General features: G+C 31.8%; 4 protein-coding genes and 1 pseudogene across 10 annotated transcripts; 4 read left to right on the forward strand and 1 right to left on the reverse strand.

The window, feature by feature from the left end:
- Positions 1-3,122: 3,122 nt before the first annotated feature.
- LOC105798852 (probable histone-arginine methyltransferase 1.3) lies at positions 3,123-11,722 on the forward strand. 2 transcript variants are annotated; one of them, XM_012629069.2, is made up of 15 exons: positions 3,123-3,512; positions 3,869-3,931; positions 5,198-5,294; positions 5,383-5,526; positions 6,064-6,167; positions 6,955-7,053; positions 7,151-7,220; positions 7,785-7,881; positions 8,798-8,852; positions 9,357-9,440; positions 9,643-9,720; positions 10,094-10,197; positions 10,279-10,451; positions 10,527-10,678; positions 11,376-11,722. In XM_012629069.2, exons 1-15 carry the CDS (start codon positions 3,306-3,308, stop codon positions 11,448-11,450), a joined length of 1,602 nt encoding a protein of 533 aa, XP_012484523.1. In that variant the 5' UTR covers positions 3,123-3,305; the 3' UTR covers positions 11,451-11,722. The 2 variants fall into 2 exon arrangements, with proteins under 2 accessions (XP_012484523.1, XP_052477404.1); XM_052621444.1 differs by having other exon boundaries at positions 5,228-5,294.
- An 807-nt stretch (positions 11,723-12,529) lies between these two features.
- On the reverse strand, positions 12,530-24,792 carry LOC105798850 (kinesin-like protein KIN-13A). 2 transcript variants are annotated; one of them, XM_012629061.2, is made up of 17 exons: positions 24,442-24,792; positions 24,226-24,318; positions 19,649-19,710; positions 19,479-19,568; positions 19,108-19,383; positions 18,200-18,421; positions 17,773-17,967; positions 17,329-17,430; positions 17,128-17,205; positions 16,924-17,005; positions 16,090-16,252; positions 15,544-15,873; positions 15,169-15,387; positions 14,194-15,058; positions 14,040-14,105; positions 13,427-13,657; positions 12,530-13,070 (listed from the first exon to the last, which is right to left on the reverse strand). In XM_012629061.2, exons 5-16 carry the CDS (start codon positions 19,327-19,329, stop codon positions 13,475-13,477), a joined length of 2,727 nt encoding a protein of 908 aa, XP_012484515.1. In that variant the 5' UTR covers positions 19,330-19,383; positions 19,479-19,568; positions 19,649-19,710; positions 24,226-24,318; positions 24,442-24,792; the 3' UTR covers positions 12,530-13,070; positions 13,427-13,474. The 2 variants fall into 2 exon arrangements, 1 of the variants encoding a protein (XP_012484515.1); XR_001135389.2 differs by lacking the exons at positions 24,226-24,318; positions 24,442-24,792 and having other exon boundaries at positions 13,399-13,657; positions 19,649-19,934.
- LOC105793149 (dynamin-related protein 5A-like) lies at positions 22,618-42,762 on the forward strand (annotated as a pseudogene).
- A 3,572-nt stretch (positions 42,763-46,334) lies between these two features.
- Positions 46,335-50,397, forward strand: LOC105798858 (eukaryotic translation initiation factor 2 subunit gamma). 2 transcript variants are annotated; one of them, XM_012629079.2, is made up of 9 exons: positions 46,335-46,503; positions 47,131-47,273; positions 47,414-47,475; positions 47,638-47,750; positions 48,222-48,324; positions 48,511-48,738; positions 48,827-49,045; positions 49,279-49,539; positions 49,782-50,397. In XM_012629079.2, exons 2-9 carry the CDS (start codon positions 47,168-47,170, stop codon positions 50,082-50,084), a joined length of 1,395 nt encoding a protein of 464 aa, XP_012484533.1. In that variant the 5' UTR covers positions 46,335-46,503; positions 47,131-47,167; the 3' UTR covers positions 50,085-50,397. The 2 variants fall into 2 exon arrangements, with proteins under 2 accessions (XP_012484533.1, XP_052476399.1); XM_052620439.1 differs by lacking the exon at positions 46,335-46,503 and adding an exon at positions 46,898-46,920.
- Positions 50,398-55,273: 4,876 nt separating this feature from the next.
- Positions 55,274-59,309, forward strand: LOC105798857 (eukaryotic translation initiation factor 2 subunit gamma). Of its 4 annotated transcripts, none has more exons than XM_052620440.1 (9): positions 55,274-55,399; positions 56,062-56,204; positions 56,353-56,414; positions 56,583-56,695; positions 57,197-57,299; positions 57,477-57,704; positions 57,793-58,011; positions 58,243-58,503; positions 58,750-59,309. In XM_052620440.1, exons 2-9 carry the CDS (start codon positions 56,099-56,101, stop codon positions 59,050-59,052), a joined length of 1,395 nt encoding a protein of 464 aa, XP_052476400.1. In that variant the 5' UTR covers positions 55,274-55,399; positions 56,062-56,098; the 3' UTR covers positions 59,053-59,309. The 4 variants fall into 4 exon arrangements, with proteins under 4 accessions (XP_052476400.1, XP_012484532.1, XP_052476401.1 ...); XM_012629078.2 differs by having other exon boundaries at positions 55,278-55,443; XM_052620441.1 differs by lacking the exon at positions 55,274-55,399 and adding an exon at positions 55,520-55,928.
- The last annotated feature ends 9,300 nt before the right edge of the window (positions 59,310-68,609 follow it).

Below are 68,609 nucleotides of genomic sequence, written 5' to 3' on the forward strand. Positions count from 1 at the left end.
TTACTCGCTAAAAATCGGTTAATGGATTAATGACTATATTTTCATCAAGACTAAAATTTTAAACTATGAAAAGTATAGGGACTTCAAATGATCCAATGAACTAAATCAACAGTTGTATGCATAATACATGACTAGTAATTGAATTTAACCAAATGGATTTAACTACTACTGTTTGGGTCAGGACTAAAATTTCAAATTTGGAAAAGTACAAAGACTAATTTGATCAAAATAAAGTACATGAACTAATAGTAATAAAGAACGCATGCGGAACATGATCGTAGCTTGTCTAAGTTGCAAATTTGACTTAGGGCTCCAGACTTTGGAAAAGAAACTTGAATTTTGACACAACCTGAAACGCAATCAAATCCAAGTTAGATAAAACAATTAAAATAAATAACTAAGATAATTAAAATAGAATAATAAATCTACAATTAGAACAATAAAAAAGAAAATAAAAAAGATAGATGGAAAGATAGAACGTGGTATGTAGAAGTCTTAAGAAGCCTTAGAAACACAAAAAATCTACAACCCCTTTCAAGCGGCTCTAATTTCCCCTCCAAGAAAAAAAAATTGGCAAAAAAAAGTTTGAATATGATCCCACAATTTGAAAAAATTGTTAAAACTCTTCTAAAAGAAACTCAAGAGAAATTCTTGAAAAGAAAACTCAAAGAGAATTTGTTAACTCAAAACAGAAGTTGAATAATAATGAATTGAATGATTTGTGTAGAATACAAAGGCCTGTATATAGGCTAGCTAAATAAATCTAAATAAAACTCTTAAATATATTAGAACTCTAATTAATCTAAACAAAAAGAGTTTTAAACTAAACTTTATTGTTGACATAAAACTCCTAAATAACTTAAACTACTTAATAATTATTAAAAATTTGGAATAATAAAACAATAAAATAATAAGAGCTGATAAATACAATATTGTGTTCATATATAATAAAAATTAAGCTCAAAACCTGAACCCGATATAATTTAAACTCGAATTAAAAGCCCGAAACTCGTAATTCTCGTCATAATCCTGTTCAGAAATTTTGCTTGCATAGTCTTCACTAAAACAGTCATAAATTGAGCTCCCGAACTCAAAAATGAGTGATTCAAAGTGCGTTTCGAAGATAACAGATATATCTTCGAACTCTATGAGACATCTCAACCTAGAAATGTCAGGATCCCATCCAAAAAATTATCACGAGTCTGCTGATTTCATAAAATTGAAAATTGACAACTTTGGTGAATAAAATTTAATAAATTTTACCTCATCTGTGCATGTATCATTTCTCCTTTCCTCAAAAAGATTCATCATCGAATCTTGTCTTTGATAGAATCTTAGTTTGATTTGCTTGACCTTTGACATTATTGTTGGGTCTTGAGGTAGTGTAAGCTCATCGCATCCATGAGTCTGAAATTAGGCCTTAAGACTCGCATGAAATAATATATTTTAACTCCTTTTTATATTTGATTATCTTATGTAGCTAAACACCCTTCATAATTTCCAGCCAAAGAAATCTCAAGTATAACCATAAATTTAGCCTTTTATGTTTACTTTTTTTGTTATATTGGCTCTAATTCTTTTTTTCATTTTGACCTTCAAACTTCGAAATTTTGTCAAATTATTTCTTTTATAGATGAAAAAGTTAAATGGAACATGAAAATTTTAATGGCATCGGCGTGACAACCTATACATATTTTATAAAAAAATCAAATTAATTATTAAAAATTCAACAAATTTAAAAAGGTTCATGAACAGTGACGAAGTCAGGGTTGGCAGGGGCCTCAGTCCCACCTAAAATAAAAAAAAATCATTTAGGCCCGTTTATCATTTATAAAATTTAAATTAGTAGTCGTAAAATTGCACTTTGCCCACCTAAAAATGATAAAATTTTTATTTAATATTTAAAAAATTATAAATACAAACTAATAAAATGGTGAAATTACATATTTATTATCGTAAAAATATACAACTTAAATCTGCCAAAAAAAATTCTAGCTTCACCCTATTCATCAAAGAACTAAAAATTATTCATATCGGTAATGAACTATACGTAAAATGCCATTAAATTTTAACATTTTAATCAACTTTTCCATCCAAAATAAAAGCAAATTGACTAAATTTTGAAAATAAAAATAAAAATGATGCAAAATAAAAGAATTAAGAACAAAATAACAAGATAAATAAACTTTCAAAGTTAAACTTATCATTATACCTTAAACTTACATAAAATAAACAAAGTAGACAAAAAAAACAGCAATTTTGATATAGATCCTTATTGTCGTTTAAAATAAAGGAGTTGATGAATTTTTATTACATTTTAAAGTGAAAAGTGAGGTTCTTGAGTGAAGATAAAGAGATAAAATATGCTGAGGAAGAAGATAATAAAACTAGGAGAGAACTTTTCATCTAATATTAAATTTAAAATTTTATTTAATTAAAATACCGCTTCCCAAAACTTGATTGGACCATAAAGTATAATAGACTCATAATTTAATTAAATTTAAGGGCAAATTACATCATTAGTCACTATATCATGGGTAACTTTTTGTTTTAGTCACTTAACTAAAAAAATTACAATTTGATCACTGAACTATTCAAAAAATTTTATTTAAGTCACCGAGCTATTAAAATCAATGGTACATGATTTTCTCTGTTCGCACTGTCTGCACTAATCAAAAGCTCTCTTTCCTCTTCCCTTCTATAGCTTAATATTTTTTTATGAAACAACTTTAGACGTCACAGATCTGCGAATTAAAATTCAAACAACTTTTTTTTTCCGATCTTTAACACTAACCATCAGATTGGATCTAATACATGTTCTTCTATTCATCGATGGGTATTGATCCACCATACCGATTGTCGTCATTGCTTGGAGCTTGTTGCCGAAACTTAAAAAAAAAAAACTTAACACAACCCTATGATTTAAATAAAAACTTTTAAATAGTTCAGTGACTCAAATGAAAACTTTCGAATAATTGACCAAATTAAATTTTTTTAATTAAATGACCAAATCAAAACCTTACCCATAGTTTAGTGGCTAATGGTGCAGTTTCCCCTAAATTTGAATAATAAAATAACAATTCAAAACCTAATTAAATCGATCCAAATTATAATCACTTCATTCAAATTCGAACCTTAAGAGATCTACCAGACATCAGCTTACGCTACTGTCTTTTATTCTATCTCTCACTTAGTGGCGGCTCTAATTTTCTTTTAAATTAATTTTTTCCTTTCTCTGATAAAAACCCTAATTTGGAAATTGATTAGATTTAGAAAAATTTCTAGGGGAGTTTTGTATAATAATAATGGGGGATTCAACTGGGCATAAACACAAACACTTGGAGTTAACATTGGCGGCTGTTTCTGAACTGTCTTCCTCTTCATCGGTTTCTTCTTCTTCTTCGACACCGGTGATTGCTCGATTCAGTGCTGATGATGGAGTTGCCGCGCTTCGGTTTCATCAAGGTTCGGAATTTATTGACGGGTTAAATGTCGATCTTGGAACCTCTCAGGTAAATGAAAGAGGGTCTTGTTTGATTCTGGAGATAATGGTAATGCAATATGTAATATTGGGTTTTTATGGTCTTAATAAAAATGAGAAACAAAGAACTTCAATTGTTTTTGGTTTAATAAACGTCTATGTTTTTCTTTACCATTGAAGAGCTGCACAAGGTTTTTCTTTTTTTCTTTATTATTATTACAATTTTTATTTTGGGCATAGTTTTTCTTTTGATGAAGAATGCGAAGTTGAAAATTAGATTGAATTGTTGAAATTTACTACTTTTGAATGGAAAATTTTAGTTACTGACTGTTACAGTGTTGTAAAATGGTTGAAATTTGTATGTGTTTGTGTGTTCATTGTTTTCAGCTCTTCAAGTTGGGACCTCTTCAATCACTTTGTGTCTCAGAGAGTGCTGATACCAATAAAGAGGTACTAAAATCATTAAATATGTATATATTATGTTACTATGATTAGCAATGGAATTCTGGTTTGGTACATTGTCTGTAAAACTAGAATATGCTCTGGCCATGCTTACTAAAAGTTTTGAATATTATTTTTATCTAATGAATGACAAGTGCAATGATTCAATCCTTCAAGTAAATGAATTTAGAGTTGAAATTAAATGAATTTGATAAATTATGCAAAATATAAAATGAATTAAAATATATAACTAAATGTCAATAAGGCTTTGGCTGAAATGACAAAGTTGAGACCATGGAAACTTTGTCGTCCAACTATGCGTTATTGGTTCTCTTCGATATATATTATGTGATTCATATCCAGATTTGTTTTTATCTAAGTCCAGATGCATAAACATGATACTAACATAATTTTCTGAATTGCTAAAAGTTTCTCATTTAAAAACAGTTTTGTAATGTTAATTGCTAAGTACCTAAAAGGTCAATAAAATCTTCATTAGTGATATGATTTAATTGCCCTATACACGGGAAAGAAAACTTTTCAAAAAAGTAAATTAAAATTCTGATTTCTCATTGGAATGGGGATAACTTTAACAGCAGGTTATAGAATAGGGATGGCTACAGGTGGGCTTTTTTGCTTGCTTGGCCTGACCTGACCTTAACTTATATATTCCCAAATTTATCCGTTCTGTCCCGAACTTTATTTAAAACTTTAGCCTCGATTTTGTCCCGACTGTGAAATGATTTTCCCAATTGGTTTTGAAAATTTACATAATGTTCTATATTATATTACTTTTATAAAATTAAAAAGTTGTAATAAAAAAATATAAAAATTTATTAATTAAAATTTATGCTACAAATTCTCATAAAATTAAGAAATTATAATGAAAAATATAAAAATGGTTATAAAATATAAAAAAAGTATCATGTTAGTAAATATATCGGGGTAGGGCAGAGTGTCTTTTACCTAAACCCATCCTGATTTGACCTTGAAAATTTTAATGAAAAAAACTGACCCGCCCTGCCCTGAAACCTGATTTCAAGAGGAAAAGAAAATCCCTAAAGGGACAGAACAGATCAAAACTTGATGGTTTTCAAGATTTTAGCCATTCCTAGTTCAAATTCTGGTTGATGGTTACATATATCAGCACTTTCTATCTAGTATATTGCAATACGGACTTAGGAGTATATATCCTTGCCAAATGTGTTCTGTTAAAAGTTTTGTGGAATTGTTGCTATACATAAGTATGCTATACAATGGTTACGTTTTAATCAGAAATCATATTCTCGGGGAGTCTCCATCCAGTTTAGAAATGAGGAGGAGAGCAGGGACTTCCATTCTGCATTCGAACAATGGCAGATGGAAAGCAAAGGTGCTATTTTCGAACACCTTATGATGATGCAGAAAAATTGACTGTTTTGTAGCCTTTCATAATTTTTTATTTTTCCATTCTCGTCCAGGAACACATTTGCCTAATGGAGACATTTCTGTTTCTAAGAGCAAGTTCGATAATAAAATTGAGTCATCTTCTGCTAAAATGTACTTCCATTATTATGGACAATTGCTACATCAACAGAATATGTTACAAGATTATGTGAGAACAGGTTAAATTCCAGAGCTGTGTTTCATTTGATTTTCTATTACAAATTTTCTTTGGTTAAATTATCTAGCAGATCCTCATGTTATAAGCTGAAGAGCAAACTAGTTCTATAAAAGCGAGCAATTTAGTCTCTATACATTTAATTTTGAAGCAAATATGTAAAATTTTACATGGCGGTAACCTTAACCATTAAAAGGTCCTGGCTTGTCGTGTTTTAAAGTGATACAAAAGAAAAACTAAAATTCAACATTTTTTAAAACACAACAAAGTCCAACTGACTTTTTTTTCCAGGTCTATTATTTAACATTTAACCATGCTGCTGTTTACAAATTTATCTATTTTCTTCAAAATTAAATATAAAATGATTAAATTGCTCATTTTTTTAATAGATAGACTGTTAAGCTCCTAAGCCTATAGTACAGTCTTAAATTTTTGTAGACAATGCTAACAAAGCCCACTACAGTGATATATTATGCCATTGTGTATAATCAACATAGAAAAGAAGTTAAAGGCTGATGATTGATTAATGGTTTTTCTCCAGGAACCTATTATGCGGCTGTAATTGAGAACCGAGTGGATTTTACAGGTCGTGTGGTGGTTGACGTTGGTGCAGGCAGTGGTATTTTGTCATTATTTGCTGCACAGGTATTTTTAACCTTTTGGTTTGTTTTGTCGTATGTCACATGTACTCAGTGTTAGTGTCTGACTCATGTCCTAAACGGGTATGGTTAGGCTTTTATAAGTTTTTCCATGTATTTGGAGGATACTTGGAGGTTATAACCACAATGATGGACCTTGACATTTATTTATTTTTGGAGGGAGGAAAATTAAGAACTTTTAAAATCATAAGTTTTGTCAATTCTTGAATAAAAGTATAAAAAATAATCTTTCTTTTGATGTTGACAACCAAATATTTGCAAGGAACTCATATTTTTTAAGTTTGTTGCGTATTTTTAATAATAATTTAACAAATACTAAATCCAAGAAGCAGCAAAAGCCTCTTGTCATGCAATTAGTTTAAGTTCAAATGATAGGACTTGATATTTATAATAAACCAATTAATTTGAAGAGTTTGTAAATATATAATGATAAATGGTGAAATGAAAAGATAAACAATAATGTGCTTTAACTTTTTTTAGTGTATAATGCATAAATTTAAGTTATAAATAAGCATATAACATTTACTTTGAGGGGGCCAATTAATATTATTTAGTATATGAGTATATTTATTAAAAAATAATTCAAAATTTGGGGTGGGGGGCTTTGGCTTCCATTATGCTCTGCCCATGCATAATAATGTCAGACACGAGCGTTTGATACTGTATTTCAGCATGAACGAAGAGTCAGAACAATATAGATTTTGACCATGTGCATATGCTATTGCTTTTCCCATTGGTTGTAAATACTCAATTTGTTTTCTACTCCCTGTTAGGCTGGTGCAAAGCATGTTTATGCTGTTGAAGCTTCTGAAATGGCAGATTATGCTCGTAAACTTATCACTGGGAACCCGACATTAGGTCAACGAATTACTGTATGTGCTTGTCTTCTCACGTTGTTCGCATTTCCTCTTATATCTAGATTGATCCAGTTTCTCATGTATTCGGTTACAAATGACATGCAAAATGTAGGTAATTAAAGGCAAAGTTGAGGAAGTTGAGTTGCCGGAGAAAGCTGATATTCTCATCTCTGAACCAATGGGTATGTTGGTGTGTGAGGCTTTGTTGTTTTCGTTAAATGTGATGATAAAAATCTCACTATGCTGAACTTTTGATAACTTTTTATAATCCTTGCTTTGATGCTCTATTCTCATGGAAACGAAGATTTTCCGATAAGAAAATGATGAGTGAAAATGCTTTGAAAATGAACTATTTTGTGGATGTTTAAATTTTTCTGCTTACTTTTGATCAGTGTTGAGAAACCTAGACTGGACTAGCCTGTTGAGCTGGTTGAACCGGAAATCGTTAGTCCAATCAGTCTGGTATATATATAATATTATAATTTAATTGCTTGGTTTTCTAACCGGTCGAACCAGTAAGAAAAAGGCAGAAACCGGTTCTTAATTTTTTTAAGAAAATTTTTAATAAAAAATTATTTTATGTTATTAGATTTTAGCCTTTAATCCCTTTTAACTTGATGAAAATTTGGACCATTTAAGCAAATTACATATTTTTATTTAATATTTGTTATATTTAATACTTATTTAATATTAGCTTTTTCAACATTGTTTTTCATTGATTCTTTATTTGATTTTGTCACCTGCAGGCACCTTATTGGTTAATGAGAGAATGTTGGAATCCTATATAATTGCAAGAGATCGGTTTCTTGTACCTAATGGGAAAATGTTTCCTTCGACTGGAAGGTAAAAGCTATTCCATTCAATAAGTTTGTTTCTCATGTTGTTGATAATGATTTTCAATTTGCTGGTAATGTTATCCCAAATTTTCTTGAAGTACTTGTATTTGACACCTTTGTCCGACATATCTTCGGTTACAGATATAGAGATATGACCTTTCAAGGACTTTTCAAATATAAGGAATAACTAAGAAAAAATTGAATATACCTGTGTCGGGCACACTCCTATTTCCAACATTCATACTTGAATCCAAATAACATAGAGCCCATTACTTGTAGGATTTCCACTGTCAGTGAAGACATGCATTTCATTTCTTGGTTTGTCGGTCTTACTCAAACTAAACAGGTTAAATGATTGTTGGGACTCTTTATTTTACTTAAAGTATTGACATTTGATACTTGTGTTCTACACATATTAGGACATACGTGTGAGTATAAGACATTTCAAGGATTGTCCTACTACATAGAAAAACTGAAAAAATTGAATGTATCCATGTTGGACAGACATGTTCAAAGATTGGGCTACCTGACTTGGGTTGGACTTAGACAAGGTGATTTTAATTTGGACTGGTCCGGCCTAGATTAAAACTTTGATGATAAAATTAATATTTTTTTTTAAACTTAATTATAAAATATATTAATATAATTTTTTAAAAACTTATTATTATTTGAATAGTAAAAATGGGCGGGCTGAACTGGGTCCAGCTTGAATGGGTTTGGGATAATAGATTTGAAATTTTTTCGAGTCATGGCTTGGCATGGCCTATGGACACCTCTAGTGTCAAACCTGTCCATATCCGATACTTGCATTTGAGTCCGAGTAACATAGTCTCATAGTCTCCATTGATCAATGTTTTCATCAAGCTGTAAAATGCGTAAGGTCTTTTTCTTTGAGATAATCTCATGCTATCTTAATATTGTAGGATACATATGGCTCCTTTCAGTGATGAATATTTATTTGTTGAAATTGCAAATAAGGTATGTATTCAACATTGTTTTTCTAAAGTAATATAAAGTGATTTTATCCTTCTGTATAAACTTATACATATACGAGGAAAGTCGATCTCAAAATCCCATGACTTGTTGCCGTGAATCCTTTTCCTTATCCAGTCCGGTTAAGAAAATTACATAGAAACTTGTTGGCTGTATAAATTGTTTTATAATTCTTGTCAGAAATTTACGTAGCGATCTTTTTCCTTCATTTTTCTTGAAGTAATCATATCCAACACATGTTCGGATATGGTATGGAGATATGATCCTCCGAAGACCCTCTAAATACATGAAAAAAGCTTTTATAAAATTGAACATACTTGTATTGAACACATCCATATTCAACACTCTAGCCTGAGTTCGAGTAATATAAGGCTCAGACACCATCCCATTCTGCATTCCTTGATTTGCTGTTACTTTACTACAGTTTCATTTAACTTTTCATTTTATCGACCTTTTCTGTTCCTCTCCCTAACCTGGAAGAATTTGCAGGCTCTTTTCTGGCAGCAGCAAGACTATTATGGTGTGGATCTGACACCGTTATATGGGTCTGCATTCCAGGGATATTTTTCTCAGGTTTGTTTCATACACTTTCACATGAATCTGTCAAGTTAAATTCCGGCACTTCTACAGAATCCTTACTAAAATGCAAGGTTTAGAATGCTTGCCCATAAAATTTCTATGGCAATCGCCAATCTTTGTGTGTTTATGGTTACTCCATTGATATTTCATTCTGTTTCAACTAATTTTTAACTGAATGTGTTTTCCTTTCATTCAGCCTGTGGTGGATGCTTTCGATCCGAGATTATTGGTGTGTCCTCCCATGTGCCATGTTCTCAGCTTCAATGAAATAAAGGTATAAGCGAGAGCCTTTATACACTCCTCTTATTAACTAATGTAGTCTCTTATGGTAATTTTCATGGAATCAAAGCACATATGCTCATAGGACGCAAGTACTTCTAGAAAAATGAAAGTCAAAACATAGTTGACTACTTATAATTTATCTTACTCAAACTTGGGTGTTAGGGTAGGATACGGTTGACATATCCAACACGGGTGCATTCAATTCTTTTAAAGTTTTATCTTGTATTTGGAGGGTGCATGGAAATTCATATCCCCATGCTCATTCCCAAATATGCATTAGGCATGGGTACTTAAAGAAAAGCATAGAGTTGGAATGGTTATTAGCAAAAGCAAAATATTTAGTAAACTTGTTCCCTTTTGTGTAGGAAGAGGACTTGTATGAAATAGATATTCCCTTGAAATTCACAGCATCTGTCGGGACTAGAGTCCACGGGTTGGCCTGTTGGTTCGATGTTCTGTTCAATGGAAGGTAATATTTTAAAATTTTGCTTTATTCATCTGAACTGGTGTTTCATCCTATCTAAATGCAATCAAACTGCTTTATTGACAGTACCGTGCAAAGATGGCTTACGACCGCCCCTGGTGCACCTACAACACACTGGTACCAGATACGATGTGTCCTCTCACAGCCGATTTACGTTATGGCCGGGCAAGAAATAACAGGCCGACTTCATATGATTGCCCATAATGCTCAAAGTTATACCATATATCTAGCATTATCAGGTAGGTCCCTATCTCCTTTTTGTGTTTCTGGTTTGCTGTTTCATTTTTTCTAACGAGGTAGATCGACTGTTATAGCTAAAATGTGGGGTCCCGGGGCAGAACAAGGAGGAATTATTCAGACATCATCTTGCAAACTCGATCTCAAGGAGCCATATTACCGTATGTCACAGCCGCAACCCTACACAACGGCACAAGACCAGCAACCACATCAGTTACTACAGGCTCAGGTACCAGCTTAATATTGTGTCAGCTCATATTGGATTCATTTGATATAAGTTATTCGGAGTCAGTTAGGACTGTCGCATACAGATGTGTCTAACATGAGTCTATTTAGAGGATCATATCCTTATACTAGTCCGAAATTGAAGGTCCGTTCAATAATTTAGAGGGTTGGACAAATATTAGGCTTAAAAAATGAGTATTAGCAAAAAAAAAAAACTCATTTAGAAATTTAGAAAATAGGGCAAGCTTGGATTCTAACTTTGAAGGTTCAAGTTTGATCTGGCCTATTTTAATTATATAATTTTATTTTTCTTTTCTTTTCTTTATATATATATATTAACTTATATCATATAATATAAAATATATAATATTATAATATAAATATTAAAAAATATTTTGAGTTATATATGTTTAAGATTTAATAAGACAAAATACTAAATACTAAATAAAATTAACATATTTAAAAAGAAAAATAATATATAGGTGAGTTTAAAGTTGGGTTAATCATTTACAAATATGGTTGAGTTGGTAGAATATTTGAGTTCCATATTTCGGCCAAGTCAGGCTTGGTCAATACATAGGTCCAGCCTGGACCTAAACCTAGCCTGGTTCGAACCAAGAATTTAGCATTAGATTCCATCTAAAATTGATATCCATAAACGATATCAATCCTTGTTTTCTTGTCCTCTGATTTTAAAACAGGATATGCCGCCAATCCACACCGAGGATCTGGATTTAGAGGAACTTGAGTTGCTGCAGCAACCATCGGACCTTTAGGAGCTCAGCAGCACCAATAAGTGATGAAATTAGATTTTAGATTTTCTAGAGGATTCTAACAGGCATTTCATCTGTAACATAAATTTTGGTTTTTTTTTTTTTTTACACTGGTAATTGCTATGGTTTCGCTTATATTATATCAACTCTTCTTTGGATCGTTTCTACCATTTGTTTCTGGTCATTGTAAATTAAAACTGATATGCTCTACTCGATTTCAGGCATGTTCATGTCTCGATACAAATATGATCAAATTTGTACATGCATTTTGGAGATCCTTGAAGATCATACTCTAATATTTATACGTCAAAACTGAATTTCAGACACAGGTGCTGCTTAAACAAAAATGAAGAGTCGAATATTATTATAATAATATAGGATATAAATACACAATTAATTTTAATAAATCTCAAAATTATATAAAATTTTGATTTAATATGTAATTTTATACAAGAATTTTGAATTTGTGTAATTTTATATGTGAAATTTTGACTTAATTCAATTTTCACAAATTATGAACATAATTATTAATATAACGATTATTTATATTTATATATTGCATACATATGATGTATTTATTTTTTAAATGTTTACGATTGAACTTCAAAATTTCATATATATTTGAACCACAAACAGGATTTTATGTGTATAATTTTCTAAGTAAATTTATATATTAAATTACACATGAAACTAAAATTTATGTATAATTTTGAGATTGATCCCAAATAATTTTGAAAAACATGTTACGTGTAAAGCTTCAAATTTTACAATATATTTATTATGACTTTTTGCCTTTCCCCAACCAATTATTTAAAATATTAAACAAACTCGAAAACGCTTTTCTGTAGCATTTGCTTAAGCAAGTACAATATATTAGTCGTAAATTTGAGAAATATTAAACACGACCGGAAAAAAGACATGGGCATGACACATACAAGATTTATATAATTCAAATTATTAAAATACCAAAAACACCATCATTACACATTGGAATGAATTGCCGAACCTATATTAGGTGCACAAGGAGCTTTTTAGATGAGAAAACAAAAAATACTTGAAATGTAAAATACACATAACCCAAATGCACAAATGTTTTCACATATATATAAAATACAAATTATTAATGTATAAAATATAATACAAATATAAAATACCTTAAAATACGATTATGACATAACAAAATACTTGAAAAGGACACTACTACATACTACTGGGTCTATATAACATTCACAAGGTGCTTTTTGAGGTGAGAAAACAGAATATATATAGTTTCAAAAGTGCAGAATAAACAAAGGGGAAAAACAAAAACCTTATTTTCCCTTCTTTTTTTTTCTCTCCCATTTCCTAGAAATGATTTTAAAGAAAGCATTTTCTTGTCGCCCTTTAAACAACAGAAGGCCACCAAAACCATTCAATCTTCAACCAGAACATTATCAGATTCATCTAAAACAATACACATTTTGATAAATCAAGCATCACACAAGTATCTGCACCTGAATTATCTTTGCCATTGCGTTTGAAGGAAACGCGATCTGCAACGTTTGATGCTGGGGGAAATAGGATCGGGATCTTTGCACACTGCTGAATTTCCTCTCAAGACCCTAATGCAGCTCCGTGCATCAACTGCAAGAACCGAGTAGATTCTTTTAAGAGAATTCATCAGCTTGTAAAAATGTTTAAGGTTAAACTATCTGGCAGGTCCCTATGCTATAGGCTGAAGAGCAAATAAAAGTGCGCAATTTAGTCCCTATACATTTACTTTCTTTTTGCGTCACTTTAAAACACAGGTTACTTACTGTTGTTTACAGTTTTACTTATTTGCTTCAAAACTAAATGTACAAAGACTAAATCGCTCACTTTATAGTAGAGGGACTAATTTGTTCCTAAGCTTAGAACCGTCAGGTAGTTTAATCAAATATTTAACATACATGTCCAGTAGGACAAATAGTACCATAATAATCTATAGGAGAGGAAATTACTGGACAGAGTCTGATGCAGCAATGAAAGCAGAGAACAAAGAGCTGGCATCAACGAGGAACTCTTTTCCGACTCAGTATCTCCTGCTCTTTCAGTCGATGCTGGAACCGGGCAAGGCGAGCTTGAAGACTCACCAGACTAGCAGCCTTGCGTGAAAGAACAAAGCTCAGCTGGGTCACATAATTGTCAATGTGGCTGCCTGGTTGGTCCACCTCAGCCAGAAGCTTCATTTCCTATCATAAAGGCGCAAAATAAGATGAACACTGGTTCAATTGTTGGATGAATCTATGTTTCTCAAACTCAAGTGCAAGTGTTGGATGCAAGTATATGTCATAAGAGGGCATGTTCAGATTTCTTTTTTTAGTTTTTTTCATGTATTTGGAGGGACTTTGAAATGTCATACCCGATACTCTTGTCCGAGAATGTTTTGGACACAAGTGTACTTTAAGAAAAATGAAGAGACGGAGCAACATAGATATGAATATTTGGAAAAGGGAGAAGGATAATTTGTTCAGCTTATTGATGTGGCTTCAGTATAAGGAATGTAAATGCCTCTCAACACAAGTACTCGAAAATGAAAAATATTCACCATGGATCAAATGCAAATTTACTTACTTCACGAACAATCTCCATTGTGTCTTCAATTTCTTTTCTGTGAGCAGCAATTAGCGCCTCTTCCTCCTGCAACAAACCAAAAGCATACATAGAATGAAGAAAATCCCGAGACCGTAAATATAAAACAACAAAATGAACAGTACAGATCGCCTACCTCAAGTATTGCATTGATATTCTCATCAGTGGGAGGCTCTGGATCATATTGTCTATATCCAATGGTATTAGTTTCGTTATTATTAACAGCATTCACCTGCCTCGAGTTTGAAGCAGACAAATCAGATCCTCCATCTTTCTTGGCCCAATTCCTCGTCTTTTCCGGTTTTTCTTCTGGATCATATTGTCTATATCCGACGGTATTAGTTTCATTATTATTAACAGCATTCACCTGCCTCAAGTTTGAAGCAGAAAAATCGGATCCTCCATCTTTTTTGGCCCAATTCCTCGTCTTTTCCTGTTTTTCTTCTGGATCATATTGTCTATGTCCAATGGTATTAGTTTCGTTATTATTAACAGCATTCACCTGCCTCGAGTTTGAAGCAGACGAATCAGATCCTCCTCCATCTTTCTTGGCCCAATTCCTCGACTTTTCCAGTTTTTCTTCTCTAGTTGCTTTTCTACGAGGCGGTGACACCTTTGGCACTTTCTCTTCTGTATCAGCTGAATTTTGAGAATTTGATGAATAAACTCTTTGGCTCGAAGAACCACCATAATTACTATTCACTTCAAATCTCTCCCTATCCGTTGGGCCAGAAGCCTTTCCACTTTCCTCCCTCCCATTGAATGGGTAACCTGACGAAAAAGTAGAGGGCTGTTTGTCAATGTCTGTAGTATAAACATCTTTCTCTGCTACCCTTCGACCAGTATCAACAACTTTTACTTCCGGTTGTCGCTCATAAATATCTTCTACAACAGCAGTAGGTAACAGAGACGATGCTGAAGAAGCATCCTTATTACTTGGTTGAAAAGAATTTACAGCCTGCTCTTTTTTCGGATTACCACTTTTGGAAAGACTCTTAACCCTGTTGGTTTGGAGAATAATAACCCTTATTTAGTCCAAAACTACAACAATACTATCTACTGCAACAAAGGAAGTCCATTTTGTAGAGACTCATTATAGAAACAAGCATACCTATCAGCATATCTCAGAGTATTGAGAGTATGTTCACATGATCCTGCATTTGGAGAAATACAGGAGATCATAACTGTCCTTGAATTGCCAACAAAGGAGTCACGAAGTACTTCAGTGAGTTTGCTCCCACGGAAAGGTATATGGATCTGGTCATTGTCTAGCGCACGAATGCACTCCTTAAGAGCCAAAAGGCTTTTATTTATTTCAGCGCCTTCAATCCTAGCAAGAATTAAAACCATTATATCAGAACCAAGCTAAAAACAAACCAGGTGTTAAAGCTAGTTAACAAGCTGATGGATAAAGCTAATCCACATATTAGACCTTTGGAAGTGGTTTCCGAAACCTTCTTTTTCCCATGGACAGATTTAAACTTACCTAGTTTGCCGGTCATTGTCAGTGGTATCAGCACCTCTTTCGCTGCCAGCAAGATCGATAAAAGAAATCTTTCCTACAACCTTCCCAGGTTTTGACTCATCCCCATCATTTTTCCGCTTGGACTCCTTTATCTCTGGGTGCTTCTTGATGACAAGTTGTAAAATTGCATGTGACCTTGAAGATTCCTCATTTGCACCAGTAGATCCTGTGCTTCTAGCGGCATTTCCTCTCTCAATGTATTCCTTCACAATTTGCACGTCTGACACCTCAAATTCTTGCAATCCAACAATGCAGACTTGTTGTCTCCCATCTTCTCTCATACAAAGTTTCCTTTAGAAGAACATTTAGAATATTGAGCAATCTAATTGTTATCATTAATACATAAATGCATCCACGGTTACATCATCATGCATGTTGAAAGAGAATGTGTGTTCGACGTAGTGCCAGCAGAAACTTCATCATAAATCAATCAGGTGGTCTAAGGGAAAAAAGATTTTTTTTTTTAAAGACCAACACAAAAATAAGAAAGGGAATAAAAGGAAATACTTTCTATCACTCAGAAGGTCGAACAGTTTTCCACCATATATCTCAAAATAGCTAAGCCACAATTTAAATCTCTGATTCCGATAAACTGGCTGATGCAAGTATCTAACAAGATCTTTTGCTGCTCTGAGAGGCAACGGTTGCATTGTGAACGTCTTACCACTACCTGAAATCAAAAGTATATTCCATGACATGGTGCAGAAATTAGCAACAAGATGTCCAACAAGAACCTAAGGAAAATAATAAAATGACTATCATGTATTGTGTTTTATGTGATTTCTTTATGTCACAACAGAGTATTCCTGCTTTCAGAAACTACCTATTAACATAGCACAAAAGCATCAACATACTCCAACATTTGCAGTCTCTAAACCTCCCAAATGGTTTCCTCAGTTATATTTAAAATACCACAAAATACCATGTGCATCACTTAACCATAAAAAAAAAAGGTTCTAAACTAGAATCTAATTTCTTCCTGACTCTTTGAATATTGTAAAATGATTTCAGTGTGAACAATAATTTTATATAAACCAAAGCAATAATTACTGGCATGAGGGAAGACATTAAAAAATGGAATAGACAATAACAAATGTAGCTAAAGACATTTATACTTCGACATCCAGATATAATTCTCCTTGAAGGAATGAGGATTAATCTTCACGTAAAAGTTTATTTTGGAAGCAAATGAAATATAGATGGCATCCAAGATGCATGCAGGCTTGGATACTAAAAAGTTCTCCTTCACATGAATATAACTTCAAGTTTATGAAAATAAAACATAAAAAATATAGCAAAGGTGCCCGCCATTCAGGAAGAAAGTTCAGGAACTCCATTCACCTGTTTGACCATATGCAAAACAAGTGGCTTTTGTTCGCTGAAAGATTATGGGAATAATCGGCTCAACAGTTTCCCGATAAACCTATAGAAGCAAACAAAAGAAGAAATCAATCAGTTGCTACACAAAATCAATAAACAAAGGATAAACTTTGGTCATGAAATACTCAAAAATATAGATGGAAAAATATTTCAACCATGTATTACCTCGTCATTTGTAACATGCTCATCCAGAACAGCATCAAAACAGAACTCATGTTTTTCTACATAGGCTGTCAAGTCCACCTTTACACAACAATCAAAGCATATATAAGAAATGGCATATCAACCAAGCACCAATTGTTCTAAAATGTTCATCTGAATAACACATAGTCACGTAGCATTAACTACTGTAAATAAGACACAAACCTTTAGCTTCGGTTCATGGACAGTTAAAGCATTCTCACTGACAGTTACTATATCATCCTCCTTCCGAGAAATCTCCTTCTTGTTTAATGGTCTTTTGCGGACCTTATAGCACATACAAGACAGAAATTTAATAACAGGATTTTTTATTTTTGAAGAAATAGTTACAGGAAAACTAAAAAGCAAGGCACATAATGTTGTGCAATGAACATGCAGTGCTTAGACATATCAACTTTGCCCAGCCTAGATAAATAATGCAAGAAAAGGGGAATAAAAAGATACTATATTGGAGAACATAAACTTTAATCTTAGCAACGAAATAAACTTTAATCTTAGCAACGAAATAAACTTTAATCTTAGCAACGAAATAAGGATGTCCCTATCTCCATAAAAGGTTGAGAGGCAAAGGAGAGGGAAATGAAGCACCATAGCTACAAATCAACATACCACAACTTTAATCTTAGCAACATTATTTTCCCTTGCACTCATCTCTTTTTCATTGGCAGAAATTAATGAAGCTGAGGCATCTGCATCACTTATCTCCTTTAGCTGCCGATTAGTTGTTACATTAAGTTCATCTTCAAATTCCTTATTCAAACTAGGCATGAATGGTGATGGCTCAAAAGGTTCTGAGATAACATGCTGCAAATAAATCAAATAGAAATTTATTTCTGAAGGGAATAAAAGTTAAAAGGGGAAAAAGAAAGATGCTCAACAAAACTTAAATTGAAGTAAAATTTTGACTGAATTTTAAAAAATATCAAGAGGAAACAACATCCAGAAATATCTAACCATATCACCACAAAAACTGAAAGGAAAATAGTAGAACTACGGAATCCCATGAAAAACAATATGCACATCCCTAAAACCAAACCTCGGAAAGAAGCTCTGTATCATCCATAGCATGGAGATCAAGAAGCCCAGCTCCAAAATCACCCCTAAACTCTGGAGAATAAAAACCATCAGATGTACCCAGCCCTCCCAAACTTTGGGCAGTTGGTGTATACGGCTCTGACCCAGGTTCTCCACTAAAATTAAGGTTCCTCATTAATTTAAAAAGCCTCTGCTTCTCTTCTGCAGATTGAGCTCCGTAACCCTTCAATAATGTAGTAACTTCTCATTATCTTTGAATACATATAAAATGTAAATCATTTAAACATATAAAGGTACCACAATAGGAAGTATTTAAAACACAGATAGTTCAATCAAAAGGAAGTGAAAATTAATAAACTTATGCGAAAACAAGGAAACAAGCATCAAATTATCACGTAATAATGAATTAAAAGGTTAACCACCCTAATTGTCAACACTAGAAATGAATTTTCATAACTTCATGCAAAAGAAAACATGAATATATATCGTAAAAAGAAACATTATTAGGTGAAGAATTATGTACATCTTCAAAACATATCCCATCATTCAAATGCCAATAGTCATGAGTGTTCACCAAATAAGTTCATAAAAATGACAATTTCAAATAAATTAAAAGCAATTAAAAGTATACATTAACCAAATTCAATTATGTTCACCGAATAAGTTCATAAAAAGTAACAATTTAAAATAAATTAAAAGCCATTAAATATATACATTAACCAAATTCAATTATGTTCACCAAATAAGTTCATAAAAATGACAATTTAAAATAAATTAAAAGCAATTAAATATATACATTAACCGAATTTAAATTGCCGCATTGGAATCGAGCAATAGACAGATAATAATTAAAACAACAGAAATTATAAATAAATACGCGTGGAAATTACAAAGAGAGCGATGGTTTACCTGCATGAGGAGATTGGGAAGGAGGCGTTGGTCGATGCCGCTAGATGCCAACGGAGAGGCCAGATGTTGCAATCCAGCAGACTGCAACCACCGCGCCATAACGGCATCACCAGCATCGCCGCCGGCAGGACCCGCATTGTGCAAGGACCCACCGCCACCTCCGCCGGCGTGATCGTAAAGCGCCGCCGCTGCAGCATTGCTTTGCTGCATCTGGCCACCCATGTGGCGCTGCGATCGCCTTTGAGGAGCCAACTTTTAAGATCTATATTTACCAACCTGCCATAACAAAAAATAAAAAATCCAAAATCAAACTTCATATATAATAACGATAACGATAAAACAAATAAAAAAAATAACAGATTTTTACTCACAGGGCGGAGAAAATCCGATTTCGAAGAAGAACATGAAAATGAGTTTCTTCGGAAATTCTACTTCCAATAGTCCGTACAATTCTCTTAATCCTACAAAAAAATCACTCAAAATTCAAGCATTTAAATTATTAAAAGAACAAAGAAAGAGAGGGAAAAATTAAAAAAATTACCAGAGAAAAATACGAAAAAAAAATGAAGAGATACGTCGGAGATTCAAGATCTGCGATCAGATCTGAAACAGAAACAAAATTATTTAAAATCAGAAACAGTGATTAAATTAGATAGAATGGCCGCTCCGATTTAATTTCTATTCAAATTTTTTTTCCTTTTCAAAATACTTTGAAAATAAAAATCGAGGAGAAAATGAAAGCAGAGAGAGACAGAGAGTTAGGATTTTTTTTTCTTTTTTTCTTTGAAATATAATTATAGTTTGCTAATTTGGATTTGGTTATTTTGGGTAAGTTGCCTTTCTCTGTTTTCAAAATTATTGGAAGGCAATGTTTAAGTTGTTCGAATGACTTAAATGCCCTTATTTCCGACTGATTCTTTTTATTTTGAGTTTTGGTGACAAAAATGCCCTTAATCGTAATTTTATTCACGTACAATATTTAATTTCTATTTCAATTTGATATCTATAATTTTTACAATATAAGTATATTAATTTATGGGATTCAAAAGTATAAAAGTTCTAACAGTAACTAAATGTTCATCACATTCAATTAATTTTCATATGATAACATAAGGGTTTGTTATCTGGTTTCGATCAAAAAGTTTGCCTTCTCTGGCACGTCTCTGTCCGCCTTCTCTGGTAGGTTTTAGGTTTTATTGTTTGAGTCTATTGGGTTAAGGGCGGCAGTAAATTCTTTCGTTTTGAGATTTGGTTTCTGGATCGCATATGTCTACAACTATGGAGACAGAATTTGCTGGGTTGACGATCAATGAAGAGGAAGAAGAAATTTTACAGTTTAAATTCAAGCCAAAAACAGAAACAAAGGTAAGGAATTTTAAATTAGTGGGATGCTTTTTAACTGCTAGCATTATTCACTTTCCAGCAATGAAAAGTACAATGGCAAATCTATGGCATCCGGTTCGGGGGGGTACAAATTCGAGATCTAGGAGGGAAAAGGTATTTATTTCAGTTTTTTCATATAATGGACATGGAGAGGGTGTTAAAGGGATCCCCGTGGACTTTTAATAATCATTTACTACTTTTGCATAAGTTGCAATTGACGGAGGATCCATTAATTGTTCCTTTGATCTATACACCATTTTGGGTACAGATTCATGATATCCCTGCAGGTTTTTATTCAAAAAGGCTAGCAATTCAATTGGGAAATTTTATAGGTACTTATCTGGAGTACGATGGGTCAAATTTGGGGAAAGAAAATCGAAATTTCATGAGAATCAGAGTTCATGTTGATGTAAGATATCCTCTGAAAATGAAGAAATAGATCTTATTTTTTGGCAATTGCTCATACGTCAGATTTAGGTACGAACGATTATCTCTCTTTTACTTCTATATAGTGATTATTTTTGTGAAGCGAATATGGCGTTAGGAGTGGAAGTGGCTGAGATGGGATGGGATTTATCTTTAAGAGCTCAATCTCGAAGAGATCTAGCGATGAATAGCGTTTGGTTGCGAGAGGAGGAAGAAGATTGGGGAGGGAATAAAGAAGAAATTCAAGTGTTAGGTCCTAAAACGAGGGATTCAAGGAGGAGCTTAGGACAAAGCAGAAATATAGATCCAATATTAGGATTTAATCTGGAAGGACAATCATCGATCTTCAAAAAGGATGATTTTTCTTATAATTTGATGGATCATGATATAGAAGACAGGGTGTTAACTGTGGAGGAAGGAAAGAAGAGAGCAAGGAGAGAGAGTGAAGACGGTCTTGTAAAGGAAGAGAATAGCAATTTGGTGCAAAAGAACCGGAAAGTGGGGAATGCTAATATTGTTTTATCGGAGGCTGCCAAGAGGCAAGCCGACCGGTCACAATGAAAATTTTAAGCTAAAACGTTCGGGGTTTGGGGAGTCCACGGACGGTTCATAGACTTCGGCACTGGCTGAGGTTATATAATCCCCATTTAGTCTTCTTTATGGAGACAAAAATTAACAGAAGGAGAATGGAACGAATTCGAAGAAGATGTGGTTTTCTCAATGGAATTGATGTGGACGCGACAGGATCTCGAGGTGGATTAAGTTTGGCTTGGCGTGGAGATATCAATATTAGGCTTCAAAGCTATTTAAAAAGTCATATTAATGTGCAAATTGAGGATGCAAATGAGGAAAAAAATTGGAGATTGACTGGTTTTTATGGCTCTCCTTATTCAAATAAAGAAGAATCATGGAATTTGTTGAGACATTTGCGTAATGGAGGGGAATTGCCTTGGATGGTGTGTGGTGATTTTAACGAAATTTTGTATAGCTTTGAAAAAATAGGAGGTTTACTTCGAGAGGGAGGGAGAATGGAAGCATTTAGAACGGTTTTAGAGAATTGTGATCTAAGGGATTTGGGTTTCTCTGGAAGATGGTTCACTTGGGAAAGAGGAAATCTACCAAAAACGAATATCCAAGAGCGGTTGGATAGGGGAGTGGCTACGGAAGAGTGGATAACTTTATTCCCGGAATTTCAAGTTAGACATATGTCTCATTCTTTTTCAGATCATTGTCCATTGCTCATTACTACCAAACAGGAGGAAAAGAGAAGAATTATTAGAAGTTTTAAATTTGAGGCATGGTGGGTTTTAGAGGAGAGTTTTATTTCGGAAGTTAAAGGTATTTGGGAGACTGCCACAGGTGATTTGCTGAGTAAGATGGAAAGTTTGAAGAGGGGACTTAAGAAATGGGCTGATAAGATACAAAAAAGCAGGAAGGGAAAGAAGATGACGTTAATTTCAAAATTGGACAGCTTAGAGGAGAATGAAAGAAATAATGAAAACTTGATAGAGCTATGAAAGAAATGATGAAAACTTGATAGAGCTCATTGACACTAAAATTCAACTTAATTTTTAGATTAAAAAAGATGAGCGTTATTGGGAAAAAAGGGCGCGGGTTAATTGGCTAAAATTAGGGGATAAAAATACAACATTTTTTCATAAACAAGCAACTCAGAAACATCAGAAAACTTTTATTAATAGAATGCAATCAGATGATGGTACGGAAACAGAATATATTTTAGAAATAGAGGATATCACAAGGCTGTATTTCCAAAAGTTGTTTTTGTCTGGGAGGAGGGGAAATTATGACAGAATTTTGGCAGAAATTAAGCAATGCATTTTTTATGAGGATAATTCGAAACTGAAGGCAAGGTTCACAAAAGAAGAGATCTCTAATGCACTTGCAGAATTAGGCCCAACAAAAGCACCAGGGGAGGATGGATTTTCGGCATTATTCTATCAAAAATACTGGTCAATTATTGGCAATGAAGTCACATCGTTTTATCTTAATCTACTGAATGGAGGTATGGATGTCAGCTCAATAAACAAAACGAATATAGTTTTAATTCCTAAAATCCCTAATTCTTTGAACATTACCAATTTTAGGCCAATCAGTTTATGTAATGTGCTTTATAAATTGTTGGCTAAAGTTATTGCAAATCGTCTCCGTATTGTGATTGATAGATGCATTGACTTAGCTCAAAATGCTTTTGTTCCTGGGAGACTAATTAGTGATAATATTTTATTAGCTTATGAAATTCTTCACACTTTGAAGAATAAAAGATTAGGGAAAAATGGCTTATGGCAGTAAAACTAGACATGAGTAAAGCATATGATAGAGTTGAATGGGGCTTTATTGAAAAAATAATGAAGAAATTAGGGTTTGACTCCGAGTGGGTTGACATGTTGATGAAATGTGTTTCAACAGTATCATATTCAGTGGTTCTTAATGGTGTCATTGGAGAAAGATTTTTCCCATCTAGAGGCCTTAAACAAGGAGATCCGTTGAGCCCATTTTTATTTCTTTTTTATGGTGAGGGACTTTCTAGTCTTCTAAGGCAAGCAACGGAAGGAAATTTAATTCGAGGAGTAAAGGCTAGTAGAAATGGTCTGCAGATTTCACATTTGTTATTTGCGGATGATCGCATTCTGTTTGGAGAAGCCACAGAGAGACGTGCTACTGTTTTGAAGAGTATCTTAAAAGAATATGAGCTAAGTTCGGGCCAATGTGTTAATTACAATAAATCCACAATATTTTTAGTACAAATACACAGGAGGAAGAAAAAAGGGTAATTGTTCGGATGCTTAGTGTTCGCAGTTCAAATAATTTAGAAAGGTATTTAGGACTTCCAAATTTAGTGGGTAGAGGCAAAAAGGCAGCTTTTCAAAGTCTAAAGGACAGATTAAAACAAAGAATTGACAATTGGAGTGTTAAGTATCTTTCTCAATGTGGAAAAGAGGTTTTTATTAAGGTAGTATTACAGTCCATTCCAACTTATTCTATGGCGTGTTTCTTACTTCCTAAGTCTTTATGTAACGAGTTAGAAGGTATAATAGCTAAATTCTTGTGGGGGAAAAACCGGGGGAAGAATGGGATTCATTGGTGTGCGTGGAAGGATGTGTGAGTCTCGAAAGAAGCAGGTGGTCTTGGCTTTAGAAAACTTGATAAATTTAATATTGCATTATTAGCTAAATAGGGCTGGCGTCTTATTAATTTTCCATATTCTTTGCTAGCTCGAGTATTGAAAGCTAAATATTATCCGAATGCGTGTTTTCTAACTGCTCAATTAGGGAATTTACCTTCGCTTACCTGGAAAAGTATCTGGTCGGCAAAAGGCATTCTGGAAGGAGGACTTTGCTGGAGGGTTGGTAAGGGGGATCGTATTTCTGTTTGGAATAACCTCTGAATTTTGGGCAGTGAAGAAGACATATTACAAAATCAACAGAGAAATGGAAATATTTCATTAGTATCGGACTTGATTGATGCAGATAGAAGAAAGTGGAAAGATGATATAATTATTAATACCTTCAATACGGAAGTTGCTAAAAAGATTTTACAGATTCCTTTGGCAACGTCAGCAAATGAAGACTTCCAAGTCTGGAGAGGAGAACCATCTGGTAATTTTTCGGTTAGAAGCGCCTACAAACTATTACAAGAAGATACTCAAAATCCTATTAATTTACAAACCGAAACTAAAGCCTTTTACAAAAAACTATGGAATTTACAAATCCCCTCGAAAGTCAAAATTACAATATGGGGAATTTCTTGGAATTACAATCCTACTTTTGCTAATCTGAAGATTAAACGTATAGTTGCTGATGCCTGGTGTCCTCGATGCAACCAAGAAAAGGAGGATTGCAATCATATCTTTCGTGGATGTCCTAAAACAACAGAAGTTTAGAGACTTTTACAGTTATCTTGGCTACTAAATAATACTCAGGACTGTTTATGGAACTGGCTTACATGGGTTTTTAGTTGAGGGTCAAATGAACAGTACCGACTTTTCTGTTGTGGGCTTTGGGTAATCTGGACAAGCAGGGACAAATTTATATATGAAAACAGACAAACAACAAGCAGGGACATCTCTTTTAAAATCTCAGATTTTATTTCAGAGTTAAAAAGAATCGAGGAGAGGAAACTTAACTTGGCAGGAAGTGGTGGTCCGAGAATTGAAGAAAGAAGAACGAGTGTGTCAGTCTTCTTTGATGCAGCTTTCGATCAGCAACAAGCAAGATCTGCTTCAGGTTTGATTGTTTGAGGTGAGGGAGGGGAGATTTTGGCTTCAAAATCACTAATCCACACCAATACAGCAACTCCATTCGTGGCAGAGGCACATGCAGGGTTACAAGCCTTAGAGTTAGGAAGGTCTATGGGGCTCAAAGACTTACAAATAATAGGAGATTCGAAAATGATTATCAAAAAGTGTCAAAGCTTAGAGCAAGACGGATCGACCATCGGAGCTATCATAAAAGATATCCAAGAAATAAAAGTCATTTTTAACAGTATTGGCTTTTGTCATATTCCTAGAACAGAAAATACATATGCCCATTTGGTTGCAACAGAAGCTTTAAAGAAGGGAGAAGGACATTACCTGGTTGGGGAGGTTCCGAATATCGTTCATCGAGCAGTGGAGAGGGAGCGTCTAAGATATCAAAATTGAGAGAAAAGAGACGACTGTTGAAAGGAGTAGCAAAAGGTTAAAAGATTTGGGGAAATCTGCTAATATTAATGGCTGTGCTGGTGATAGGAAATGAAAAGATAATGGAGGCCAGCTGTTTCTTGTTCAACTGAGATTTCTAGAAGCTTTCTTTTACTTTACCGTCAGTTTGTTTTTATTTTTTTAAGGGCAACCTTATCAGGTTTCTTTGAATTTATGGGCCATTACATGAGCTTGATTTGTTTATTTCTTAGGATTTGTTTTAGGTTCGTTAAAACTGAACTTTTAAACCTATTTGGCTTTGTTTTTTTTATCTCAGTTGAAATTCTCAAAAAAAAAAAAGTATATTAATTTATGTGTTCATATGATATTTTATGTCATGTCACATTCTAATTATATTTCCTTTATATTTTAGATTTACTTTTTAATAAAAACTAAAATTATATATTTTATTAATTCTATTAATAATATTCTCAAAATAATTAATACTAATAAATAAAGTTTATTGTAATTTAATCAAATAATAAAAATACATATAACTATTTTCATCTTATTTTGATAAAATAAATAAATATAAATTCAAAGGCTTTTATGTTTTTTATATTTGTTATTAAATTTTATGTAATTAAATATGAGTCTTCTCTAAATTTATGTGTGAAAAAGGCAAATAAAAAATCAATGTCAATGTCTAATTTTTAAGTTAGGTATTGTTTTATAAACTAAAAAATTAAATATAAGATTTTTAATACAAAATTTTATAAGTTCTAAATTTATATTATAAAATTATTTATTTTATTAGTAAAAATAGGCATAGAATACAATATAATTATTTTCTTTGATAACTATAAATGTTGATTATTTTAAATTACTTATTTCATAATTTTAATCTTATTAACATAAAATTTTATATTATTTTATATAGTTTTGGATAAAAGTTCAATATAATAGGGTTAATAATTGATACACTAGTGTACTTTTTCTTATTCCACAAATAACTTTGAAAATTGACAAGTCTTTTTTAAATATTTTATTATATTTTTATAATATACTTGTCAACTCTTTGCCTTCTTGGTAGTATACCAAATAATTTCTCGATATAATAATTTGAATACTTTATTCTTTTAACAAAAATAAAAAGATGATTTATTTTGAATATATATTTTTAAATAAAATCAATTTATCTTTTCAATATTAAATTATTTATTCAACAATTTTTTATTAAAATTTATTACGATTATTAAACATATTTAAAAGAAATGAACATACTCTTATTTAGAAATATATATAATTTAAATCTTTAGCAAAAAATATATATATATAATTTAATTTATTTCATAATTTTATTATTAAATTACAAATGACTTTGCAGAAGAAAAGATTATGCAAAACAATTTAAGAAGTTTCTTTAAAACTCTCTTTTGTAAATATTTATAATTAGTACTAAAAATGAGTGGAAGAAATGATGATGACAACAATCTAAAACTTAAACAAATAAATGGTTGTACTTTAGTAAGTGAACTTTTTTGTGAAAAAAGAGTAAAATAATATTCCTTTGAAAGACTTGGTTTTAGCCTTATGCGCTTATTAATGTCCTTTGCTTATAATGGAGCCAGCTCACCCAAGCAGAAGATTGTAATTATAAAAATATTAGATTACTGAAAAATATTAAAAATAAAATAAAGTATCGGACAAAAAGGTAACGTGCAAGTTTTATTGGTAAGTTTTTATTTGTTTATAAAAATGTGAAAAGATAAGAATATTTTTATAATAATATAATTATTTTTGTCAAATGAATATTTTTTATTCATTTTTTAAGTAAGTTGATGCTTATTAATTCGATTAAAAGTTTAAATAATAATATAAATATAGATGTTTGTGTAATGTTATAGACTAAGGGTGAGTTTGGATGGGCGATGCGTTTACCAGCGGTTAGTGTAAAAACAGCGGTGGCGGTAAGATTAGACACTGTAGCGTGAGACAAAAAGTAAACTAAACTCACCGCACAGCACCCAATCGCCCATCTAAACCTACCCTAAATAAGTTGAGTATTTATATCATATTAATGTATTTTATATTTAAATTAAATTTAAGATATTTTATATTTAAATATATTCTAGCGTATTAATAGTTTATATTATAAACATTTTTATATATTTATATTTTATTTTTATTACTTGTTTTGTTTTTTAATTATGTTATCAATTCCATTTCTTTAAATATATATAAACCATTAAATATACCTTTTACTTTTAAGGTGAGTTGTTTGGGTCACTTTGGCCTCATGAAGAAGGATGACGGTTGGATCTCAAGGCACGCCAACTAGGAAAAAACAAAACATTTTAACCTTTTAAAGAGTGGATAATTATTTTATATATTATTAGTGGAGTAAAAAAAACTCTACAAATGGTTTTAGGGTATAATAAAATAATAATTAAAGAAATAAAAATACTTGACATCATTTTAAACTTGTTTGTGGAGTTTTTTACTCTACTAATAGTGGATGAATAATTACCTTTAAAGAGTGCACCGTAATTTTAACGTACACAAACAAAACCTATAAAATGTAAATATACATGTAATTTTTAAAAATATCCATGGTTTTATTTATTTATTTTGAGAAAATATGTTTTTATGAGAGTAATTATTCTATAAATAACAAATTTTAGGATGAAGTTTTTCCTAATTTTTTAAAGAATGATAAATTTTTTAAAATAAATATTTGTATAAAATATTTAAAAAAAACCTAAACGATCTCTTCACTAATATATTTAATTTTAAATTTTATAATAATTAAGTTAATGATTGATTAACTTGCGATAACATACTCACACTTTCAAACACATTGACGTATCTCGCAGTTTGTTTTCTTCCTCCGTACATCTCATTGGGTGTCATCCTTGTCTTAGTCATTGGCAACACCCTATTGATCACATGGCATGCTATGTTAATAGCCTCTGCTCAAAACAACATGAAATGTCTTTGTCATTAAGCATGATTCTAGCCATGTCTTGAATTGTTCAATTCTTTCTTTCAACGACGTTGTTCAATTTGGTGTAGAAAACACATGTTGGATGCTTGCATTATCACCAAAATCAAAGAATTTATTATTATTTTTAACTATTTTCCATAATCACTTCATATGCTGACTATCTTCCCAATGACTTGTCCTTTTTTGTTCATCAACTTCTTACCTAGATTCTTGAATGCATCAAATGTGCCTAACTTCTCTTGTAAGAACTTCACCCCAAATGAACTTGGAATAATCATCTACACAAACTAGATCGTAATGTTTGCCTCTTAAGCTTTTTGTTTGCATAGGTCCCATCAAATCTATATGTAGTGGTTCCAATGGTCTAGTTGTTTAGATTAGTTGCAACTAGGGATGTGAATCACGTAGCTTTATTCCCTTCAAGCACGCACCACATACTTTGGGCGTTACTCTCCATAAATTTGGCAATATTCTCACAAGCCTTTGTAGATTCTTAAAATGTACATGGCCCAACCTCTCATGCCATAACTCACGATCTAAAGAGCTAATTCTGTTGCAAGTCAAAGATTCTATCAACCTATAACAATTATCGAACATCTTGACACATTCTATAACCAATTGATCTAACTTGCAAGTCACTTTAAATTTTTTATTTTATGAAGTTCACTGGCATACCTTGATCATACAACTCATTGACATTAACCAAGTTGGCTTTCAAACCTTCAACAAGGAATATGTTATGGAGTCATGGCATTCCTTATACGTCGAGTACTCTCTTTCCAAGTATTCTTCATTTTTTACCATTTTCGAAAGTTGCATCACCTTTATGGTTTCTTGGAATTCTTTAAGGCAACTTTTATTTCTAACCATATGCTTAAAACTTCCACTATTGAAGTATCATAAATGCTCAATGGAAGCCTTCAAAGATTGGTGTGAAACAATGATACATATTTGATATTCCTTTCACAAGACAAGTTTTTCTTTCTACCTTCGTCGCAGCTTGAGTTGCAATTGGAGATGCAATTGGTTGCTTTCTCTTGAGATCTTTCAAAAACTTGTAACAACTAGACCTGATATGACTCGGGGTACCACAATAGTGGGAAAAAATTACTGTTGCATCTATGACTATTTTTAGTGTGAACAATCTATGGCTTCTTAAAGCATCACTTGATTTGCAATTTCTTGGTTTTGAAAAAAACTGTAGGAGTATTGTATTGTCACTTTTGTGAACATAACATAGTTCACCTCGGTCTGATTCTCTTTTTGCAATGTTCTTTATTTTCATATTTCAACATCATATTATCATTATTAAGTTTTTATATATACCGCATACCTGATCCCATTTTTCTAGTGTATGCTTGTAGGTTTCCATAAAGTCTTTAGTAGACTCAACACCATTGTCTCCGTCGTTGCCATAGCAACTGTTTGAGTCAATTACAATTACTGGAAAAAATTTAGAAGTGAAAGCCACATAATTACTTAAATGCTCATTATCTTCTTATGGCTTACTGAAAGAACCATCATCACTCTAGATTACACAATAAGATATCTTTTACTTTAGTGTATTGTGACACTCAGCTTGGACATACCCATACACCTAACACTCATAACACTGATGCTTTTTCTTTTCTTCTTGGGAGCTTCATCATTGATTACAACAAGTTTTCCTTTTCATTTGTTAAAGTTACAACATCTTTCAAAGTTTTTGCTATTCCTTGTAATATTCTTGAATGCCCTATTAAAATTTTTGGTCAGAAGGGTTTATTACTCAGCAAATCCGTAATTCTTTCAATAGAAAGCCTATAAACATTTTATAGGGGTAGACCAATCAAAATACAATGTTTAGGGGCATTTTGATCCAAAATTTTAGGTTGTAATCAAATGTTAAAAGTCATTTTGGCTGATAACTGAATAGAGGTTGTTACCTTTACTTTTCATTCATCTTTTTAGCTTTCTAGTTATCTTATTCTTCATTTTTCTAGGGTTTAGTTTCAACTTTTTTCTAGTTTTAATGTTAGTTAGTTAGTTTTTACTGTAGCTTGGTTTTATTTGTATTTTGTTACTCCAACTCTCTTTGTATTTTCAGTTTAATCTACAGTCATTAATATAACTCAGCTCCATTTTCTTTTCTTAGATAAAAATATGAACTTTAGTGTTATTTTTCACCATAATTGTTGCCAACTTCATCTTCTTCAAGTAACTATAAAGAAAACTCTAAGATTTTTTTAACCCTTTTGTTGTGCTTATTTTAATGTATGATTTGAATGTATATTGGGTTGTTACTTGTATGGAAATGATGATGAGTAGCTAAATCTATGGTGGCTGGTTGATGGAAATACTACTTGGTTAGTTTTTGGTACATAGACTAAATCATAAAAACTAGACTAAATCGAATAAACTTCAAAACTTATAACTGACGCCTTTACAAGAAAACTTAGATAGGTGATACCGATAAGAGATCCTATTGAGCACCGATTTGGTTGTCCCGAGTTAGTTTGGTGAGGTCTAGAAATAAACTGGACTAATTTGTTTAATTGGGTAAAATAGAGACAGAAAGGTGAAATTGAGCCAATTAGAAGTTTAGGCTTTTTATATCCCTAACCCGAAGACTAATCAGTAGCATATAAGTCAACTAACCAACCGTTGCTGTTGATTTGAATTGATAATTGCTTAATTTTTTTTTTGTTTTACAATTTCGTCATTTTTAATGTTAGGTAGTCAATTAGAGTAATTAACTCTTGATCATGGATTGTCGTAATATAGCACTTGACAAGTAGTTAACTAGAATTCTTGGTTGCATATCACTTAGTCCCCGAACTCTCTTGGGTTCGATCCTTGGAATACTTGGGTGTTCTGTTGTAACACTACAAATGTTACAACTCGACCTGTCACACTTTTAGTACTGTAACAGCCCATTTTTCAGTGGTGTTGAAAATAATAGTTTCGGGTAGGGGTGTGCATAATTCGGGTAAAATTGAAAAAATTCGGTTAACTGACCGAATTCGGTTAATCGGTCGGTTAACCGAATTTTTTCGGTTGGGAGTCGGTTAATTTTTTATGATTTTTCGGTTAACGGTTAATTCGGTTTGAAACCGATCGGTTAACCGAAAAAATCAATAAATAAAATTATCCAACCCAACCCAATAAAACTAAAACTAAAGTCTACCCAATTACCAACCCAATAAAAATAAAACTAAAGTCTAACTCTTAAGTATCTACCCAATTACACTCTTTTTTTTTTGTAGGTTTAATGCAAATGAAGATTTTTTGGAGAGAAGAAATGAATATAAATAGAGAATATTAAAGACTTACATTTCAACTATGTGTTAATTTCAAGAATTATGTAATGTTTTTAATTATGTAGTGATTCAAAGACTTACGTAATATTTTTAATTATGTAGTATGTAGTGATTCAATTCGGGTAATTCGGTTAATTCGGTTAATTTTTAACCAAAAATAAAAACCATACAATTTTCGGTTAATTCGATTAATCGACCTAATTAACCGAAAAAATTTCGGTTCGGTTAAATTTTTTTGAAAAAAATTCGGTTCGGTTAACGGTTAAAAATTTTGGAAGGTCGGTTAATTCGGTTATAGCTATTTCGGGTCGGTTAACCGAATGCACACCCCTAGTTTCGGGGCCACAAATTCGACGAGTGAGCTCGTAAATATTATTATTTAATATTTACAAGCCAAATATAGTATTATAATAAAATTTTATTTGATAATTTATGTTATTTAAACAAATAATTAGGTTCAATTGGTAAATCCTTAAAGTCAAGTGGTTTTGGATAATGAAGATCCAGGACCTCGTTTCTATAAATTGAGCTGTAAATAGTTTATTAAATATTTTTCAGAGTGTTATTAGGGTCATATTAAAATTTAGTTAAGAAATTTTAATGTTTAGATAGTTAATTAATTGAAAAGGACTAAATTGTAAAAGATGTGAAACTTAATAGCTATAGATTTATTTTTATTAAATGGATATAAAAGCATGAAATAAGGGCCTTAAGTAGTAATTCAACTTATTTTAAGTTTATTGGATGATCATGGCTTGGCATTTGGTGAAATTTGGTTTAATATTTAAGGTTAAAATAGTAATTAGTTAATTTAACTTAAAATTAAGTAATGAAAAGGTATCATCTTTTTCACTTGGAGAAGGGGATGGCCAAAACACCATCTTTTGCTTTAGCTTAATCTAGCTAACTCGGGGGTCAAATTATAAAATTGTAAAATTTTATATATTATGCCATGGATGAATTTGATATGTTTATGGAGTTTTATGGTAGATTGTTAAGTTTGTTGTTAAATAGACATATTTTGTTAAGTAATTTTTTTTATGATTTTAAGGTTTAGAGACTTATTTATAAAAATTGTAAAATTAAAGGAAACTATTGTAAATTATTGATAAACTTGGGTTGTTATAATATTAGGTAAAAATTGGATGGCATGATTTATGGTTAAAAATGGTGAAATTACAAGTTTCGGGTTTAGGGACTAAATTGCATAAAAGGTAAATTTTGAGGGTAATTTTGTAAATTTCTATTATTATGGGTTATAATCTAAATTAATTATTTTAAATACTAGAACGAGATTAATTGAATAAAATTATTTATCTAGATCAAGAAACAACTCAAACAGACACTAATCGCGGAAAAACCAAAATAGCGGATTAGTCGTTGGATCACATTAGGGCATTGTTTTGGTATAGATAAGTTTGTATAAAGTTAAATTATTTTTATATGGTGTTTTAAATGAGTTACTATAAATAATTATGTGAATTAAAATCTTGATTTGTAAATTGTTTGGAAATGGATAGTATGGATTGATTTGTAAGGTTAGTTTATTTAAAGCTTGTAATTGAGAAATGTGAAAATCGTGGTGATATACAGAAATGTTATAATGTAATGGAAGTAAAGGATTTAAGACATAAAAGTCCTGTTTGAACCTTAATAATTATTAGGATACAAATGACATGTCATTAGGGTTTATACGATTTCGGGTGCTGATCTTGAATGTCCTACCGATGGCTGAGGTCCTGCATTTGTTGCAGATTCCCCACAGCTTGTGTGAGCAATATCATGTAGCTAACATTCTGACCCATAGCTCGTGTGAGTGAGCCTGTTTTACAGCTTGTGTGAGCACTATTGAAAAAGGAAATGTTATGATTACATGAAAAGGCATACTAGCATTCCCGAGTATCTGATGAAATTCTAGATAGTTTAATGAGTAAGTAAAGATTAATGGAAAGACATGTATAAAAACTTAATGTACTAATGTTCATATGAAACGGAAAGATGAATATGCACATATGCAATGAAAAGGATGAGAATTTATCATGCGACGGATGAAATATGCATGGAATTTATTTCTTAACATATGATATGTTTCATAGATGTTATGTTTACTTATTATTTACTAACTATGTGGACCCAAATGAGTAGAATGTGAAATGGATATATATATGTAATGGATGATTTATAAAACCTAAATGTTTATTAGGTATATGACATGATTTACTATGTTATAGTATGTATGATATATGAAGTTTGAGGCGTGAAAGGTAATGAAAATAAAAGTACATAGTATATGATGAAAATGATTGATGAATTTGAAAAGCTTGAGATGTTATATGCCTTATTTGGTTAAATTTATATGTGCATTGCTTCACCTAGTAATCTTGTGAGGTGTTGCATATAGGAGAATAGAATTTGGACTATGGCTAAATGGAATCATTTATGGTTGTTTAATTAATGCATTTGGTAAGTTTAAGTTTCGTTATACAAACTTACTAAGCATTAATTGCTTACCTAGTTGATTTTCTTTGTTTCTTTAAGTCATCGGAAAGCTCAGTTAGTTGGAAATTGTGTCAGAGCACAATCACACTATCTAATGATCCATATTGGTAAATTTTGGTTATTTTGGCTGATGGTTATAAATGACATGTAATAGGGTTATAAATGTAGTCTTGGTAATTGGTTTGTTTTTAAATGGTGCCAAGTTCATTTATTTTCATATCTTCCAATGAAAGCTTATAAATGATGTGTATTCATATGAGATGATAGTAACTATGCATGCACTCATGTGAGTAGAGTGAAGATGATTGTGTGGTATGGTTATTTGGCATGTATAGGCTAGTTACCACTTAGTATTTTGATGTTTGAGTTAGTATGTTTGGATTGCTACCAAACTTATGCATATGTTAATATGGCTATATAAATGTATGTATATGTTTGTGACTTTGGACCATCTTAAAATGCCTTGTAAATATGTGTTTTGTGTTCATTTATATGTGGTAGAAGTGGTATAATGATGGTGTAAGCATAGGAATATATGTTTAGATTATAATGCATGTTTGAATGAATTGAATAGAATAATGATTGAGGTGTCGTTTAAATGGCATATTGGTTAGAAATAGGTTGAATGTGATTTTGTCATGTTTATAGATGTTTTGAGGTATGTTTTATGTATGTTAATGATGGTTGAACTGGTAAATCTTTGTATGCAGGTTTTGGGCTTGAAATAACTTGATTTAGGGGTAACTTTTGCTACACACGGCCTAAGACACAAGCTGCCACATGACCGTGTGCCACACACAGTCACCCCACATGGCCGTGTGTCATTTAAATTTTTTAGGTGCAAGGTGAACCACACGGACTCAGAGAGTTACATGGCCTAACGACACAGCCATGTGACCCAACTTCGTATACACACATGGGCGAACACATGGGCTGGGACACGGCTGTATGACCCCTATTTTCAAAATTTTTAACTTTTTCCTAAAATTTCTTATTTGTTTCAAATTAGTCCTGGCTTGTTCTTAAACTATTTTTAGGGCCTCAAATGCTTGATTTAAGGTCCAAATGTGTATGTTTACTAAGATTGTAATGAGTTCTGGTAATTAATAACAAATGGTATTATTGATATATTTTGAAGTAAATTATTCTGATTTGTATTGTAATGCTCTGTAACTCTAATTCGACAACGGAGAAGGGTTAGGGGTGTTGTAAGTATACAGCTAGATTATAATTGTTTTTGTGTTGATGAATAGCCTTAGTGCATACATGCCGGGGCGCAATCAATTAATCTTAAAGGTTAGTAGATATCCAATGAGTTTACCGATTTTCATTGTGTCGATATCTTTGACCTTTTTTAAGCCAGTCACATTGATCGCAAAACGTTTAAGAAATAACCTTAAAATCTTCCTAACCAGCATAACATTTGAATACACAAAGAGCAAAAGCTTGGTCAGAGATATCATGAAGTGTTGCATGAAAATTAGACAAGGATTTACCATCAAGAATTTTGACTTTGAGAATTCCAAACTTGATCGTTAACATTTGAAGTTTGATTATTTAGTAGTGGAAGTTCCTTCACATATTGTCTCTAATATTTTCCAAGCTTTTCATGGAGTAGTGTGCTTGGAGTTCTTTCTAAACTCTTGAAGGTCATCATTGTTGAAAATAACATGAAAGCTTTCAAGTGTGTATTTATCAACTTATCTTCCTTAATGATCCATGTAATTTACATCAACAGTAGAAGGCTCCTAACTAGACAACATCACTTTCCAATCTCACTTATCCAAAGACTTGATAAATGTCATCATCTTGCCTTTCCAATAGCATAGTTGGAACTATCAAGTATAGAGAGCCTTTAAATTGAGCTTCCTTTCACATTTAATGAACTAAATAACAAGATCTTCAACTAATACATCAAGTGCCTAGCTCTGATACCAGTTATTAGTGTTGAGTTGCTTGTCAGTTATATGTTAAGTTACAACTAGAGTACCAACTAAAAGAGTAAAAAGTAGAGGTGGACACAAAAAATTGGTTACGTAGTTGAAAACCTTTTCTTATGTTTGTGGGACATTATCCAAAGAGAAGTCTACAATTAAAAAATAGTACAAATTGTGGTTTAAGCTCAACCCACTCACCGAGTTCCAAACTCACACCTATACATAAAGTAAGATCACTTTCCCCACTAAGACTTTCTTCCCCTTGAAAGCATAGCTACAAAATGATCATGAAAATAATTTTGTTTACATGTGTTATGTATTAAAACAAGTTCCTCTTGATGAACAAAATAAGTGTTTTTATTTCGTACATAATCATATAGACAAGTCTTCTTCAAATAGGCATTGCAGACTTATAATCTTCAGCTACGGTGAATGAGATATGCTATTGGAATTGTACTTCAATTAATCTTAGATATGACATCAATTAAGTAGAGATATTCTCCATCTAAATTTCTATAGAAACTAAATCTCCTTAATTATGGTAACTCAATCACATATAAATTGTTCAAATAAAGTTGTTGATTGACCGATATTCAACAAGATTAAATCTATAGAATTGTTGCTCAAAATTCTTAATGAAATGTAAGAAATAAAACAAAATTTTTTCAGTAAAAAAAATATGCCAACATATATGATAAATTGCACAACTGTCTAGTTACTAAATGACTTGCAACTGACGGTGCAACGAGTACTAACAAATTGCTTTATCCACTTCTGTGTTCATGGATGTTTAAATAATATTTAGATATGTTGAACATGATATGATTACAAGGCACTGAAAAAAAAAACATTATGTAAACACAATACTACATGACATGGAAAAGAAACACAAACACGATTGAAAATATGTCAAAATCTAAGAAAATTAAAAATTATTAAATTATTAAAAGTTATATAAATATAAAAAAATTTAAAACACAAATATGAAATAAATAAAAAAAACATATGAATCAATAATTGCCAAGCCTAAATATTAATACCATCTTCTACCTAAATGTGCTCGTGTTTCAAGCCGGGCTATAACTAAAAAACTTTTGAAATTCATTATCAAAGTCCATTCGAGTTAGGTGAGGACCAATCATAATAGTCTTGGTATTTTGACAAAGTTTGAATCCTAGAGTTGACATTGTTAGGAGAGCTTTACCTAAATACCACCATTGACCTAAACATAACTAAGCTTAAACCATAAAATGAATGAAAACACTTGTGGTTGTGCCAAAAAATGTTTGTAAAATATTAAATTTAAATAAAATGTTAATTTTATTAGTTTCAAGCCAAACGAAGTTAATCTAAACTAAAATTCACTATGCTGTAATCCTATTTTTGAATATGCCTAAAATTTATGTTGTGTTTAATTGAGTTGATGTCACTCATTGATCATATCTCATATTAGTTGGGAAATTATTAAAAACTCTCACACCATGCCAATACACCCCTAATCAGTGGGCCCCACTTAAGCCCCATTTATTCCGTTGTTTGGTTCATGGTAATGCTATTACGGGTGTAATCCATTACTGCCCTAATCGGTGAAATTCACCGATTTCTAATCCGTCTCTTTTGCTCAGTTTAGGTGCTGCTTCACTTTACCCTCCCTGTTTTATCCTCTGCCTCTTCTGTTCCCCTTTGCCGTCAAGAAGGAGATTCAAGATGAAACGGATAGAGAAACTGGCCGAACCAAGCAAATCTCCAGTGTTCCAATTCATCTTAGGCGTTGTCATGTTCTGATTCATATTTCCTTTGACTTAGATATTGGAAGGCAAATCTTATCGCCTGAAATTCCCTTGGGTTGGTGTCGTGAATCGCTCACAAGCAGATATTAACAAGAATGTTGATATGATTGCTGCTCGACGTAGAGAGCGTGAGTATTTTTCTACTACGCCTGAATATAGGCATCTTGCTCATAGAATGGGTTCTGAGCATCTTGCTAAGATGCTTTCAAAGGTAATCTATAGGGCGTTTATTTCTTTTTTCCTTTTTTTGTACTTTTTATCCTATACTTTCTTGTAAAGGACAAGATGATACTGGGTTTAGTGCTATCTTTTCTTAAGTTGTATTAACTTTGTCATACTGGTTAATGTCTCAGCATTTGGAAACTGTTATCAAGTCTAGAATCCCTGACATTCAGTCCCTTATTAATAAAACAATTGATGAACTTGAAACCGAATTGAGTCGCCTTGGAAAGCCTATTGCGGTGATCGGTGTAAATGTGCTCTTGTGTGTGGATTTTGGAATTCTTTGGCTATTCCACTTGCGTTGATTATTAGTTATAAGCTCTTTAGGAATTCTTGATGATTGAGATGCTTATACAAGGGAAGTTGTACACAATTATGGAGATTTTCCGTCTTTTTATCAAAATTTGAGAGAACATTTGGATGGGGTGTATGTATCACGTCTTGTTTTACCTTCCTTAATACACTGTCTTTAACATCATTCAATTTTGCTAATTTTGTTAGAGATTTTGTCTTGACTTTCAATGTTGTTCACGAGCGTCTTGGTGGTGATAAGGTTTACAATGTTTTCGACAACCAACTTCCCGCCGCTTTGAAAAGGTTGAAATTTGACAGCAACTATCAATGGAGAATATTAGGAAGCTCATTCTGAAGGCGATGGAAGGCGATGGCTATCAACCACATTTAATAGCTCTGAACAAGGATACCGTCGTTTGATTGAATCTACTTTAGTTACTATCGAGGTCCGATTGAGGTCATTGTTGATGCAAGATGAAAGTAAATTTTAGAAAAAATGCTATATCTGTTGTCGAAACCGTTTTTTTGAAAACAAAAATTTTAGTTGTCGACTTTAAAAACAAAACTGGAGTCGCCACCGATCTTTTATTAAGGTGTGATCGGCCCACCTCAAAAATAATTTTGGTCTGCGAAATTTGAGAAAACAGGTTCGGAGTCGATTCGCATACGAAGAAGGATTAGCACCCTCGTAACGCCCAAAATTGGTACCAAATTGATTTTTTTAATGCCTTGGTGTCGAAAATTTGAAAAGATTTTAAAAGGAAACTTTTTATTTCATGAATGAATCAAAATAATAAGACATTCTTATTTCAAAGAAATAAAACACCACACTCGATGAGTTAGGGCACAATGTTTTGAATCTTCAAAATACCGAATATTGCCTTTTGTTTTGAAAATTCTTATTTGAGAAGTCAAAATATCAGGACCAGTAAGTTAGGACCCAACATTTTGAATCCCCGAGAATAAGCTTCATTTGAAATTTGTAAATTTATTGCAAAACAAATACTTGGCTTTCTAAATTCATCGAAAAATAATCGCAATCCAGTAAGTTAGGACACGATCTTTCACGAGAATCATGAATGCCAAATATTTTGGAATTTATAAAATAGGATGATTTAAATACTTTGAGAAAATCAAAATATATATTTTTAAAAGGGATGCTAAAAGGGTTAAGGTATAACATGAAACGGATACTCTAATTTCAAACATATATGAATAAATATTTACAAATATATATACAAATAGGTATAATTTACAAATAAGTTTACAAATATGTGTACGCATATATATCTAACACACATATACAAGAATACCTGTAAAAAGAAGGAATGGAATAAATCAAATAAATAATAATAAAAACACGTATTGAAAAGAAAATAAAAGTATAAAAATATGCACATGTATATGCACAAAAATAGGAAAATGCATATGTATTGTAAAATATGAGTGTACATACATATATATATTTATTTATAAAAACTATGAAAACAAAAAAAACAAATATATAAATTATGCACGTATTAAAATATGTACATGTACGTGTACATATATGAATGCAAACAACTAGAAGAACAAACTAATATATGAAAAAAAATATAAAAGTATGTGGATATGTATGCATTTAAAAATAATAATAATAAAAGAAATGTATAAGTATATATATATAATGTAAAATATATGAGTAAAAAACAATAAATAAAGACGTATGTAAAATGCATGCATTTTAAGAATATATATATATTGTATAAAGAATTACGCATATATGCACTATATATAAAAAAATTGTATACGAATATAGAAATAGTAATAAATGATAATAAATAATATAGTAATGATTCTAAAAATAAAATTTGAAAAAAAAAATAAAATAAAAATTACGGGAAAAAAGAGAATAAATAAAAAAATGAAATTAAAATAGAACAGGGACCAATCTGCGACGCACGCATTATATGGGGGGCCCAAATGGAAATAATCCGCCTCCCTAAAACGCTGCACCGCAATGGGGACCGATTTGAAACAAGGTAAAAACATTTGGGCCAAATTAAAAAGAAATAATTGACTTAATAAAACATGGCACAAAGGGAAAGGACTTATTGCGCAATTCTCCCGTTGAAGATTGATATGCGCGGACCCCCAAACTAAACAGTGCATCATTGCTCAGTTTTAAGTTAAAAAAAAAACAAATTTAGGCTTTGAAGAAGAAACTACTTCTTTTGGGGTTTTCTTAACCCTTTGGCCACCGTTCAGCCCACGTCCCGATTTCGTCGGAGGAGACACTAGCTCGACGACTCCGGCGAAAGGTAAGTCTCCCTTTTTCTTTCTTTTTCGTATTTTAAAGAAAAGAAATAAAAGATAATAATGAAATAAAAACAAAATATAATGAAAGAACAAAACTCTCCTTCCCTTTTTTATCATTACATGCGCAGGAACAAAATGAAAAAAAAATAACTAAAACACTTCTAATAATCACCTCAAAAACTGATATTTGCTCTATTATATATATTTTCCTCTGTATTTTTTTTCGTCCCCCCCTTTTTTACAAAACGAAACGGCATTATATAGCCCAAGAATGAAAGAAAAAACAAATATGATTACTGCTTTTGCTGTTTCTTCTCTTTGGGACTCTTTGAGTCCGCATTTTTGTAGGTGTCGTGGAGAGCACGTGGAGGTGACGGCTTCGAGACGTGCGGTGGCTGGAGAGTGGCTGCTGTTGAGAGCAGCAGCTGGTGTTTTTTCTGTTTAGGATTTCTGTTTTTTTTGGACTAGGTTTAGTTTGGGCTTAGTGTTTGGGTCTTGGGCTGGGGTCAATTGGGTATTGGGTTTTAATTTTATTGGGCCCGGGCATATTTGGGCTCTACATCTGTCATATTCAATTTGGCATGCCAAGATCATCTGGTTTTCTTTTTATTTCAGCATCAGTTCAGTTGTGATTCTTAAAAAACATTTTTTTTCTTTCAAGTATCAAGATTCTTGCTATCCTCTACTATTTAGTTGTCTTACATAAAAAATGTTGATAATTTTTAACTGCTATTAAGGTCTCGGTTTACTAGGGATCATGTTGGTCATAGACTGATGCTTCAAATTGGATTGATTTCATTTGTTACATTTTTCAGACTCATTCCATTCTGAAGGATCTGGTTCACAAGGCTATGAGTGAAACTCCGGTATGTTCCCATCTTTGCTTATATTGTTCATGTACCAAAGAAATTTTGCCTGCTATTTTTCTATCTTTTGACATTGAGTTTAGTATTCTTCAATGTTTATAAGAGTCAACATGGTTTGGTTTTCTGGAGTTAAAGCAATATCCTGCACTCAGAGTAGAGGTGGGAAATGCTGCGATCGAGTCTCTTGAAAGAATGAGGGATCAGAGCAAAAAAGCAACACTTCAACTGGTTGATATGGAATGTTGTTACCTTACAGTTGAGTTCTTCCGAAAGCTTCCTCAAGATGTGGATAAGGGTGGTAGTGCTACGCAATCAATATTTGACCGATACAATGACTCCTACCTGAGGAGAATTGGTAGGTTCATATACGCAAAAAGTTAAGGATGAATCTCAATTGTTTGAAACTTAATCGAATGATACTATTATTCAATGTATTTTATTTCTGATAATGGGTTTCTAACAATGTATGAGCAGGAAGTACAGTTTTGTCTTACGTAAATATGGTCTGCGCTACTTTGCGCCACTCGATTCCAAAGTCCATTGTTTATGTCAAGTCCGTGAAGCTAAAAGAAGCCTGCTTGACTTTTTCTACATGGAATTGGAGAAACTGGAGGTGAGAGATGTCCTCTCTTAACCAACTTACCGTCTGTTACTTATTTTGGTGAAACTGATGATCAGTGAATGATTTCTGGGAAATTTCTTTTGTAGCAAAAACGATTATCGGCATTACTGAATGAGGATCCAGCAATCATGGAACGCCGATCCGCTCTTGCGAAGAGACTGGAATTATATAGGAGTGCACAAGCTGAAATCGATACGGTCACTTGGTCGAAGTAAGAGTGGGTAAATTTAGATCCATGGGGCATGGTATTGGGATCTGTTTTGTTGTATTTTCGTTAAAGCAATATATTTTTTACCATATTTTAGAATGCAAACATCATTTGTTGTGTATTCTGAGTTTCTTTAAAGCTGTATAATATGCAAATGTTTTGCCACTTTATCGCTTATGTGATTTTTCATTCATTAATTTAAGCATCCGAACACATTTTGGAAATAACTTGAGTCTGACCCAAATACCTCTCGATTTTTTCTTTTTTCTTTTTGCAATTTATTAATTTAAGCATTTTTTAGATAAATTTTAAAATTACTAGATAAATCCTCTTCCCATGCTTCGGAAAATTAGTCATATTTTGACTAAGATATTTATATTGGAATATAATGATTTGATTCTAAATTAGTCATATTTTGAATAAGATATATAAATATATAATAATTTGACTCAAGAAAATTAACTTGGAAGGTTTTTCGATATAATGTTCGAATCACTCAACTTCTAAATACAATAATACAAACATACAATAAATTAATACATGATATAAAAATAATATCAAAAATAATATGAAAAATAAATTAATACATGCAATAAATTAAAGCATATAAGCGATGCATAATTCAATTTTAACCAATTCAAACAATGTATTCATGATTCATATGCTAATTTCATTCACTATCTCATTTAGCAATTCAATAAAAACATGACATTTCTTTATCAAATCTACTGATTCGCTAAGTTTCCATATCGACCCTCCAAGCTTTTATAAACCGATTCGCATGGTCTTTTACATGCTACTGATAATCACATATCACATATATGCATTAGTAGTACTATTTCATATTATCAAATCAATTCAAATATCATTTAATCGATTCAAATTTTATTATTTTAAATTATATTTTATAGTATTATATATTATGATTTTAGTAAATTCATATAATAATATTTAATATTAATAATTTTATTAAATTATATATTTTTATTAAATTATATTTAAAAATAATTAATTTAATTTATATTTTATAGTATCATATATTATGATTTGAGTAAATTCATATAAGAATATTAATTATTAAGAATTTTATTAAATTATATATTTTAATTATAATATATTTAATAATAATTATGTTAATTTATATTTTATAGTATCATATATTATGATTTGAGTAAATTCATATAAGAATATTAATTATTAAGAATTTTATTAAATTATATATTTTAATTATAATATATTTAATAATAATTATGTTAATTTATATTTTATAGTATCATATATTATGATTTGAGTAAATTCATATAAGAATATTAATTATTAAGAATTTTATTAAATTATATATTTTAATTATAATATATTTAATAATAATTATGTTAATTTATATTTTATAGTATCATATATTATGATTTGAGTAAATTCATATAAGAATATTAATTATTAAGAATTTTATTAAATTATATATTTTAATTATAATATATTTAATAATAATTATGTTAATTTATATTTTATAGTATCATATATTATGATTTGAGTAAATTCATATAAGAATATTAATTATTAAGAATTTTATTAAATTATATATTTTAATTATAATATATTTAATAATAATTATGTTAATTTATATTTTATAGTATCATATATTATGATTTGAGTAAATTCATATAAGAATATTAATTATTAAGAATTTTATTAAATTATATATTTTAATTATAATATATTTAATAATAATTATGTTAATTTATATTTTATAGTATCATATATTATGATTTGAGTAAATTAATATAAGAATATTAATTATTAATAATTTTATTAAATTATATATTTTAATTATAATATATTTAATAATAATTATGTTAATTTATATTTTATAGTATCATATATTATGATTTGAGTAAATTCATATAAGAATATTAATTATTAAGAATTTTATTAAATTATATATTTTAATTATAATATATTTAATAATAATTATGTTAATTTATATTTTATAGTATCATATATTATGATTTGAGTAAATTCATATAAGAATATTAATTATTAAGAATTTTATTAAATTATATATTTTAATTATAATATATTTAATAATAATTATGTTAATTTATATTTTATAGTATCATATATTATGATTTGAGTAAATTCATATAAGAATATTAATTATTAAGAATTTTATTAAATTATATATTTTAATTATAATATATTTAATAATAATTATGTTAATTTATATTTTATAGTATCATATATTATGATTTGAGTAAATTCATATAAGAATATTAATTATTAAGAATTTTATTAAATTATATATTTTAATTATAATATATTTAATAATAATTATGTTAATTTATATTTTATAGTATCATATATTATGATTTGAGTAAATTAATATAAGAATATTAATTATTAATAATTTTATTAAATTATATATTTTAATTATAATATATTTAATAATAATTATGTTAATTTATATTTTATAGTATCATATATTATGATTTGAGTAAATTCATATAAGAATATTAATTATTAATAATTTTATTAAATTATATATTTTAATTATAATATATTTAATAATAATTATGTTAATTTATATTTTATAGTATCATATATTATGATTTCAAGAATTCATATAAGAATATTAATTATTAAGAATTTTATTAAATTATATATTTTAATTATAATATATTTAATAATAATTATGTTTAAATATGATTAAATTATTTATTATTGATATTAATAATCTTATTAAAATTTAAATAACAATAACAATAATCATTTACCAAAACAAATTTATGCTAAGGGTATTCTAGTCATTTTAGTTTTTTTCCATTATGCTATTACACCTCTATTCCATTCAACCAAACACAAGAATACTATTACGCTTCTATTCCATTACATTCAACCAAACAATTGATTTGCTATTACACCTCTAATCCATTACACCTCTATTCCATTACACCTCTATTCCATTACAGCGAACCAAACGTGCCGTTATTTTTACAAAGTAATAATGACTATTTTAGAAGAGTTTTTATGTTTTTATATTGAATTAAGTCATTATTTGAGGTTTATACTTGACAATTTCTCCCATTAAGATTTGAACTTTTCTTTTCTCCAACTTGAGCTCTCAACTTGACTTTTATTAAATAAAATTAGGTTCTATGATAAAAATGTTAATTTTTTTTTAATATAACGACACATGGTTTTTATAGTATAATAAAAATATGTTTTTAAAGGAATCGAAGAGGAAGGATTTTTTAGTGACGATTTCAGAAAAAAATCATCCTCATCATGGTTCACGTGAAAGAAAAAGGAGGAGATAGCTGCTGCCATGGGGGTTTAAAATTTTTATTTAACTAAAATATATTTTAATTATATTATAAAAGCCACGTGTCAAATCATGGTTCGTTGTATTAAAAATCAATGGTGTTATTATAGAAATTAATTTATTTAACAAAAGTCAAGTTAAAGATTTAAATTAAAAAAAAAGGAATTCAAGTCTTAATATGAAAGAAATTGTAAATTTAGATTCGAAATAATGAGTTAATCATTTTATGTTTTATATAAAATCTAAAAAAAATTAGAATTTAAAATTAAAACATAATAACTTATAATGTATTAACATTATTTTAAACCGAACTGTTATTTAAATTTTATATCAAATATTTTTCAAGGTGGAGTATAAAGATGCAAAGAGTGTGATAGGCTCAGTATCCTTCAACAAACAAAGCCCAAAGACAACCCAAAGAATACTGTATCTGGATTGGATTGGGTTGACAAAAAAAACCACCATTGTTGAAAGCTCAGTTTTTTAGGCTTAAATCCAACTATCCCTAGCGACTGAAAAAGGCTGCGTTCTTCTTTCTGCAGGCAAACTAATCAAACCCGTCTCAAGCAACTCTCTCTTTTAATCAGGTTCCTTTGATTGTTTCATGCTTCTTCTCGTGCCTTTTTTTTTTGTTTGTAATTTTTTATGAGTTTTAATATTTATGTTCCGTTCCTGTTAGCTGTTTTTGCCTGTCTGTTCTTCAAATTCGTTGCTGGCTTTCTCATTTCTCCATTTTTGTTCTGTTTTTGTGATAATTTATGCTTATTTTGAGTTTAAAGGTCGATGCTTAAGGATTTGAAATTTTGAGCTTGGGGTTTATTGGATTTGGGGTTTGGGCTGTGAATTAGGAACTTAATTAATCAGGGTTTATTGGATTTAGGGTTTTGGACAGTTTATTGAGAACGTAATGAATCACAGTTCTATTCGTTTCCAAAATTGTACTTATCTTTCAAATCCGACATTTCCTCACTGTCATTTGAGGCTCAGATTAAAAGTTTCATCAGGTAAAGGTCCTTAGGCCAGATTCTGCTTCGTGTTGTGTTTGTGCTTTGTAGGTTGTATGAAAACTGAGCTTTTTAAGGTTTTTGTTCTGTGACATTGAATTTTGATTTTATTTCTTAGGATTGCTTAATTGCTAGATTCCTATATTTGGCTATTTTTTTCTTCTACCTTAAGTGAATGATTTTGTTTTTCGGGATATGTTCTGTTTACAGTTTATATTGAAGCAGAAAGACAAAAGGAGCAGCGAAAATGTCGAAAAAAGGTTTGATGGAGCAAGACTTAAGTAAACTGGATGTGACTAAGTTGCATCCGCTGTCTCCTGAAGTCATATCTCGCCAGGCTACCATAAATATCGGTAATGTTTTAACTCCATTGTGATTGAACTACTTGTAGCATGTATCATTACGGTGCCAATAGTTATGGTAATTTTGACTCCTAGTCGTTATTCTGGGGACTTCTTTGATCAATCTTTTGACTTGGATTTCAATTTATCAGGCACCATAGGGCATGTCGCACATGGGAAGTCAACAGTAGTGAAAGCAATATCTGGGGTTCAGGTGATTTTAGTTACTTTTAACCAATGATGTTGAGCTAGGATATAACCTACCTTTCAAGAGTTCACTAATTTTTTTTTTTGCCTTTTTGAACAGTGACTACTATTACCTTGAATTTTTGAGTCTAGTATATGTAAAACACTTTGCTTTGTGCCTTTTCTGCAGACTGTTCGTTTTAAGAATGAGTTGGAGAGGAATATTACTATCAAGCTTGGATATGCAAATGCAAAGATATACAAATGTGAAGATGAACGATGCCCTCGTCCTATGTGCTACAAGTAGGTTGATAACTAGCAATTGTTTTCTTCGTCAACTTAATATAGTGTTAAAAAAATTGGACAAGACCGGCCTCTTGAATCAGTCAAACTGGGAACCAGTGGCCGATCTGGTTCGGCATATATCATTAAATCGCTTTATTTTTGAACTGCTAAAAACAGCAAAAAGACCAATAAAATCCCCAAAAAACTTATTTTAAACCTATTTTTTTTAATTTCTTAATAAAAAAATTATTATATGTGATTAGATTTTATCCTTTAGCCTCTTTAATTAATGTCAAAGTTTGTACCATTTAACCAAATACATATTTTTGTTTAATACTTATTGCATTTAATATTTAAAATTTCTATTTCTTACAACCAAACCAGTTCAACCGGTAACTGGAGGCCTCACTGGTTTGACCTCCACCTGGTTTCTTAAATATTGACTTTATGAGTATTTAATAACAATTACAACTGTAAACCTTTTTGCAGGGCATATGGAAGCGGAAAGGAGGATAGTCCTCTTTGTGATGTCCCTGGCTTTGAAAACTGTAGGATGAAGTTGCTGAGACATGTATCTTTTGTGGATTGCCCAGTAAGGCCTTAAGTGCTACACTTTAGGGATAGTTTTAAGTTTTCCAGTTCTCTTGTTTGATCTATCAGACTGTCACTCTTGTTTCAGTGCTATAAAAGGGATTTAAGCTTATTTCTTTTAAGATTTATGCAAGTCTTTTAATTTTTCGTAGTTGGATTTATTTTTTATCTCCAATTTTTCCATCAGGGTCACGATATTCTCATGGCTACTATGCTTAATGGAGCAGCAATCATGGATGGTGCATTACTTCTTATAGCTGCCAATGAAAGCTGTCCACAACCACAAACTTCTGAGCATCTGGCTGCTGTTGAAATCATGCGACTACAGCATATTATTATTCTTCAAAACAAGGTTGATCTTATTCAAGAGAATGTAGCCATCAATCAGCATGAAGCAATTCAGAAATTTATTCAGGTTACTCTTTTTTTTTTTCATGGAAAACAGATGGATATTTCAGTATTGATTTTCTTCTGAAACTTTTGCTCACAATAATTCATTGCAGGGTACTGTTGCTGATGGTGCACCAGTGGTACCAATCTCTGCACAACTAAAATATAATATTGATGTTGTGTGCGAGTACATTGTGAAGAAGATCCCTATTCCCGAGAGGAACTTTGTCTCACCCCCTAACATGATTGTAATCCGATCGTTTGATGTCAATAAGCCAGGGTTTGAGGTTGATGAGATTAAAGGTGGTGTTGCTGGTGGAAGTATACTCAGGGTATGCATTTCTTTGGAATGTAGTTTTCAATCTTTATTTGGAGATGAATGGTACGGTTGATGCACATTTTGACTTACCACATGCTGGGTCCTTACCATATTTTTTTCTTGTTTCATTCTTGCCCATATCGACTTCTACCAAAATGATGCTAGAGTGAATTTAGATTGAGCTTTGGTAGCTTTGGTTTTGTATTCATGAGTCATGACTATTTTGTTAATACTTGTTTATTTCAGGGTGTTTTGAAGGTGAACCAATTTATTGAAGTTCGTCCTGGGATTGTTGTCAAGGATGAAAGCGGAAACATCAAATGCACACCCATATATTCGAGAATAGTCTCATTGTATGCTGAACAAAATGAGCTACAATATGCCGTTCCGGGAGGTCTAATTGGTGTTGGAACAACTATGGACCCGACTTTAACTCGTGCAGATAGGTTGGTGGGTCAAGTTCTTGGAGAGGTTGGGTCACTCCCAGAAGTGTATGTCGAGCTCGAGGTATATGCTAAGTTTCTTTAGCAAGATATTACCCAAACTCTTCATTTTTTTAATGATGTATAGGGTTATGGCTCTCCAAATGTATAGAAAAGCTATGAAAAAAAAATCTTGAATCAGACACAAACTCGAATCTGGCCCTTACATCCGAGTCCAAGTATTGTAGTTTGTTACATCAGAAAAAACTATGAAAAATGCTAACTGCTGGCATCTTCTTGCTCGGTGCATCTTTTCTATTTGTGTAGGTAAATTTCTTCCTTCTCCGAAGGCTTCTTGGTGTTAGGACAAAGGGTTCGGAGAGGCAAGGAAAAGTGTCAAAGTTGGCCAAGGGAGAGATCCTAATGTTGAATATTGGGTCTATGTCGACCGGTGCTCGAGTCATAGCTGTAAAGAATGATTTGGCAAAGCTGCAACTCACGTCCCCTGTATGCACCAGCAAGGGAGAGAAAATTGCACTTAGTCGGCGTGTTGAGAAGCATTGGCGTCTAATCGGATGGGGCCAAATCCAAGCTGGAACAACCATTGAAGTCCCACCCTGCCCTGTTTAAGAACAGATAAGCAGGTAAACAGAAAGCAAAAACATCTATAAGAAAAAAAAAGAAGGCAGAAGAATCAAATTTTTTGTTGTTGAAAATGTGGGAAGGTAGACAATTTCTTGGTACTATTTTTGTGAGGTGTAGAAGAAAACATTGTTTGATAGAGAATTTGATTGTTCCTTGCTGAAAACATGGAGCTTTTTCTAGGATATATGATACTGTAATTTTTTATTGGGATAAAATCTATTACTCGGACTTTTTATTTTTCTCGAAGAACTCATATTTGATGCATGAAATAAGATAAAATAATGATTGAATTTTGTCATTTGGGGCTTGAAATATTATCAAACTACATAACCCAATTTATATATTGATACTTTTTTTGTTGAAAACCTAGAAGTTTGCCTGCTTGGCATGGATAAGCTCAATTCATTTATTTTCTCAATTGCTTGAAGCTTTTATCATAGATAAAAGAAAATCCGGATTCTACCATAAACGTCGCTTCCTTTACATGAACTAAATTGAATTTCGAGTTTAATTGATAAACATTGCATTGTTTATAGCCATTTTAAGGGTTTTTTTTTTTTTAAATATAATGCAAGGAAACCTACAGCAGTTTTTTTTTTTTTTTATTTCTTGTCAATAGGAACATGACAAGCTCTTTTAAGCCTCAACGAGGACTAAGACAAAAGATCTTTTATCCGTTATAATGTGCTTTCGATGCTCTGCAGAAAACTGAAGGCTTGAAACTCAGCGGAAATAAGATTCCTATTTTCCGTCTCTTCTTCGCAAATGATGGTTATATTTTCTTCAGAGCCAATTTGCAAGAATGTGAAGCTGTTTAGTGTTAAGAATGAGTTATCCAGTCATCTTATTAATCTTGGTAAGTCAGAGTGCCTAATTAGCCCAAATCGTCATCCTCGTTTCAAAAAGATGTTCAAGGAAATCTTGCATATTAAAATTGCTACTGGTAGATACTGAGCTGAAGCACCTTCTAAAAGATTCCATTTCTTCCAATCTATTCTAGAGAGAGCTCAGAATAAGATGCAAAATTGTGGTTTGGGAGCAGATCTGAATTTATGTCTGATAACATCAATCTAATCAATGGGATAAACTTCTTCATTATGGTAAAGAAAACTTTGCCTGAACATAGCTTTTTTCTTGAGATTTTGAAAACCTTCTAGTCACTATAGATTCATCATAATTGAGAGAAAAGTTTTCAACCCAGCGAGTGTTATTTCTGCTGCTAAGGGGTTTGTTTATCAGACTCTTGGAATCAGTGTTTCGACTTTGTTGATGCCAACTTTGCTAAAAGAACACAAGTCAGTACTTTACATGGCATGGGCATGGAGCATTCTTTTATTCTGCTTTCCTGGATAAAAAAAGAGGAAAACTTGGTTGCAATGCAGCTGTTGGATCTCAACACAAAGAAGTATGTATTTGCCTTTTCTCAATATTTTGGGAGAAGCCTTCCTTACAAGATTCTAAAAGATTTTAGCTCCAAGTTGTAGTTTTTGTGAAGGAGGCAACAAATCTTGGTAGTGGCATCTTGAAGGATTGCCAACTCTAGTGATTAAGCTGGTTTCTTTAGCTGTGTGTAATCAAGCTCTACAAGATACAAACAGGTGGCCAAAGGTGTTTGCATATGTGGGGCTAAAATTATTTTTTAGTCAAATAAAGGAAGTAGTTACCATTAAACCGAAATTAGTATATTGTAGGATACAATACACTACCCTGCTCGCTAATGAAGAAATTAAACAAGTAGAAGGAGTAATACATAATCATAATGAATACTATAGATAAATCAGGTTGAAAATTGCTTCCAAATCGAACTAAGGCATCTACACACTTATTTTCTTTTCGAAAGACATATTTCAATGACCTAATAGTCAAATCAAAACCACTACAAGTTTCATAATTTGTTTTCTTGCTTTAGCTTTAGGATGAGTCTTTTATTTCTGGTCTTATGGTTTCTTAGCATGTGCTCATATTCATAAGACTACTTGTCTTATTATCAAAATAAAAATCAACGAGACATCCTAATCACCCATCATGTTAGGGCATATGAGAGCATCATTAAATTTCCTTAAATATCATATCTTTAAAAATTAATTCAACAACATTTTTATATATACTTTAAAATGATTTAAGTAATAAAAAAAGCCTCACAAAAATAATTTAAATATTAATTGAGTCCCTCATTGAAAAGTATAATCAATTCAGCTCCTTAAATATGATTTTCCGTTAAAGCCTGTAATGGACTGTTAACAACTGATATGGTAGGTGGTGTAGCGTATGACGTGTCATCTAACATGAAAATTTTGATGAGATGATAATTGATGTGACATTTGACGTGGAAAAATGTTAACGTGTAGGGTTTAATTGATTTTTAATTATTTTATGAGGGTCTAATTGACTTTGTAGTTATTTAAGTCTAAAAATAATTAAAATATTATAAAAATTTAAAATTTATGGAAAATCTATAAAATTAATTAAATATCATGAAATTTTATTTGGCCTATAGGTTTCGAACCTGCATCCTTAGTATCAGTAGTATTATATCATAAAATTTTAAAACATTATAAAAACTATTAAATATTATAAAATATTATTAAGATCTTATGAAAATATTAAATAGATATTATAAAAATTTAGAATATTATATAAAATAATTAAAATGATAAAATCTATAAAATTGTTATAAAACTTATTAGAAGTATATTTCTTTTGCAAAATGGTAATTAAACATGTATGGGTGTTGAGTTCATAAACAATAGATTTAGTGTTTGGTGGCTTGGTGAATTATGAGTAATAATTTTAGTTGAAGAGAAGTGATGCAATAGATGTTGATTAAGAATGCATGGGTAAAGGATGGTGTAGGCTAGCATGCGTAAGAAAATAAAAATAATTGTAATCTTTATTAAAAAAATTTAAAACTGTTAGAATTACTAGAATAGTATAAAGAAAATTATAAAAAAATTATAAGTTATTAAAAAATATTAAATGTTAATTTAAAAATACTATTTTTAAAATAAATTTTTAAGAATTTTTATATAATCCTTAAAATTCATTTAAGCCCTCCTAAAATAATTAAAGAAAATCAATCAAGCCTCGTAAAATAATTAAAAAATAACAATTAACCCCTTCACATCAGTATTTTCCCATTTGATTTTCTATGTCAGATTTCACGTTACCTGCCACATTAGCACTTAATGTCCGTTAAGGGCTTCAACTAAAAATCATATTTGAAAGGCTTAATTGATTACTAACTTTTGATTAAAGGCTCAAATGATTACACTTTTAACGAGAAACTCAATTGATTTTTGAATTAATTTTTATTATTTTTTAAAAGCTTTTTTAATACTTAAGCCCTACAAAACTTAAAATCTAATTTGTTAATTTATGTATTCATATTATACCTTTTTTTGTTTCTATTGATGTTGTGTTCATATATATATATATATATATATATATATAATAAATGAGTTAGTATTTGATATATTAGTAGTGTATCTTTTTATTTCACAAGTAGTTTTAAAAATTACAATGTATCTTTTTTTAAAAATATTTTACTATACCTCTATAAGCACTTGTTAATCTCTTGACCCTACTTGTAGAGTCTAAAACTCCACCGATAGTGTACCAAATATTTTATCGCAATGAATTATATTATCCTATGACCCTATCTCTCACCCTTAATATTGTATTAAAAATTATATTAAATAGTACTATATATTTATATACCCATGTAACACTTGCATATTTTTTAATTAATTTTAAAATATGATATTTGCAATATATGGTTTAATATAAAATGACTTAAATCACAAAATGATACTTAAAGTATATTTTTTCTCAAGTTGATATTTATACTTTTTTTTATTAATTTTGTTAGCTAAATTATCCCTGGCTGTTTCAAATAAACCTTTAGTCAATCATTTTATGGCATATGCACTTTTAAAATAAATTATAAAAATAATTAAATTAAAACTTTTCATGTTTACACTCTTTTATCACGAATTTTCTTCTATTTCAATGCACTTTTTTAACTGTTAGAAAACCTTTTGTTGCAATCCTATTAGCATTTTTTTACTCAACTTCTTTCTAATATTTGGATTTCTTGCTTTTTTTTTCTTCATCGTAAGGTTCACTTAACATTAATTAATTTATGCAAAATACATAGGAAAGAACATAATTTTTTAAGAACAATAATACATGATTTCTGAATTGAGGTGAGAAAGAAATTTGAATTTTGTTGTCGAAAATTAGATTTGAATAATTCTTTTAATGGGTCTTTAAATTTTCCGGTATACTTAAATATGTTTATAAGTTTAACCAAAAAAAAAAAACCCTTAACACCATGTTTGGTTTGTATTGGAATTAGGGAAAGGGAATGAAAATAACATCTTTTCCATAGTTTCTTTTATAAAATCAAGGGAAAAATAAAAGGAAGTTCGAATTTCCATTGCTTTTTCTTGAGTTACTTAGGGTGTATTTGGATGGACGGTGTGCTTAGCTGCGATTAGAGTAAAAATAGCGGTGATTGTGAGATTAAATACTGTAGTATGAGATAAAAACTAAGATAAACGCACCGCATTCCAGCTCCCATTCAAACCCATCATTAGTTTTAAAATATTCCAATTTAGGGAAAAAGTTAAGAAAGAGTGAAAGTTATTTTTATTACAAAATTACATTTTTATCTTATTTACAAAGACATAGGAAAAAATATTATAATCAATTATTTTTTACTTTCTATAATTTAATCGAACAAAATTGTAAATATTCATTTATTTTGATTCTTTTCTAATTTTATCTATTCAAATAAAATAAACATATATAATATCATTTTTAACCTTCATTTATTTCCTTTCCTTTCTTTCTTTTTAATAAATATTTTTCCAAATATAGAGTAAGGAAATGATATTTAATTTTTGGGAGATTTTTGAGTAAAAATTATCACGTGTCACATAATGATTAAGAGATTTTTATCGGTTGGGATAATTTGAGTAATGGAGTATAATTTAGGTATCACTTTAGGTAATGAAATATATTTTAGGTACTACTTGTGACAAAAAAAGGTTTAGGTACTAATTTGAGAAAAACAATATAGTTTAGGTACCATTTTATAGTTTAAACCATTTAAAATTATAATAATTGATTAAGAAGGTGTTTCCCAACCCAGAAAAAAAGCCCAAATCCAACCCAAAGAATACTGGATCTTTGATTCGATTGACAAAAGAAAGCACCATTGTTAAAAAGCTTAGTTTTCTAGGCTTAAATCTCACCATCCCCAGCGACTGAAAAAGGCTGCGTTCTTCTTTCTTCAGGCAAACTAATCAAATCAGTCTCAAGCAACTCTTTCTTTTATTAGGTTCCTTTGATTGTTTCCTGCTTCTTCTCGTATTTTTTTTGAGTTTTAATATTTATTTTTTGTTGCTGTGAGCTGTTTTTGCTTGCCTGTTCTTCAAATTTTTTTGTTGGCTTTCTCATTTTTCCTTTTTTTTTTGTTATATTTCTGGATAAGTTATGCTTATTTTGAGTTTGAAGATCGATGCTTAAGGATTTGAAATTTTGAGCTAGGGGGTTTATTGGATTTAGGGTTTTGGGATAGGAATTAGGAACTTAATTAATCCGGGTTTATTGGGTATAGGGTTTTTGGGCAGTGAATTCAGAACGTAATGAATCACAGTTCTATTCGTTTCCAGAATTGTACTTATCTGTATCCAACATTTCCTCACTTTCATTTGAGGCTCAGAATTAAGATTAAAAGCTTCATCGAGTAAAGGCCCTTCGACCGAACTCCGCTTCATATTGTGTTTGTGCTTTGTAGGTTGTAGGAAAACTGAACTTTTTAAGGTTTTTGTTCTGTAACATTGGATTTTGATTTGATTTCTTAGGATTGCTTAATTGCTAGATTCCAATATTTGGCTATTCCTTTTCTTCTACATTAAGTGAAATGATTTGTTTTCGGGATATGTTCTGTTTACAGTTCATATTGAAGCAGAAAGACAAAGGGAGCAGTGAAAATGTCGAAAAAAGGTTTGATGGAGCAAGACTTAAGTAAACTGGATGTAACTAAGTTGCATCCACTGTCTCCTGAAGTCATATCTCGCCAGGCTACTATAAATATTGGTAATGCTTTAACTCCATTGTTATCGAACTAGTTGTAGCATGTATCATTACGGTGCCAATAGTTATGGACTTATGGTTATTATGACTCCTAGTTGTTATGCTAGGGACTTTATTTATCAATCTTTTGATTCGGACTTCAATTTATCAGGCACCATAGGGCATGTCGCACATGGGAAGTCAACAGTTGTGAAAGCAATATCTGGGGTTCAGGTGAGTTCAGTTACTTTTAACGAGTGATATTGAACTAGGATATGATATACCTTTATAGAGTTCACTTAATATTTTTGCCTTTTTGAACAGTGACTACAATAACCTTGAATTTTGGAGTCTAGTAAATTTAAATCATTTTGTTTTCTATGCTTTGTGCCTTTTCTGCAGACTGTTCGTTTCAAGAATGAGTTGGAGAGAAATATTACTATCAAGCTTGGATATGCAAATGCAAAGATATACAAATGTGAAGATGAGCGATGCCCTCGTCCTATGTGCTACAAGTATGTTGATATCTAGCAATTGTTTTCTTAGCCAAGTTAATGCAGTGTTTAAAAAGTTGGACAAGACCAGCCTGTTGAATCAGTCGAACTGGTGGCCCATCTAGTCCGTGGCATATATCATTAAACTGCTTTGTTTTCTAACTGGCTAAAAACGGAAAAAAAGAGAAAAAAGAAGAAGAAAACTTTAAAAATCGCAAAAAACTGATTTTAAACTTTTTTAAAAATAATTTCTTAATGAAGTTTTTATTTTTATTTTTATATGTGAATGGATTTTTCCCTTTCACCTCTTTAATTAATGTGAAAGTTTGTACCATTCAACCAAAAACCTATTTTTATTTAATATTTTTACATTTTATACTTATTTAATATTATTTTCTTTTTGCTACAACCAAACCAAATCAACTGGTAACTGGAGGCCGCATTGGTTTGATCTCCAGTTGGTTTTTTAAATACTGATTTAATGAGTAGTAATAACACCTGCAATTGTTATCTTTTCTGTAGGGCATATGGAAGTGGAAAGGAGGATAGTCCTCTTTGTGATGTGCCCGGCTTTGAAAACTGTAGGATGAAGTTGCTGAGACATGTATCTTTTGTAGATTGCCCAGTAAGGTCCTAAGTGCTACACTTTAGGGATAGTTTTAAGTTTTCTAATTCTCTTGTTTGATATGTCACTCTTGTTGCAGTTCTATAAAAGGGATTTAAGCGTATTTCTCTTGAGATTTATACAAATCTTTTATTTTGTCGTATGTGGATTTATTTTTATCTTCAAATTTTCCATCAGGGTCATGATATTCTCATGGCTACTATGCTTAATGGAGCAGCAATCATGGATGGTGCATTACTTCTTATAGCTGCCAATGAAAGCTGTCCGCAACCTCAAACTTCTGAGCATCTGGCTGCTGTTGAAATTATGCGACTCCAGCATATTATAATTCTTCAAAACAAGGTTGATCTTATTCAAGAGAATGTAGCCATCAATCAGCATGAAGCAATTCAGAAATTTATTCAGGTTAATCGCTTTTCTTTTCATGGAAAACAGATGGATATTTAATTATTGATTTTCTTCTGAATCTTTTGCTAAAAATAATTCATTGCAGGGTACAGTTGCTGATGGTGCACCAGTGGTGCCAATCTCTGCACAACTAAAATATAATATTGATGTTGTGTGCGAGTACATTGTGAAGAAGATCCCTATTCCTGAGAGAAACTTTGTCTCACCCCCTAACATGATTGTAATCCGATCATTTGATGTCAATAAGCCGGGGTTTGAGGTTGATGAGATTAAAGGTGGTGTTGCTGGTGGAAGTATACTCAGGGTACGTATTTCTTTGGAATGTAGTTTTCAGTCTTTATTTGGAGATGAATGGTACGATTGATGCACATTTTGATTTACCACACCGAGTCCTTTCCATATTTTTTTCTTGTTTCATTCTTGCCCATATCGACTTCTACCAAAATGATGCTAGAGTGAATTTAGATTGAGCTTCGGTAGCTTTGGTTTTGTTTTCATGAGTCATGACTATTTTGTTAATACTTGTTTATTTCAGGGTGTTTTGAAGGTGAACCAATTTATTGAAGTTCGTCCTGGGATTGTTGTCAAGGATGAAAGCGGAAACATCAAATGCACACCCATATATTCGAGAATAGTCTCATTGTATGCTGAACAAAATGAGCTACAATATGCTGTTCCGGGAGGTCTAATTGGTGTTGGAACAACTATGGACCCGACTTTAACTCGTGCAGATAGGTTGGTGGGTCAAGTTCTTGGAGAGGTCGGGTCACTCCCAGAAGTTTATGTTGAGCTCGAGGTATATGCTAAGTTTTTTTAGCAATATATTACCTGAACTTTTATTTTTCTTAATGATATATAGGGTTATGGCTCTCCAAATGTATAAAAGAGCTATAAAAAAAATGAACATACTTGAATCAGACACAAACTCGAGTCTGGCCCTTACATCCGAGTCCAAGTATTGTAGGTTGTTACATCAGAAAAACTATGAAAAATGCTAACTGCTGGCATCTTCTTGCTCGGTGCATCTTTTCTTTTTGTGTAGGTAAATTTCTTCCTTCTCCGAAGGCTTCTTGGTGTTAGGACAAAGGGCTCGGAGAGGCAAGGAAAAGTGTCAAAGTTGGCCAAGGGAGAGATCCTAATGTTGAATATTGGGTCTATGTCGACCGGTGCTCGAGTCATAGCTGTAAAGAATGATTTGGCAAAGCTGCAACTCACATCCCCTGTATGCACCAGCAAGGGAGAGAAAATTGCACTTAGTCGGCGTGTTGAGAAGCATTGGCGTCTAATTGGATGGGGCCAAATCCAAGCTGGAACAACCCTTGAAGTCCCACCCTGCCCTCTGTAATAACCGATAAACAGGTAAACAGAAAGTAAAAACATCGATAAGAAAAAAAAAGCCGGAAGAGTCTATTTTTGTTTTTTTGTTGAAAATGTGGGAAGGTAGACAATATCTTGGTACTATTTTTGTGAGGTGGAGAAGAAAACATTGTTTGATAGAAACTTCATTGTTCCTTGCATTACATTGAGTCTCCTAAACTATGCTGAAAACATGGAACATTTTCTAGGATATTTGATACTGTATTCTTTGTCTTTGGGTAAAAATCTTTTACTCCGACCTTTTATTTTTTTGTCGATGAACTCACATTGGGGTGCATGAAATTAGATAAAATATTGATTGAATTTTGTCATTTGGGGCTTGGAATATTATCAAATTACAAAACCCAATGTATATATTGAGACTATTTGTGTTGATAATAACCTAGAATTGTTGCCTGCTTAGCCTGGATAGGTTCAATTCAATTCTTTTTATTTCCGTATAACTTTTTTTAACATTTCAATTTCTTGAGGCTGATATATGCTGGAACTTATGAAACGGCCAAAAATGGCGAAATTAAGAGAAATAAGAATGAGAGAGAAGAAAAAGAAGAGGAGAATAAAATCGAAGTATTTTAGTAGCTGCTTCCCTGGCCTGCAGAGGCGTTGGTGGTTATTGGCCATACTCGGCTTATGGCAACCAACTATACCAGTCTTTTGGCCTATCATCAGTCATGCATCTCAATTAAGATTCTAAACATCTATTCACCGCTTCAGTCTGGCCATCCGATTCAGGATGATGGGCAGTGTATTGTTTAAGGGCAACTCCCAACTTCTTGAAAAGCTCTCTCCAAAATTGCTCATGAACATTTTATCTCGATCTGAAATTATGCTCTCTGGAAGTCAATGTAACTGACAAATCTTATTGAATAACTCTGAGGCCACTTGTAGTTAAAGGATGTGAAATCCCACAAAATGGGCATATTTGGCGAGTCAGTTGACAACTACCAGTATAGTATCTTTACTCCCTGATCTTGGCAAACCTTCAAGGAAATCCAAGCTTATATCAGCCCACATCCTTTGAGGTATTGACAAAGGCTGAAGTAGTCCAAGCTTGGCTGCATTATCAGCCTTGCATTACTCTTGAACTCATTTCCTGACATTTTTCCTTAGGCCTCTCCAATATAAGATATTTCTCATTCTACTTACAATTTCTGGAGCACCCAATTGGCCAGCTGTGGAACTATTGCGAAAGTAGCCCCATAATTCCTTATTTCCTCCCCAGCTCGTACCACCAATTTGCCCTTCTAAGTTGCTTGCCATTAGAATTGTCCATGGGTCCTTGACAAAATTTAGGCCTATTTGAGAGACTTGGACCCGATCCAAAAAATAGGCCTAAAAATTTGGTCAAGCCCGATTTGAATAACAATACTAAAACTTGGGCTCGGCCTGACTTGCCCGTAGTAAAACATTTTTATATAATTCTTTTAAAAATTTAATACATCAAAAACATTAAAATAAATGTTTCCTAACAAATTGAAAATAAATTTTAAAAAAAATCTAAACAATGACAACAAAATAGTAGTAATATAATAGTGATATGGCAACAAAATAATGATAAAACAACAAAACAATGGGAAAACAAGAAAATAATGGATTTTTTTCTTTTTGCAAATTTGGGCTGAGCCGAGCTTAGGCCAAAAAAGCTTTACTTAAGGCCGGACTCATTTTCTAAATGGGCTTTATTTTTGTGCCCAAAGCTATCTTTCAGACATATATTTTTGTCTAAACCCTCTCACTTTTTGGGCGGTCTTGGCCCGACCCATGAACAAGTCTACTTGCCATCCCACTAATACTTAGGAAAATATATGGTCTAGTGCAATGGCTTGAATAACTTGTTGCAATTTAGGATCCTAGTACCGTGGTCTCTGAATCTTATCCATCAATCCAGTAGTAACAACATAAATTATCATTAGTTGCCCGTGTCTCATTACCAGTATTAAGCTGCTTAGATAAGACATCGACTACCTAATTAGTAGCTCCCCTTCTTGTAAAAGACCTCACAATCACACCCTATCATTTTTTCCACCCATATTTGTTGAGTTGGAGTAATAACTTTATGATCTAACAAAAAAATCAGTCTTTCGTGGTTTATCTTTATCTTAAAATGCTTGCAAACTAAGTATGAATTCCAGTGATTAACAACCAATAAAACAACAAGCATCTCTTCATCATAAATGAACAAGGCTTGATGCCTATGAGCTAAAGCTTTATTGGAAGATGACAAGGGTCTACCTTTTTAAGTAAGCATAACACCTACTCTAATTCATGAGGCTTCCATTTCTACCACAAACTCACAAGAGTGAGAACTAGAGTAGTAGTCATAGCAACCTTCAAAGCGTCAAAAGCAACATCTTGCAAACTAGACCGCTTCCACCTTGATTTCTTTAATAATTGAGTGAGAGGCTTGGCCCCCTGAATGAATTTCTTATAATAGCTAGAGAGCCCCAAAAAACCCGAGTTTCTTAATTTGCTTAGGTATTGCCCAATTTAAAACATTAGCCGCCTTATTTTTTATCCATAGATACTTGCCCCATATTGATAATAAGCCCCTAATACTCCACCTCCTAAGCTCCAAAATGGCATTTGCTACCGTTAGCAAACACCTTATGCTCTCTAAGAATATGCAACCTTTGTCTGAGATGCTACAAATGTGAACTTCAACATTTTGAATAAACTAGGATACCATAAAAAAACTGTACATACTTCCTTAACAATTTTTTAAAGAAAGAGTTCATCAATCTTTGAAAAGTGGAGGGTGCATGTAAGCCCAAAGGGCATCACCAAAAATTCATAGTGTGGAGTGTGCCTTGTATTTTCAGACGAAACAGAGTTGACGCCGCCACGAGGAAGAGTTGACATCCTGACAAGAAGAAATCTATGTCCTGATGATGTGACACTTGACGTCCTGACGAGGCAACATATAACGCCACAACGTGGCGATGTGTTCCCATATAAACTGAGTTTCTTCTCCTAGTTAAACTCCACTATATTTTCCCAATCAAACTTTGATTACTTCAGGGATATTTTAGTTGTTTTAACCTTTTAAAATTAGTTTATTTAAAGGGGCCTTGTATCATTGTTTCAATAAGGAAATTAAAGATGTAGTACTACAGGGCTTTTCTTTTGCGGACGACAGGATGTCGTCGCAGATGAGTTTTGGTGAGAGTTTTCGTGGTAACTATGGAAAGAATTTTGTATCCTTATATCCTTGTTTCAATAAGGCAAGTATGACAACTGTGTGTATTTACATCGTTTTGATAATGGATCGTTTATATATCTGTTGCTTTATGTTGATGATATGTTAATCACGACTAAGGATCCATCTGAAATCGATCGGTTAAAAATCATGCTTAACACTAAGTTCGAGATGAAAGATCTTGGTGCGACTAAGAAAATTTTAAGGATGAAAATTTCCAGAGATAGAAGCTTTAGGAAGATATTTTTGTCCTAGCCAAGGTACACCAAAATGATTCTCGAGCGGTTTGGGATGCAAAATTCAAAACTGGTGAGTACGTCCTTAGATTCATACTTCAGACTTTCGGCTTCAGAGTCACCACAAACTGAAGACAAAGAAAAGTACATGTCTTCGATTCCCTCCTCTAGTACAGTCAGAAGTTTGATGTACGCAATGGTTTGCACTTGTCCCGATATTTCACATGATGTTAGTGTTGTAAGTAGATACATTGTTAGATCCAAAAAATTACATTGGCAAGCAGTTAAGTGAAATCTTAGGTATTTAAGGGGCACTTTCAATGTTTGTTTGGAATTTGGGAGAAGTTCAGAGGGTCTAGGTGGCTATGTGGACCTAGATTATGTAGGAGATTTAAACCAAAGGAGATCTCTCACAGGTTATCTATTCGCTTTCAACAATTGTGCTATTAGCTGGAAAGTTACGCTTCAAGCCACTGTGGCTTTATTGACTACTGAAGCTGAATATATGGCAATCACAAAAGCTATGAAACAAGCCATTTGGTTGAAATGTCTACTCGGGGAGCTGGTTAAGGAAGAAGAAACAATTGTTGTATATTGCAATAGTCAGAGTTCTATACATCTCACTAAGGATCAAATCACCATGAAAGAACAAAGCACATAGACATTTGGTATCACTTTGTTCGAGAAATGGTTGCTCAAGGAGATGTTCAAATTCATAAAATTGGCATAAAAAATAATTCAGTCGATATGATAACCAAAAGCCTTCCAATTTTCAAGTTTAAACACTACTTAAACTTGGTCAGTATCCTGCAAAGATCGAGTTAGGCTCGTTACGGGGCACGAAAAAGGAAGGCATGCGAAAATACAAGTCAAGGTGGAGATTTGTAGAGTGTGCCTCACATTTTTGGATGAAACAGAGCTGATGTCGCCATGAAGAAGAGCTAATGTCCCAACGATGCGACACTCGACATCCCAACAACTAGACCTGTCCATGGGTCAAGCCTTGCCAAAATTTTAGGCTCGTTTGCTAGGCCCGAGCCCAACCTGACTCAAAAATAGGCTTAAAATTTTTCCCAAGCTCGACCCAAATAAAAATGCTAAAACCCAGGCTCGACTCGACCTGTCCATATTATTATTTTTATATTATTTTAATATAATTTTTTTTAAAAATATAATACATCAAAATACTAAAAAACATTAAAATAATTATTTTTTGAACAAAATAAATAAATAAATAAATAAAAACATTTATACTTAAGTAACACTAAGATATGTGTAACTTAACAAGCAAATGTCTCTAAAAGAGTAACAAAATTAATAGTAAGACAAGAGTTATACAATATCCAAATAACAACAACAAAATAATAGTAACATAACAGTGAAATGATAGCAAAATAGTGATAAAACAACAAGAAAATAAAATGATTTTTTGTCTTTTTGCTAACTTGAGTTGGGTCGAGTTGGGTTTGGGCCAAAAAAAGCCTTGCTTGAGGCCTAATCTATTTTTCAACGGGTATTATTTTTTCCCAAGCCCATTTTTTGGGCCTATATTTTTGCATAAATCCTCCTACTTTTCGGGTGAGCCTTCGAGCTAAGTCGGGTGGTCCGACCCATGGACAGGTCTATTGACAATACGACACTTGACGTCCTGATGAGACAACATACGACGTCACGAAATTTTCCTACATGAATTAAGTTTCTTCTCCTAGTTAAACTCTGCTATCTTTTTCTAATCGAACTTTGATTGCTTCAGGGATATTTTAATCGTTTCAGCCCTTTAAACTTAGCCTATTTAAAGGGGCCTTGTATCCTTATTTTGATAAGACAATTAAAGATGTAGTACTACAGGACTTTTCTTTTCGGGGCAACAAAATATAGGCACAAATGAGTTTTGGTGAGAGTTTTCGTGGTAACTATGGTGAGAATTTTGTACCCCTTTTGAGAGAACTCTATGAGAGTTAGGGCTTTGTTTTTGGGGTTTGAGTTTCTACATTTAGTACATTTAGGTTTATTTTCTCCATCTTGTACTCTCATTTGTTTACTCATTTAGTGAAAAGCCGAAGCCTTTTTTTGCCAGTGGTTTTTTATCCTCTTCGGAGGAGTTTTTCACGCAAAATTTGTGTTCCATCTTCTCTACCTTCTCTATTTTATTGTTTATACGGGTCAATCCCCAAAAAATAGTGACCTTCATGGGTCCTAAAGGCAGTCTGATGCACATATGACTCCCACATCTTTATTTCATGACACCTTGTGTAACAGCCCGACTTTTCAGTGGTGTCAGAAACTGTGGTTTGAGGCCACCAAATCTGATGAGTAAGCTCGTAAATTTTATTATTTAGTATTTACGAGTCAAATGCAGATTTAAAAATATTTTTGAATAATTAATTTATGTTTTATAATAATTTATTAGGTCAAGTGGTTTTAGAAAATAATGTATCGAGACCTTGTTTCTATAAACTAAGTTGTAAATATTTTTATAAATATTTACGGAGTGTCATTAAGGTAGTATTAAAGTTCCGTTGAAAAATTTTAACGCTTCGATAGTTAATTAATTAAAAGGACTAAATTGAAAAAGGTACAAAACTTATTAATTATAAGAAATAGTGATTAAATGACCTAATTAATAAACAAGGGAGGACTTAAGGAGTAAATATGCCTAAAATAAAAGGGTGAGGCGGCATAAGCAAAGAAATTAATAAAATAAAGCCATTTAATGGCAAAATGGTAAATAAAGTAGAATTAAAATTACGAATTGAAATTCTAAAAGTTTCTAGACAATTTCTTCTCCAAATTTCAGCCAAAACAGCCATTGGAGAGCTCCTTAAGCTGGTTTTGTTTATTTTTGCTTCATGTGAGTTTAATTCTTACCCGTTTCTTGTAAATTTTATGTTTTTGAGATTGTTACAATTAGGTCTAACTAAACTTTACATTACTTTTTGATTTTATTGAAAATTTTGGAGGTTTACATTGATGAATATTAGATGTTTTTGAAGAATAACATGGATTTATAGCTTTGATTTTTTGTATGATGATTTTATAAAGTGATTTTGTTAAATATTGATTTTAGGATCAAATTGTGAATCGCTTAAAATATTAGGGTTTGGTAGTAAAGTTTTGGTTTATTAAGGGTTATATTATGGCCTAGAATAGTTAGATAAATTATTAATTGAGAAAAATTAGTTAATTTGATAGAAAAACTAGTTAATAGATTAAATTGCAAAAGTTGTAAAGTTTGGGGTAATTGTGTAAATTTGAAAAATTGAAGGGTATTAATTGTGAAATGAATTGAAATTGAAATATATGCTTGAATGAGTAATTTTATATTTTAGATTAAGATCCCGTAGATACTCGTTAAAAGGAAAAAAGAACCGAATAGTCCTTGAACTTCTACAAATATTACAATTCAATCCAGGTAAGTTCGTACGGTTTAAATATTGTACTTGTATAAATTTTATGAATGGAATTATGTATTTATTATATTATTAAAAATGAATTATTATTGGAATTATGATATTGAATTGGATAATTGGATTAAATCGGACGCGGGATTTGAGTAGATTCATGATTTGGCGCATGACTGTATTGGAGAAAAATAACGGCAAATTACCCAAGTAAACCAAGGTTCAGCATTTATTGCAAACTCTCTTGTTTTACTTTCTGTTTAGCTCTTATGAGCTTCTGATTAACTCTTACGAGTTTCTGTTTAGCTCTTATGAGCTTCTGTTAAACTCTTATGAGTTTCTGTTCAGCTCTTACGAGCTTCTGTTCAACTGTTAAGAGTTTCTGTTCAGCTCTTATGAGCTTCTGTTAAGCTTTCGAGCTTCTATTAGTGTATCTAAGAAGCCCAGCTCTTATGAGCTTCTGTTAACGATGTACTCATACCCGTAAGTCGTTCTTCAATTTTGGAAAGATTTTGGTAAGGTGATTTATTTATTGAGATTGAAAGACATGTTACTTATTTTTTATATCGACTTGAAAACAATAGTATTCATCGATTGAAGTTGTGATTGACAGGGAATTGATATGAATGATTTTTATTATTTGCTTTATTATAGTAGGTTTGGTAAGATTTCTGTTTAACTTGTAGAACGACTAAGCTTCAATAAGCTCATTTGAGTTGTTTAATGTCCTTGTAGATTTTCGGAAGGTTAGACGATCGGATCAACATTCAAGTCACATTATCCAACTTATTCCTGTAGTTTTTGAAATGCTCAATATGGTTTATATGGCATGTATAGGGTTTGTGTGTATTTGTTCAAAGTCTGACTTATGTAAATGTTAAGAATTATAACTTTATTTATATAACCAACTTATATATATATAGGTTTGACAATGAGGCATATTAGGGATGTTGGTGTGAATGATATATATGTTTGTGTACATTTAATTTATGGTGGACTTTAGTAGAATTGTTAGATACATTAAATAGGTAAGTTTGAGTATTTGGTTGACATGTTTATAAGTTGTCATTTGAGGTGGCTAAGAGCATGTTGGTTGATTATTGTGATGATGAATGTTTAAGACTTATGGTAGCTTGTATTGAATGTTTTAATATGGTCTAATGATGTGTAAATTGTTGAGGTTAGGTTGGTATCCATGTGGGTGAGAAATGTGGCTTAGAAAATAGCCTATTTTGTCCATACGGGAAAAGACATAAGCTTGTGTCTCAGCCGTGTGTCCCCTATATCTTTTAATTTGCATAAGTCAATATGCTTAAATTTTTCACACGGCCTAGTACGCAGGCGTGTGGCTTGGCCGTGTGACCCCTGCACCTTATTAAAGCAAGTTATATGCTCACACGGCCTAGCACACGGGTGTGTGGCTTGGCTGTGTGACCCAAGTCAGAGAGCTCCCAAGTTTGGACACAGGCTAGGACACGACCATGTGTCCTATTTCGAATGCCCACACGGCCTGGCCACACAGGCGTGTGTCCCTTGCACCTTTGAAAATTTTTGACGTTTTTTGAAAAATTCCTTGGGTACTCAGTTTAGTCCCGATTTGTTTTTAATGTGTATTTTGGGCCTTGAGGGCCCACTTAAGGGATAATATGATTGATTTTAGATTGGTTTCTGATATGAATGCTAAATGATATGAAATGTTTGTTATTCGATTTAAAAATTTTGGTAATGTTTCGTAACCCTATTCCAGCAAAAGATATGGGTTAGGGGTGTTACACCCTGACTTCAGGTCTAACTTTGAAAAATAGGTTGCTTGGCCTAACTTATCCAACAACTCCTCAAATAAGGGTATAGGAAACTTGTACTTAATACAAAACGTCTAGGAACCATTCTTCTTTTTCACCGTAACAATAGGTGAGACAAAAGAGCTACTACTATGCCAAAAGATGCCAACATTGAGCATTTCTTACTCCATTTTCTCCTACACAGCTTTTTGAATGGTTGGATATCTACATGGCCTTAACTTCCCCACTTCTGATTCATCTTTCATGGGAATCTTGTGATCACATGCTCTATAGGGTGACAACTATTTAGGTTCACTAAAAAGATCTTGAAATTCCTCTAATAGCAAGTGTAAATCAATTCTCAATTGACTGTCATCACCTGTTGAGGTTTCTATTGGTGGATTTGGTGCCCTGATCGCTTCCGGATATACTAACGTCTAGAGCGTAATTTCTGCAACCAAATATAAGTATTAGGTGATTTCCGCAAGTATACGGGTCAGGTTGTAATATAGTTTATACAACAAAGTATAGAAGTACTCCGAGGATCATATCCAATGGAGGTGAATACTATATTAATAATAACTCTGACGTTAATAGATCTAATTAGTATTTTAGTCAAATTATATTAAGGTAAAATATAAGGTGAAGAAAAATTATATTACATAAAAAGAAATAAATTTCATTAAAAGAAAAACAAAAAACTAACTTGTTGACTTAATCAATTCTAGGTATGGAAGACTAACTCACTTCGGTGGTCATAAATAATTCCTATTTTTAGTTCTACTCAATAAACTAGTCATTAACCTAGCAGGATCTCTTGATCTTCCATTAAACTAATGAGTTGGCAAAAACTACTTATTTTTCGACCTCATAGTTTAGACCGGATTGGGGTAAGGTATAAATGGGTAGAC

This window comes from Gossypium raimondii, chromosome 9 (assembly GCF_025698545.1).
Source record: "Gossypium raimondii isolate GPD5lz chromosome 9, ASM2569854v1, whole genome shotgun sequence".
Taxonomy (NCBI): Eukaryota; Viridiplantae; Streptophyta; class Magnoliopsida; order Malvales; family Malvaceae; genus Gossypium; species Gossypium raimondii.

Coding starts and splice junctions, on each gene's coding strand:
- LOC105798852 (XM_012629069.2), top strand. CDS start 3,306: ATGGGGGATTCAACTGGGCATAAACACAAACACTTGGAGTTAACATTG. Junction 6,168..6,954: donor TGTCATTATTTGCTGCACAG/GTATTTTTAACC, acceptor ACTCCCTGTTAG/GCTGGTGCAAAGCATGTTTA. Junction 7,221..7,784: donor TCTCATCTCTGAACCAATGG/GTATGTTGGTGT, acceptor TGTCACCTGCAG/GCACCTTATTGGTTAATGAG.
- LOC105798850 (XM_012629061.2), bottom strand. CDS start 19,329: ATGGGTGGCCAGATGCAGCAAAGCAATGCTGCAGCGGCGGCGCTTTAC. Junction 18,422..19,107: donor TTCCCAATCTCCTCATGCAG/GTAAACCATCGC, acceptor ACATTATTGAAG/GGTTACGGAGCTCAATCTGC. Junction 14,106..14,193: donor ATATCAATGCAATACTTGAG/GTAGGCGATCTG, acceptor GGTTTGTTGCAG/GAGGAAGAGGCGCTAATTGC.
- LOC105798858 (XM_012629079.2), top strand. CDS start 47,168: ATGTCGAAAAAAGGTTTGATGGAGCAAGACTTAAGTAAACTGGATGTG. Junction 47,476..47,637: donor AAGCAATATCTGGGGTTCAG/GTGATTTTAGTT, acceptor CCTTTTCTGCAG/ACTGTTCGTTTTAAGAATGA. Junction 49,046..49,278: donor CTGGTGGAAGTATACTCAGG/GTATGCATTTCT, acceptor TGTTTATTTCAG/GGTGTTTTGAAGGTGAACCA.
- LOC105798857 (XM_052620440.1), top strand. CDS start 56,099: ATGTCGAAAAAAGGTTTGATGGAGCAAGACTTAAGTAAACTGGATGTA. Junction 56,415..56,582: donor AAGCAATATCTGGGGTTCAG/GTGAGTTCAGTT, acceptor CCTTTTCTGCAG/ACTGTTCGTTTCAAGAATGA. Junction 58,012..58,242: donor CTGGTGGAAGTATACTCAGG/GTACGTATTTCT, acceptor TGTTTATTTCAG/GGTGTTTTGAAGGTGAACCA.